General features: G+C 44.6%; 1 protein-coding gene and 1 long non-coding RNA gene across 3 annotated transcripts; one reads left to right on the forward strand and one right to left on the reverse strand.

Moving 5' to 3' along the window:
• Positions 1-11,760: 11,760 nt before the first annotated feature.
• On the reverse strand, positions 11,761-16,847 carry LOC115552694 (uncharacterized). Its single transcript, XR_003978362.1, has 3 exons — positions 16,714-16,847; positions 15,116-15,250; positions 11,761-12,665 (listed from the first exon to the last, which is right to left on the reverse strand). It is a non-coding gene; the product is annotated as an uncharacterized LOC115552694 (long non-coding RNA).
• On the forward strand, positions 16,204-37,729 carry tlx2 (T cell leukemia homeobox 2). 2 transcript variants are annotated; one of them, XM_030368991.1, is made up of 5 exons: positions 16,204-17,924; positions 24,884-25,096; positions 25,853-26,087; positions 36,391-36,571; positions 37,350-37,729. In XM_030368991.1, the coding sequence occupies exons 1-5, from the start codon at positions 17,396-17,398 to the stop codon at positions 37,530-37,532; spliced, it is 1,341 nt and encodes a 446-aa protein (XP_030224851.1). In that variant the 5' UTR covers positions 16,204-17,395; the 3' UTR covers positions 37,533-37,729. The 2 variants fall into 2 exon arrangements, with proteins under 2 accessions (XP_030224851.1, XP_030224852.1); XM_030368992.1 differs by having other exon boundaries at positions 16,206-17,924; positions 37,369-37,609.
• Positions 37,730-62,941: the final 25,212 nt, after the last annotated feature.

The raw sequence follows: 62,941 nt of genomic DNA on the forward strand, positions 1-62,941 counted from the left end.
GCCGACCGGCCTGCGCCATTTTCATTCCATTCCTAAGCTCTGCTCTCCCACCTGTCAGCCCGCCTCATGGGCCCTCAGACCTGATCGGGCCCCCCCCTCAGACCCAAGGGCCCCCCTCTCCCCAAGGGGCCCCCCTCTCCCACAAGGGCCCCGTCACGCCCCGGCCCCAGAGTGCATGTGGGTCTTTGATCTGTTGGCATGACGATGAGGGACTCTGCACATAACACTGCATATCTTTAGTATTCTGATAATACTGCATAACTATAGTATTCTGATAACACTGCATATCTTTAGTATTCTGATAGCAATGCATATCTTTAGTATTCTGATAATACTGCATAACTTTAGTATTCTGATAATGCTGCATATCTTTAGTATTCTGATAGCAATGCATATCTTTAGTATTCTGATAATACTGCATATCTTTAGTATTCTGATAATACTGCATAACTTTAGTATTCTGATAACACTGCATATCTTTAGTATTCTGATAGCACTGCATATCTTTAGTATTCTGATAATACTGCATAACTTTAGTATTCTGATACTACTGCATATCTTTAGTATTCTGATAGCAATGCATATCTTTAGTATTCTGATAATACTGCATATCTTTAGTATTCTGATAATACTGCATAACTTTAGTATTCTGATAACACTGCATATCTTTAGTATTCTGATAACAATGCATATCTTTAGTATTCTGATAGCAATGCATATCTTTAGTATTCTGATAATACTGCATATCATTAGTATTCTGATAATACTGCATATCTTTAGTAGTCTGATAATACTGCATATCTTTAGTATTCTGATAACACTGCATAACTTTTGTATTCTGATAACAATGCATATCTTTAGTATTCTAATAATAGTGCATAACTTTAGTATTCTGATAATTATGCATTTCTTTAGTATTCTGATAATACTGCATATCTTCAGTATTCTGATAATAATGCATATCTTTAGTATTCTGATAATACTGCATATCTTTAGTATTCTGATGATAATGCATATCTTTAGTATTCTGATAATACTGCACAGGGGTGTAGCACTAAATTCTGGGCCATATTTACTAGAAGTCCTGATGCGAAGATAATCACAGCCGTGCTGGTATTCAGTACAACAGCACGACCTCGAGTGTGATATTGCTTTTATTCAACAGTTCTACAAGCACAGTAATAAGATACAACAGATGATGATCTGTTTGTTTATTTAATGATTTATTTGGCTCTGCCAACACAAATAGATCCTCAACTTGACTTGGAATGAACCGTTGCCAGGGAACACAAAAACACACTAGCTAACTAAGGCACATAAAGACCGTTAATAACATTAACGGTTATTAGAACACCTGTAAAGCGAAGTGATACATGTAGTTATAAGTCCCAGTGCTGTTATACTCTAGATCAGCACTCATGGAATGCCTCTTGTCCAATCAAATGACTTGGTCGGAACTAACTGTTGTATAATACTGCGTAACTTTAGTATTCTGCATGTGATCGCATATCTTCTATGACCACTTGCAGTCTTTGTACCATAGTGTGTTTCGGTGACAGCAGCTCAGCCTCAGATGAGTGATGTGTTTTAAAGACGACATTACATCGAGGACCGTCTCCCAAAACGCTGATGGTATCAGGATGACGAGGTCTCCTCTGTGATAAGAAAGAGTTATGTTCACCCAGAGGAGAATGTGCTTTCAGAAGCAAGTCCCAGCCTCACCTCAGACCTGAGTCGCTGGCTCAGACACAATCTGCTCACCATCTATCACATTAATCATAAGCCCTGACTGGATCGCCCCTCAGAGAGCAAACAGAGTAGAAGAAGTAGAGTGATGTTGTACTGACTGGAAGTAGGACGTTCCTGTCGTGGAAATATCAATCGTAACTATCCTATACAATTATATCCAAATTATATAAACCCTGTTTATATAATCACTAGTCAATAGAAAAGGAATTTCAACGCATTCTCCTTGGATAGTTTCTATTTGCATCACCACTGTCGCCAAGAAGTCTGATAGTGAGGCCAATGGACTGGCTCCTTATTGTGTTGATTCCTTTAACCGCCCTTCAGCCTTGCAGACATGTCCACATGATGTAATGTATCCTTGGTAACTTTGCTGCCTGTATCTTCCCATGATCATGCTCTAAAACTATAAAAAATATTTTGTCCTAATTTTTTTTTATTCTTCATCAGTTTCTGAGCGTCCCTGAAGCAGGAAAACATTCCCAAACGTTGCCGATCAGGGACCCTGCAGGCTTGGGTTTCTCCGGGCCCTTGAAGGGAGGGGGGATCGGGCCCCGGCCCCAAGCCCCTATCCTCCTGCAGCAGGTGATCTATGAGCTGGCAACCGCGCGCCATCCCATAATACCACACTGAGGGTGTTTTGGAGAACTCCAAAGGACACCGCCATGCTCAGGAACCGTCCAATCAGCGGCTTTTCCCGGCTGTGAAGTGGTGAGCGTGTCTGAGCCCCGATCAGGGAGGAAGTGAGCAGCTATCAGGTTAACGGTCATTAGCCGAGCAGATGGAGCTGTGCTGATGAAAGCTCTCATCTCCAGGAGATAGGGGACCTCAGGATGTGAGGGCGGAGCCTCACACCGTCTGACCGCCGATTGGGCGGCCGCCTTCGGAGGAACTTGTCTTTACACTGAATGAAAATGGACTTGTCCATAAAATACAGGTTTTATTGAGAATCATTTATCTAGAATGAATAAAAGAAACATTCAAAATTCAACTTTGGAAGAAATAAATTAAACTTTGGAAGAATACATATCATCCAAAGTTTAACAACTTTGGATAAACTTAGATTCAATCGAAAAGATGATTCATTAAATACCTGCTTTGGCATAGTCCTAGCAAGCCAGGGGATACTTACTATCTTTAATTCAATCGACCATGCTTAATAAACATGATAAGATAAAGTTCATCATTGATCTCCTTAACAGTAGTGGGGCGGACACAAGCAGAAGACGGGAATGTTCCTGACAGATGGCGAGGGGTCTTTATCCACCAACCACAAACACACTGACACCCAGAGGTGCTCTGGTGTGGGTTGGTGATGAGGGGGCTGTGAGATCCGACTGTCTAATCCCTTGTGGATCCGCTGGAGGCCTCATTGATCTGGTGCTTTATGAGGGACGGGTGGGAGCTTCTTCACACCTCCTAATCCTGATCTCAGCTCATCTCCAATCATGGTGAGAAGACGAAACCCGACCCGCAGCGAGGAAGTGGAAGAGGCCTTATGGAGAGAGAGTATCCTCCTCTGTCTCTCCTCCTCCTCCTCCTCCTCCTCTTCTCCTCTATAGCCCTCTTTTCTATCTCCTCTCGGCCTCCTCCTGCTCTCCGTCTTCTCCTCTCCTCCTCCTCTCTCACCCTCCTCTTTCCTCTTAACCTCCTCCTTCTCTTTCCTACCCCTGCCTTCATCTTCTCCGTCTACTCTCACCTCCTCCGCCTCCTCCTCTTACTGCTCCTCCTCTATCCGCCACCTCCGTTCTTCTCTCTCCTCCTCTCTCCTCTCTCCTCCTCCTATTTCCTCCTAGCTCCTCCTCTCTACTCCCCTCTCCTCCGCCCCTTTCCTCTCCCTTCCTCCTCCTCCTTCTCCCTCCTTTCTCCACCAAACAGAGATCCAGGCTCCTTGCAGGCTCCTGCTGTCCCAGGTGTTAGGAGCTCTCCTGTCCCTCACCAGGAGAGAGGAGAGAGGAGCTATCCTGTGAGGGACAGGAGTTAATGGGCTGTAGTCGCCAGCTTTTAACTAAGTGCCATCATTCATACGCTTCAAGGATCAGCGCGCAGTCTTCAACTGCCGGCAATGAAACGTTTAATAGAGGAGCTCTGGTGTCTGAGCAGGCGTCGGTGTGGAGGGCGAGAAGATGGAGGTCAGGTTCCTCGTCTGACTCCTCCAGGCCTTCTGTCGTACATCACCCCTAAATATATAAATCACATTTTATCTTATCTGAACCAACGACTGGAGTCAAATCTCTTTGGAAACACTTTGGAACGTCCACCACTATGTTTTGTGTATTTCTGAGATTTCCTATTTGGAAACCGTCACTGGATCTTTTTGGAACATTTCCTCTTCATGTTGTCAGTATGTCCTGTATGATAGGGGTGGTGATGCGGGCTTCCCCCTCTTGCGGTTAGGATCTGACGCCCTGAGCCACTTAACCGAGATCTTCCATGGTGATTAAAACCACCAGGTTTATGGAGGATGTCTCGCAACGCAGTGAGAACATGTTCCACCTTTATTCAGCCGTTCCTCTGCTCACAATCCTAACTCTTTGAGTTGGTGTTTGCTCCACTATCTGAGTAACACAAGGCAACACCGTGTTTACAGCGGATAGCGTCAACAGAAACGTGATCCATCCTCCACACAACACAGAAACCCTCTGTTTCACAGGTGTCTCTCTAAAATGTCCATTCTGCCCGTCTCGCCCCAACAGGATTACGGTCTGAGGGTCGATGCAAAGCACTTCACATCATTTGTTTGATATCACGTCTGACATTTCCTGAGCTGCTACATAAATCAAGGACAGGAGGCGTGTTCTGAGGCGGTGTTACAACCACAATACTCCACCCTCTACTGGAATAAAGGTCATGACTCACATCTTTATGGACCGTTTTTCTTAATCTTTGTTTAGGAGTGTCGAGAGAGGTGTGCGTGAATGGACGCAATCACACACATGCGCACACGCCCACACGCATGCATACAAACACACACATGCACACACGCAGACACATACACACACTCACAAACACAAAATAACGCAGGCACAACCAAACATACACACACACACACACACACACACACACACACACACACACACACACACACACACACACACACACATGCAAGCAGGCTCACACACAAACGTACACATGCCCACAAAGACACACACACACACACACATATGCAGAAGAGCATTATCACTACACTATCATATTTCTTCCTCTCTCTCTGTCTGTCTTTCTGTCTGTCTTTCTGCCTGTCTGTTTGCCTCTCTGTCTGTCTCTCTCTCTCTCTCTCTCTCTCTCTCTCTCTCTCTCTCTCTCTCTCTCTCTCTCTCTCTCTCTCTCTCTCTCTCTCTCTCTCTCTCTCTCTCTCTCTCTCTCTCTCTCTCCCTTCTACCTCATGTTGTGTATGTGTGGGTTCAGTGGATCCTGCATTGCATTCTGTGACTTCTGTGACGTCACCACTCATTGTGTGTACAGGGAGCAGCGGTCTGGTATCGAACCTGCTGTCTTTGTGTGACCGAGGGGCCAGTGAGCCTCTGGTTCTGGGTTGGCTCTGTGCTGGCAGGGCACTGGTTCTATAATGGTTCTATAGTGGTTCTATGGTGGTTCTATGTTGGTTAGATACTGGTTCTATACTGGTTCTATACTGGTTCTATTGTGGTTCTGTAGTGGTTCTATGTTGGTTAGATACTGGTTCTATACTGGTTTTAGGTTTGTTTTTTGTTGTTGTTGGTCTGTGCTGGGTGTATGCTGCAGTGTGTAGCAGTGTGTAGTCTGCAGTGTGTAGCAGTTTGTATCAGTGTGTTGTCTGCAGTGTGTAACAGTGGGTTGTCTGCAGTGTGTAGTCTGCAGTGTGTAGTCTGCAGTGTGTAGTCTGCAGTGTGTAACAGTGTGTATCAGTTTGTAGTATGCAGTATGTAGCAGTGTGTATCAGTGTGTAGTCTGCAGTGTGTAGTCTGCAGTGTGTAACAGTGTGTTGCAGTGTGTAGTCTGCAGTGTGTCCTCACTGATCCTCACACTGCGTCTCTGGTCCCTGGGGATGACCTCAGCTCTGGGTTAGATGATCCCGGAGCTCAGAGACCTCAGTGGTCAATACGAGTAGGACTGAAGCTAACTCATGTAGCATGGTTGCACATGAAGCTAACAACTCATGCTACATGAGTTAGCTTCATGTCTAACCATGCTACATGAGTTAGCTTCATGTTCAACCATGCTACATGTGCTAGCTTCATGTCCAACCATGCTACATGAGATAGCTTCATGTCCAACCATGCTACATTACATGAGTTAGCTTCATGTCTAACCATGCTACATGCGTCAGCTTAATGCCTAACCATGCTACATGAATTAGCTTCATGTCTAAATATGCTACATTAGTTAGCTTCATGTCCAACCATGTTACATGAGTTAGCTTCATGTCCAACCATGCTACATGAGTTAGCTTTATGCCTAACCATGCTATACGAGTTAGCCTCTAGTTCCTACTGTGAACCAGTCGGGGGGGAAGGACTCAACTGCTTCAGGCCGGCCCCCCCTCGGGTAGGCCGCTACCCGAGGGGGTCAACGCGTGTCAGAGACAGCTGAGCTCAATGTGGGCATGGCTTTCGCACCAGGCCACGCCTCTGACCTGTGGCTCCGCCCACCTTTCTCTGCCCTCAGCGCCTTTGTAACGCGAGAACCACTCGTAGCGCGGAATCCACCTACTTTCACTTCGGCAGTCACAACGTTCAGCGAGGAGACGGCGTCTGATCGTCTGTCAGCTGCCGACGAAAGAACACTGAGGAATGTAAGGGAGCAGGAGGAGGAGGAGGAGAAGGAGAAGGGGGAGGAGGAAGAGGGGGAGGAGGAGAGGGAGGAGGAGGAGAGGGGGAGGAGGGGGATGGGGAGGAGGAGAGGGAGGAGGCGGAGGAGGAGGAGGAGAGGGAGGAGGGGGAGGAGGGGGAGGGAGAGAAGAGGAGGAGGAGGGCAGGAGGAGGAGGAGGAGGAGGGGGGAGGAAGAGGAGGGGGGGAGGAGGAGGAGGAGTAGGAAGAGGAGGCCGATGCTGGTCTGACACACAGCTGGCTGACGCCAGGATGACACACACATGCAAACTCACCAACACACATGTGCACATACTCGCACACAAACACGCACACATATAACAACACACCCGCGCCATTCCAGAATGTTGTTTAGACGAAAAAACGGTTTCCACCGCCTGTAAGAGTAGTGCGTCTCTCCAATGGGCGTGCGAGCACACTGCTGCCTACAGATCCCCCCCCTCTCTCTCTCTCTCTCTTTCTCTCTCTCTCTCTCTCTCTCTCTCTCTCTCTCTCTCTCTCTCTCTCTCTCTCTCTCTCTCTCTCTTGGCCTCTCTCTACCAGAGCAATCATTTCTTCATTAGTCCTGTTCTGTTTCTCTGGTTCCACTGCAGGGGGAACACACAGCTTTATTTGGGCATACTCTTAATTACAAAGGGGAGACCGAGAGGCCATTTGTTCAAATGAAAGCCTCTCCTCACCCTGTCTCTCTCTCTCTCTCTCTCTCTCTCTCTCTCTCTCTCTCTCTCTCTCTCTCTCTCTCTCTCTCTCTCTCTCTCTCTCTCTCTCTCTCTCTCTCTCTCTCTCTCTCTCTCTCTCTCTCTCTCTCTCTCTCTCTCTCTCTCTCTCTCTCTCTCTCTCTCTCTCTCTCTCTCTCTCTCTCTCTCTCTCTCTCTCTCTCTCTCTCTCTCTCTCTCTCTCTCTCTCTCTCTCTCTCTCTCTCTCTCTCTCTTTCTCTCTGGCTCTCTCTGGCTCTGATTGGCTCTTTCTGAAGCTGGCGTGCTGATTGGCCGTGCCCACCAAGTGACGTCACGTAAAGCAGACCTTTCAAACAGGAGACACGGCAGAGCACCGCGACCCGTCGACGACGCTGCTGCTAGTTATGATTATTCAGCTTGATAATATGATTTAATGACTCATGTACCGTATGTATAATGACGTTTTCATATTATATCGAGCATTGAAGAATATTTTTAATTCACCGTTTTCTTCATCTTTCGAAGACCTGAGAAAGACACACGCGCACTCACGTGCACGCGCGTGCGCACACACATACACACACGCACACACTCGCTGACAGACAGATAGAGAGAGACACACACACGCACGCACACCCCCCCCCCCCCCCCCCCCCCCCCACACACACACACACAAACGCACACACTCAGGTCGAGCAGTGGTTTTATGACGTCATAAACATTGCTCTCCGACTCTGTCCGAGCTGTGGTACGGCTAAAGCTAAATGCTACAAAGCGCATCCATAATGGATCAGGGTATTGAACTTGTGTGTAGCCTCCATTAATTCGGTTTATGGCCATTAAAAGAGGCAGAATGCTGGGTCGTGCAAAAGGGAACCACGACTGTCAGCAGCATGATGTATGGCCGCTTATTGCGTTCCCTCATTATGATTAATAACGGAGGAAGGGAGATGGAAAATGTAATTAGGGGGCTGGTGTCTCAGGCCTCGCCCGGCTACAGGCTGCACGAGCTTCGACCCTCAGATCTCCCCTCAGACTTCCCCCTCAGTCCTCCCCCTCTGACCGGAAGATAAGGCCAACAACCGGAGACGTAAAAAGACGGATTGTACTGAAAAAATTCTGACAACGTGTTCTCGTCTGTTTGAGGGTGTTTCTTGTTTCTTAGTTTTAATTATATTATGTCCTCGAGGATGTATTGATGACAGGAGGGGGCGAGGCCTCTCATCTTGTATGGATGAGCGCGTGAGAGCTTATATCGCTGATTAACGACCAACCAATTAACGACCACCAATAAACGACCTCCATTAAATCCGCTTTGCGGCCTCGCGTTGGCGACGTCACGAGACAGTTTACTGCTCACTCTGAGTGCTTCTGAACCGAACGACAGCTTCAGGTCAGTGCTAGGCCGACAGACCCTCTGATGATCAGGTTATATTATTAACAGAATAAACAGTTATCCACCTTTGTCTTTGTTCCATTAAAGTCAAATAAAGCGCACATTTCAAAGCGCCAAAGACCGCGTGCATGTACACGTATGGACGTTTAAATTGCATTTCCATTCTTCCCCCTTCGTGTTTTTATTCTAATTAAAGTGAACTCCCCCGTTTTTCATAATTAGATGGATCTGAAATTAGGATCGCTTCGAGCGACGGTGGAAAACGAAAACAGAATATATTAGGAATGCATTTTAGCATCGCCTAACGAATCGCGCCCGAGCCGAGGAGGAACCGTGTTATTAAATCCTAATGGAGCTGGAGGAATAGAAACACGCCGAATGGGCGATTACAAATGTCTGCTGTGACACGAATAATTCGCCAACTTATCCTCGTATACTGCGAAAACACAGTGTCGGTACAGTGAGCCCTTGCAGCGATACACACACTGCACATCTGCTGCGTTAGCGCGAGCGCGAACGCGTGTGTGTGCGTGTGTTTACGTGTAGGCTTGTGTGAGTGTTTTTCTGTTTGTGTGTGTGTCGTGTGTGTGTGTGTGTGTGTGTGTGTGTGTGTGTGTGTGTGTGTGTGTGTGTATGTGTGTGTGTGTGTGTGTGTGTGTGTGTGTGTGTGTGTGTGTGTGTGTGTGTGTGTGTGTCTCTGTGTGAGTGAGTGTGTGTGTGTGTGTGTGTGTGTGTGTGTGTGTGTGTGTGTGTGTGTGTGTGTGTCTGTGTGTGTGTGTGTGTGTGTGTGTGTGTGTGTGTGTGTGTGTGTCTATGTGCGCACGAGTGCGTGTGTGTGCGTGCGTGTGTGTCTGTGTGTGTGTGTGTGTGTGTGTGTGTGTGTGTGTGTGTGTGTGTGTGTGTGTCTGTGTGTGTGTGTGTGTGTGTGTGTGTGTGTGTGTGTGTGTGTGTGTGTGTGTGTGTGTGTGTGTGTGTGTGTGTGTGTGTGTGTGCCGTCAGCTGATGTTAATATGAGATGCTGACGGGCCGCCCATCAATCACTCCGCATGGCGCGCGGAAGGCGCATGAAAACACAAACAAGCGATCAATTGTGCCGCGCGCGGCGGGCGGTCCGCTTATCGCGCGCGTTTATCCGATGCCGCGGCGGTCGTCGCAGCAATCCTTTAATTTGCGGGACATTACGTTGAGTTACCGCCTGGCAGGTCGGAGCGGCGGGGGACTCGCTAGTGGGCCAACCGCGAGGCATTGGCCTCAATGACCTCACGCGCTGCGCTTATGACGCGCGGATAGATGAAGATCTGTCTGCACGTCGCGGTCACCGCGGAAGGGAGCGCACCTCACCTCGTAATCACAAAGAACCGCCGCGTTGCGATTGGTAAGCGCCTTTCGTTTGGATGTCCGTCGACTTCCTGGTGGGTGGACACGGGGGCCTGTGCCTGAGTGTGAGAAATAAGGGAGAGTTTGGATAAAGGAAGATGGACAGAGATAGTGGAACAGAGAGACAGTATAGAGAGTGAGCGATGTGTGAAGGCCTGAGGGGCCTTCATTATTACAGTCTCTCTCTCTCTCTCTCTCTCTCTCTCTCTCTCTCTCTCTCTCTCTCTCTCTCTCTCTCTCTCTCTCTCTCTCTCTCTCTCTCTCTCTCTCTCTCTCTCTCTCTCTCTCTCTCCATCCTCTGTGTGTGACCAGGTGTGCAGGCCGTGCAACCTGATTGGCCGACTGAACCACCTGGTCACCAACCAGTAGCCTATCATCTTCCACCTCACCTTCATGCTCCTGATCGGTTCATTCATCAGCCACTCTCTCCCCTCACTCCATCACCTCCACATTGTTACCATTTTCTGGCAGGACTGGATACCTATCCCTCATATAGACTCTCTCTCTCTCTCTCTCTCTCTCTCTCTCTCTCTCTCTCTCTCTCTCTCTCTCTCTCTCTCTCTCTCTCTCTCTCTCTCTCTCTCTCTCTCTCTCTCTCTCTCTCTCTCTCTCTCTCTCTCTCTCTCTCTCTCTCTCTCTCTCCCCCTCCGTTTTACTTCACAAATGCCTCCGGGCCTTTAATGACGTGTAGGTGTATGTGCGAGTGTTGGTCTGGGCGTGTGTTTTTGTGTGCGCGCGTGTGTTTTTGTGTGCGTGTTTAAGTGCGTGCGCGTGTGTACGTTCCCGCGTGTGAGAGCCTGTGTGCATGTGCCTGTACGTGTGTGCGCGTGTGTGTGTGTGTGTGTGTGTGTGTGTGTGTGTGTGTGTGTGTGTGTGTGTGTGTGTGTGTGTGTGTGTGTGTGTGTGTGTGTGTGTGTGTGTGTGTGTGTGTGTGTGTGTGTATGTGTGCATGACAGGCGGCCGTTGGCTCTTCAATGCCGCGCGGAGGAAATTAAATTAACGCTCGCGCGGCCCGATTTGTAAACACGACAAAAGCCAATTACGCTTAAACACCGTGCGCGTGACCGCGTGACCGCGCAGCCCCTGGATCCTCATCATCAAATATCCTTCACAATAAAGATTGCGCGTGAACACCGCGTCACGTGGACTGTGACCAAGTGTGTGATTTATGCTTGTCTGCAGACAGAATCTTTGTATCTGGATGCGGGCGGTCGTGGTCGAGAAAAAAAACTGTGGTCCTCATCTTCTTCTTTATATTATTATTATTGTTGTTATTATTGTTATTATTATTTTTTTGCTACATAGGCCTAATCATTGAAATCATAATCATTTTCTATTCATTATGATAATAATGCAAAGTATTATTATTATAATTTGGCTAGATTATCATTGACATCATGATTATTTTCTATTCATTATTGTATTTTATTATTATTTTTGGGCATTGTTAGTATTATCTATATTATTGTTATGACTTTTAATCAGGCCTATATATAATCCTCATCCTCATTATTATTTAACCAATAGTCACGCAGTCATCAGAAAGGGCAGTGAGGGGATAGTCAATTCCGATAAACTAATACCCCTCTCTTTCAATAAACTTCAAGTGAAAATAACGAGCAGGTTAACGACAATCGATGTTCTTTATCAAACCGAATTAGATCCTCCTAAATAGTAGCGCGAGGGCCGAGCAGTCCCGATAATACACTCTGAGCCCCGCTAACCGACTCAGACCCTCAGCCCGCTCAGGGCCAATCGATGGCTTTATTTCAGACAAAAACTGAACAACAAAGTTGTTTTTTGAGTTTAAACCGCACACAGGCCTCGATTAGAACCAGACATAGGCTGTTTTATTCACTTTAAAAAGGTACAGTTTAAGATCTAAACAAGATGGCCAGTTACCATTAAATAGTACAATCAGTCTATAAGTATTAAGATAATATTAACACTATACCACCGCTGCTAACACAACTACCAATAATCATGACACAATCCAATCAATAAATTATAATAATGATAATATAATAGGCGATAAAATAAAATAACCAACCAATAAAAACTAAGGAAAATGCTATTTGCATTATTAATAATAATAATAATAATTATTATTATTATTTTATATTACCACTTGTTATATTACTAATATATTATTATTATTATTATTATTATTATTATTATTATTATTATTATTATTATTATAAGTAATAGTAGAAGTATTCATATCATGAAAATTAATATATATTAATATTAGAATAACCACCTAATAATGTGCTAATAATAATCGTAACAATCTTTTCTATAGGTTGCTAATCTCTCAGATTTCTACCTCTCCTTAAAAGCACTAAAGTGTCTTTCTGCCGTTAGTGGGTCTCGGTCTCGCGGGACGTGGGATCCGTCCAGATCCCGCTCGTCTGATCCGGCCTCACGGCGCCAGGTTTTCCCCCGGGATCTCGGAGTCAAGGACTGAACCTCCAAATGCACTGTAATCCATCCGCTCTCAGCCAGACCCGCGGTGCAGCCGCCGGGAGCTAGCTGGCCGTCAGGCACTGGGACCGGGGGAAGGATGACAGGTCGTCACGCTCATCTACACATCCTCCGGTGGAGGCATTCGGAGCCCCACGGGCTGTGAGTGACACGAGTCAATCCTCTCTCGGTGTCTCCTGATCACCGAGGAGAGAGGAGAGAGAGGAGAGGAGAGAGGAGTGAGGAGAAAGGAGAGGAGGGGAGAGAGGAGAGAGGATAGGGGGGGGGGGGGGGGGGGGGGGGGGAGAGAGGAGAGAGGATGCATCATGGATTTCCTGGTTCTCTCTTAGCTCCTCTGCACTCATTGCCAAGTAGGTCAACCGCTCCCTTCTTCCTGCTCCGAACAGACAACCACACGGCTTATCGTAAAACACAGAGTATACACGCACTCAATATTTAAGAATAATAATATAACAGGCTATATATAGGCTATAATATAATGTAGACTGTATATAATATACCTCACAAAGGATGAATGGATGGATGTAGTTTATTTATTTATTAATTCGCTTGTTCATCTCTCGCATTGATGAACTGTTGATAAATATTAAATAATAATATATATAATAAAATATAGACTATATTTAAGACTATAAAATATTCCTTTACGTAAAGTAATATAGGATGAATGGATGACGGATGTGCTATATTTCACTAATTTATTTGTCTGCTTGTTCATATTATTTGCAGTGATGAAGTGATGAAGCAGTGAACTGTTGTTCAATCGATTGATTTGATTGTATTAAGTCTAGGGGGGTGGGCAGCCCGATATTTATCGACTCAGTCTTTAGACATATCTGACATCCCTGTACCGGATGTCAAACTTGTGATGCATTGGGGCCACGTGCCGCGGGCGGTACATCCCAGGCAGGCAGGTGTCTTCACGCGCTCCATAAACCCGGGCAGGTGCCCGCACCACGCGGCCCGAGGGGGTTCCCTTTGCGCTTGAGGCTCCTTTCACCGCCTGCACGTCCTATTGTCTGCCTCACGCGGGCGGCCATTAGCCTCTGACACCTGACGTCACGCGGACGGCGCGAGGCCTGAGGATCTGTGGCTGGTGCACGCGCGAGGCCTCCCCCTCTCCCATTCATCTCAAACTCTGCCAGGAGGAGGAGGAGAGAGGTCGCTCTCGTGCGCCACGAGCACACCGATAAAGGTCACTAATATAACGGGGAAGCAACTGTGACAAATTCCTTTTGTCTCCGCTCCGCCGGTACTTTATTACCCAGACGGCAACACCGCCCGCAGATAACGATTCATCACGCGCAGCCGGTGACCAGAGACACCGCCCCGGGCCGACAGCGCGAGGAGGCCCGCTCTCATATTGCTGAGAGAGGGGGGGAGAGAGAGGAGGGAGGGGGGGGTGGGAGGGTGGAGGGTGAGAGAGAGAGAGTAGGGAGGGTGGGGGAAGAGAGGTGTAGAGAGGGGGAGGCCCTCTCTCATATTGCTGAGGGGGGGGGGGGGGGGGAGTGAAGGGGGAGAGAGAGATAGGGAAGAGACTTAAGGGGGATGGAGGGGGGTGTAGAGGGAGCGAAACAGAAGAAGCTAATTAAAGAAGCCGTTTGTGGCGCGAGAGGAATCAGTTTTTGAGCAGCCTCGTGCACATAATAAAATCCCTCCCTCAGTTGAGTGCGTTCACGTGATCATCATTCACCCACTATCCTAACTCTAGTTATCCTCCCTGTGACTAACTAAACCCTATCGATCAACCATCACCACCTGTGACTAACAAACCCCCATGAATCAACCATCACTACCTGTGACTAATTTACCCCAATGGATCAACCATCAAACCCCCATGTATCAACCATCACCACCTGTGAATAACTAACCCCCATGGATAACAGTGAACAGATACTTGTGAGTGCGCTCGTCTAAGCGGGGAGCTAATGGCTCTAGACGAAGAGATTCGCACGTCAGCTCCAATCAGCGGACGCCCGTGTGCAGCGCGGCTAATAATTAGGCGGGAATCGGATTACATCATTACCGCTCCCGTCCCCGTCGAGTTGGAAACGGATTAAACACGATCAGCTAATGCGCTCAACCTAACCAGGTGTGATTTTACAACATTATTAGGGTTTAAATGTTTTAGTTTGAACCATTTAGTCTTTAGGAGCTGCGTGATGTCTGATAAAATAAGAGAAAACGGGCTTTATTAATCCCAGACGGGGGATTAGCGGATATTTCGGAGACAACTAGTGGGTTAAACGCAGCTGGATTTGTGTTGACGGTTGAAATAATAATAATAATAATAATAATTATAATAATAATAATGATGATGATGATGATGATGACGATGACGAAGAAGGTGATGATGATGATGATAACGAAGAAGGTGATGATGATGTTAACGAAGAAGGTGATGATGAAGATGATGATGATGATGATGATGAAAAAGAAGGTGATGATGATGATGATGATGATGATGATGATGATGAGGAAGAACGTGATGAGGAGGATGATGATGACGAAGAAGGTGATGATGAAGATGATGATGATGAACCGCCACCTAAAGTTTATCACGTGACCTATAATAAGGGTTTAAATTCTGCAATAAATCAAAACACAAATTAAACAAGTAGCCTACCCAATGAAGATGTATTCGATCGCATCCTTGAGACGTCACGAGTCGTCGGTGAACGTCTCATCTAGGCCTCCGCGCGCACAGCCTGGACGAGGCGCGAGGCCTCAGGTGTCGTTGACAACCCCACACCACCGTGATCTGGTAAAATGGGACGGGGACACGACGGGAGAATAAACGTCCCTGACAAACGCCTTAACGAATCTCTCCCGTTATTCCTCGCGCCAGGCGGAGACGTGTCGCGTTGATTTGGTCGTCGCCCGTCAGTCGCGAGGGCCCGAGCGAGACGCTCCTCCTTAATAACACGCCGCCCATCACTTCTGCTCATTTTATTATAAGGGGCTCCCATATAAACACACATCACAGTCCGCAGACTATTATTGATAGGGTCTAGAATGCACACAATTGATTTTTATCTTCCCCTAGCAGCCCCTGCGCGGGGCGCAGAGATATCTTTATTCTCACGGAAACTGAAAGAAGTGCGTAATAAAACGATGATCTATTCAATTCGTTTTTCCCCGTGTTGCGTTTTTATTATCCGCCATTTTTTTTATCCCTATTGAATTAAGATGCAAGCGATCCGCCCACACCGAGACATGTATATGAAATAACTGATCTATCAGTCAACCAATCAATAGCATAAACAATGTATCAATATATGACCTAAATCTATCCATGTATCTATTTGTCTCTGTCTATCCATCTGCCTGCTGTCTGTCTCTCAGGTGGTCTGTCTGTCTGTCGTGGTGTTGACCTGTTGGTTTTGTAGTCTGTTATTGTTTATTTTGGTTTTGTAGTCCTGCATGTTGTGTGTCTGTTGGTTTTGTAGGCCTTTATGTTGTGTTTCTGTTTTGTAGTCCTTTATGTTTTGTTTCTGTTTGTTTTTTGTATTACGTTATGATGTGTGTCTGTTTCTTTTGTGGTCCTTTATGTTGTGTGTCTGTTGGATTGGTCATTTATTGTGTGTTTCTGTTCATTTTGTTGTCCGTTAAGTTGTGTTTCTGTTTTGTAGTCCGTTGTGTTGTGTGTCTGTTGGTTTGGTAGTCCGTTATGTTGTGTGTCTGTTGGTTTTGTAGTCCGTTGTGTTGTGTGTCTGTTGGTTTTGTAGTCCGTTGTGTTGTGTAGGCCTGTCTGTTTGTGTTGTAGTAGTCCGTTATGAGTTCTACGTGGTTGTTGTGTTGCTGCAGACCCTAGCAGACGTCTCGTGCGTGGTTACACGTCACTGACTTCCTGTCTTCCACTTTCTGTCTGCAGCTCGAGAAACGTTCGAGCCGCCCTCCAGCTCCTCGAGACGACCTCCCTGCCCCGCGCGAGGCGCTCAGAACGAGGCCACCGCGCGTGACCGAGGAGCCGGTGTATGTGTTCGGCTCGCCTCGGTATCCGTGCGCGGCTTATCTCGCTACCTCAGTAAGACTCGTGAGAACGAGAGAACGGCTGGTGAGTGAATATCGTTTATTCATACTCAGAGCGCGCGTGTGAACTTGTCTCGAGGCCACAGGAAGAGGAAGAGGAAATAAATGCGCTGCGTTGTCTTTAAGAAGAGACACAACAAGCGGGAGGAGGGAGGAGGGGTGAGGAGTGGGGGAGGCAGAGGAGGGTCTCACCTGCTCCAAACCCACTTCTCGATTCAGCACGAGCCAGTCATCTTATCTCTCCCCTCCGCACGTGAAGAACACCGCCGTCAGCGACGCTTGACACCTCGCTCTCCTCCCTGGATCTCCTGATTGGACGGTCTGGCTCCACGGTTACCGGCGGTCTATGGATGCTTTCTGCCCCGCTAGGCTAACAAAGGACCCCCCCCCCCCCCCCCCCTCTCAACCTCGCGCTCCGTCTGTGAGCACTTCGGATAGCAGCACTGCGCGAGTCGTCTGATCTGGTGCGCGCGCTCAGGCTCTAGAATCACCGGGGGAGCCGCTGCACGCGCGGTGAGGATGGATACGTGTCCGCCATAGTTCCCGGTGCTCCGACCGCGCCACCGATGGATGTTGTTTTTTTGTGTGTTTGTTGTTAACGAACGAAACGACTCGACTCCCTGCCGCGCGACGGAATGACAGCGCGTGGGACAGCCGCGTCGCCCGCCTCGAGGAAGTAGAACCGCCACCGACGTGTGTTTGAGGCTCGCGCAGAGAGAAGTTGAGCTCTTCTGTGGACGGAGGGCTTCCGGTTCCGCGTCGCGTGCGTAGGCCGAAGTGCTCTGCTGCAGTTTCAGTTTGTCTTTATTTATTGTTATCATCTCCGCGAAGAGCGCGCGGTGTCGGGGTGACGCGGCTTGGCGCTAGGAGCAGCATGGAACACACGGGCATAATCGAGGAGGGGGGCCAGTCGCTCCACCAGCCGCACGAGCCCATCAGCTTCGGGATCGACCAGATCCTGAACAGCTCGGACCAGGCAGGGGGCTGCATGCTGCCCCACCGGACCAGCGGGGGGGAGCCCCCCCCGGAGTACGCCCTTCCCGCCGCCAACCTGTACGCGAGCGGCTACAACAGCGTTTACAACAACCCCGCGTGCTCCATGGCGGCGGGGCTAGCGGCGGGCTCCTACAACGTCAACATGAACATGAACGTCAGTATGAACATGAACGTGAACGTGAACCCGGGGGGCGGGAGCGCGAGCGGCGGGGTGATCCGCGTGCCGGCCCATAGACCCATGCCGCCCGCGCCACATCCGCCCCCGCCGACACACGCACCGGGAATGGGGCCCGGGGGCATGCCCCCCCACCCGGGGATGCCCGGTTTAACCGGCATGCCCGGGAACGCGAGTTTCACCTTCCCTTGGATGGAGAGCAGCCGGCGCTTCGCCAAAGACAGACTGACAGGTAACGTCGAGCGCTGTGCTGTGATTGGCCAGAGGCAGGCCCACCTGTGTCCCCGGCGTCAGACGTCAATCAACGTCAATTGTTCCCCAATAATTCAATCCGGTTCCTAACCGTCAAAGCAAGGTCGTTTATCTCCACTGCCTCACCAGCCGTACTGAGAGATGTCATTTAACTGGAGGACGTGAGGCTAGCGTAGCGCGAGCCCTCGGGCTAACACAATCAGACACGACACAACACAACACAACGAGGACGTGATGCTGAACAGATCGCACACAGGCTCCTCTTTATGGCCCTGATGTCGCATGATGGACGAGCGCCGGGATGGGAGCGGGCACGCGGACGGACCCGTCACTCTGGGTCTGCACGCGAGGACAGAATCATTCACCTCAATAAACACGGAGACGCGCTTAAGCGCGCTCCAGTAAAGTCACACACGGCGCCTCTAACTTTATCAAACAACAACAATACTCATAATGATACTGTTATAATAACTATTACAACCGAAACAATAGTCATATACTCTTATAATAAAAACTACAACTACAACAGTAATAATAATACTTAATCAAACTACAACTGCAACAAAACTCTTAATAAATGTCTAATTATAAAACTACAACTGCAGCAATGCTTATAATAAAGCACCGTAACAACAACAACACGAGGCTTACCCGAAAGCAATATGACTATATTATTAATAACAAAAAACAATGAGCATCATAGTAGTAGTTTTAATGTATCATAGTTATATGATATATTTTAGGTTAAAACAGTAACAACGACAATGAATATGAAACCTAACTATTGTTAGCGTAATCAGCCTATATTATTGTTGGGCTTTTGCTATAATTGTTGAACACTATTGGATAGTCTATAATATTGTTATGAAATGCATTATTATTAAATAAGCCATTAATGATAATATAGGCCATCTGATTCCAGATTCCATTCTTCGTGTTTAGTCTTTGGATGAATGAGTTACTCACCCATTCATCGACTTATGAACACGCTTTACTCTGAATCAGCACGAGAGCATTAAGACCAATTCACTCGGGCCTATTCCTGTTTTTTTTTCATCATCATAATTATCATTAGTATTGTTATTTTTATTATCAACTGTCCCAATAATCCCCAGGAATAGTTATAATATTTGTATTACAATTGTATTTTCCTGACATCTTTTATTATTATTAGGCAAGCCTGTAGACTATTTGTATTATTGTTGTTTTTAATTTTACATAACATATATATATATATATTTATATATATATATATATATATATATATATATATATATATATATATATATATATATATATATATATATATATATATATATATATATATGATATAACATCATAATCATTTAATCTTAAACATCAGTATCTCTACAGATTATAAATCTCTAAATGAATGTTAACTGTGTGGGATTAATTATAATAGTAAAAAGCGAAATCATGGCGTCATTATGGGATGATATTTCATCTGGTAAAATGTGAAGTAGAACTAAATACAGTTTATTATTTATTCCTTCATTTTACACTTTATATTATAGTAAGACATCCGGGTGTCAAATTGTCTGAATATAATACAATATATATATTATAATCAGCCAATAATATATATATATTATAATGTTATATCATTTAAACTCTAACCTCTTAGAGGTTAGAGGTGAAATAATGTAACATAATAACGAAGGTATTATTTTAAGAGTTACATTTTACTTACAATATCCTCATTATTCTACAGAAGAGGCAGATTATTTTTGGGACGCTTCACGTCTGATGACCTGAGTCGTCTAACGTCGTCGTTAACTCGGCGTGTGTCGCAGCAGGACAATTATCCACTCAACTGAATCAAACTTTATTATTTATTTACCCCTCCTGCTGAAACCCATTCGTGCTCATCACTGGTTGAACTGATGGTTCTGGTTTCCAGTTGGCTTTAGCTAAAAGTACGAATAGGCTTTAGACTTTGGGCTGGGCTACAACTTAATTATTAAATCAGCATCGAAATCAAAAGCTTGTTTAGCAATTAGGCCTATGTTAAATTTTTAAAACAGGTTGGTTTTTACTGGCGTTTTTAGGTTATGATTTACGTTATCCTGATGATCCATAATCACACTCCAAGCCTTTCAATTAACTCGATTTGGAATAGATCTATGCATTATTCTAACGAAGGAAGTCACCAGTTTTATTATTATTCAATATGTAGGCCTACTCTTTCTTTGAACAGATTATCATTTGGCCTATACATTTTACTTCATGCAATATCTGTATCAATCGGGTATTTAGATAACTGGGTCGATCCAATTACGGGTTATCAGGGCGCCATGACGTCACCGTCATCAGAAGAAGATGAAGGATTGAGGCCCGCGTTAAATATTGCTGTTAATTATTAAAAGGAGGCGCCGGAGACGCAGTGTGGGTCGGCTGATCAACGGGGGGCTCGGAGGGGCTCGGAGGGACTCGGAGGGGCTCGGGAGGAACGCTCGTTTAAATCCGCTCAGTTTCGGTCGCTGGGATTATTTTATGGAACGAATCTTACCCCGTTCGATCGATCAGAGGAGACACACACACACACACACACACGCAGACGCACACACACACACACACACACACACACACACACACACACACACACACACACACACACACACACACACACACACACACACACACACACACACACACACACACAAACACTGTGTGTCTGTGTGTGTGTGTGTGTGTGTCTGTGTGTGCGTGAGATACAACTTTATTAAAAGAAAACACACTGTTTGTGCGTGCTTGTGCGTGTGTGTGTGTGTGTGTGTGTGTGTGTGTGTGTGTGTGTGTGTGTGTGTGTGTGTGTGTGTGTGTGTGCCCTCTGAGCGGAGAGTGTGTGTCTGTTTATCTGTCGTCATTAGGGCCTCGCTGACTCCTTGTGTTCTTCGCGCGTTATTATGAGGGCCTTCAGCTCTGAATCAGCTTTATTATTATTATATATTTATTATATTTAGACCCTCGCATACCTGTAGTGCTCCTAGAGAATGCTTCACATATTTAGAATTCCTTTGTTTATTTTAACGTTTTGACTTTCGATATGTCCCAAGGCGAAGAGAAATAATCTTTATCCACTAACAACTGTCCACGGGTACGGCTTCTGGCCCACCATTCGGGACCTTATAAAGTCAATCCGAGGAAGGAGCTGAAGAAGGGGCGCGTGGCTCTCTATAATCTTCATATTTAATAGGCCTACATGATATATAATGTCAGGTTTAGGGTTAGGATGGGACGGTGGCAGATCTTTTCCTCGGCTCGTTTGTCTCGATTCACGTGCCTCACCGCAGCTGTCACAGCGGGGCATCGAACCCGCGGCCCGCGGCGTCGCGAGACCCGATATTCACAATAGAGCGAGGCGCTGAAAGAGAATACTGCTGTTTTAATGTTAATTGACTGGACTGGAGTCTGTAGCTTCAGAGGAATGGAGATAAACACGTCAACAAACACCGCGAGATTAGGTCCGAGATTATTATAGGCCTATAATAATATTATTACTCCTAATAATAATAATACTACTACTGCTAATAATAATAATACTTCTAGACTACGAATTATACTACTGATAATAAAGACTAAATAATGATACTAATAATCATCATAATAGTAGGCTAATAACACTATAGGCCTATATATTATAATGGATACACATCCGTACGGGATTATATAATGAGATATTATGCCAATATTTATCCCCTTTAACCCGCCCATATAATTACCTTTTAAGTCGATTGGATTGTGCAAGAATTTAAATGGGTTAATTTAAATAAGCATTAGGCTACATTTATTATTATTTTGATTGTTGCTCGTCGGATTAATTGCTCTGCTGACTGCAGCCGCGTACAATTTTACGCGTAATGCATTAATGTTTAACGATCCTTTGATGCAAATCATTTTATTTCTTTTTAATTTCGTATCGAGTGTCGAAGGGCCATGCGCCTCCCGTTTTATTAAATTTAATAACCCGCAGGAAGATTCAGAAACGTCCGAAGATTGCAGGTCGGTGAGGAGGCGACGTGATGCGTCCTATCCCGAAACCCACCCAGACCTAGACCCAGATACCCTAGACCCAGACCCGGACCACCCAGACCCAGACCTAGAACCCCCAGGCCAGGACCCAGACCCCCGCTAACCCCTGACCCCACAGCAGCGGACCCCAGCTCTCCTCCCGTCCCGGGTCTGACTGGCCCGCCGTTCCTCCCGCAGTGTAATAAATAGCAGGATGTTATATTTGATCTCCCTTTAGATATATTTATTAGATGGGTAATGTCCGCAGGGGGGCGAGGCGCGCGCTGTCACCGCCGCGTTATTAAGTAGAGCTTCTGCTATTATGGGATGTATTCTCCACGGTAACGCTTTATTCTTTGATGTGCTTATGCTAAATTCTATTACTTCGCCACACTTTGAATCTGCTTCTATTTCTGGTGTCGTTTCGTGTGAAGAGGAGGCGGTTTCCTTAGTGATATTTGGTTATATCTTTCCCTCTCTCTATGTCTCTATCTCTTTATTTTTCTCTCTTTCTATCTATCTCTTTATTTGTCTCTCTCTCTCTCTCTCTCTCTCTCTCTCTCTCTCTCTCTCTCTCTCTCTCTCTCTCTCTCTCTCTCTCTCTCTCTCTCTTTATATATGTATTATGTACATATGTCTTTGATATTGGATATAGCTCGAAATTCTTCGACCTATTTCTGACCTCGTCCTCCGTGATGCAACTCGTATATTTTCTCTTATCTTTCTATTTTAAGGGTGTTTCTTGGTATTGAAACCATAAGATGTTATTTTCTGATAAACATGTTGGATCCTCAGTCGGGCCTGAGAGGGTCCATTATAATCCCACGGGATGGTGTTTGACCGTAGGGACTCTCTGACAACATGTGAAGCTATCGGCCTCCCCACTCACCCCACCGCCTCTCATCCATAGTATAGTTCACATAGTCACTCCAACGCAGGGCCCTCCCGGTGTAATAACCTGAACCAGTGCGGGGAAGGGTCGTCCCTGGGTCTCTCCCAACCCCGGAGTGGACAGTTGTCCGGCTGACCGTCTTGGGTGTCAGGGGAGCGTGTCTGTATGCGCGGCCCTGAGGGTTGGCCCGCAGACGGCCTGGATAGTTTACTGTGTGTGTTCTCTACTGATGGAGTCAACATGTGACCGGCGCGTATTTAATGAGAGAGTCACGCATAGTTCCTATTCATGAAATAATAACAGACTCTATTTCTGTACACGTCTTCTCTCCAAAAGCTTCCCGGCCAAATAGTTTCCGCAGAAAGGTGTCCCTAAAGAGACGGGTGTTTCTGGGAACACAAATCGAAGCGCTCCGAGCGGCACCCCCCGCCTCGCCCCTGCGCGACGTGTTTGGGGAGCAGAAAGATGTGTTTGTAAATGTGTTCTGGTGAACGTTGTTACTGCTTCAGGAGGAGAGTGTGTCTGAGAGGTGGATCCATGGCCACAGACGATCACGTTACCTTCATCGATCGCGTGTTTTCCCTCTGCTGACAAAATAGACAGGATCCAGAGATATTTCATGATGCAGATGATCCGCTGTTTGTGTGAGAAGCGTTTGGAAGGAGAGACAGTGGAGCTCATTATTAGAGGAATGAGAAGCCCCTCCTGGTCAGACACGGACTGTAAACAGACAGTAAACCAGCGTGGAAACAAACCGCGGTGTGTTTCAGCTCATTTATCTATTCATATCTATTAATCTATAGCTATATCTATCTATCTATCTATCTATCTATCTATCTATCTATCTATCTATCTATCTATCTATCTATCTATCTATCTATCTATCTATCTATCTATCTATCTATCTATCTATATATATATATATGTATTTATTTATCTATCTATATGTATCTCTATTTATCTATGTATCAATATCCATTTATCTACATCTATATCTATAGGTTTATCAATTTATCAATTAATCTAACTGTATCTATATCCATTTAACTATATCTCTATATATTGATCTATCTATATCTATTTATCTATCAAATAAATAGATCAAATCTATCTATCATATATATATATATATATATATATATATATATATATATCTATTGATCTATCTTTATCTAAATCTCTTTTACTACTATACTACATATATTTTCACGGTATTGTTTATTGAACTTCTCTAAGCCCTGAGACCAGGCAGTAAACAGCCTGTAAACATGTAACCCTAACCTCCCCCTTCAGCAGTCGGTCAGCAGCTAGTCAACGGTTAGTAAAAAACAGTTAGTAGACAAAAAAACAGTTAATAAATAATCAAGAGTTAGAAAACAATCAAATTCAGCAAACACTGCTTAGTTAACAACAGTTAGCAAAACAGCTAGCCAACAACAACAGCTAATAAACAACAAAAGTTAGTCAAAAATAGACTGGACGCAACAAGCAAGTAAACCACAGCCAGTAACCCGTCCATAATCAACAGCTGGTAAACAACAACAGTCAGTAAGCAGCTAGTCAACAGTCAGTAAACAGCAACCAGTCGACCCCAGCTGCTGAACCAGTCAGTAAGCAGCAACTAGTCGACCCCAGTTGCTGAACGAGTCAGTAAGCAGCAGCCAGTCGACCACAGCTGTTGAACCAGTCTGTAAGCAGCAGCCAGTCGACCCCAGCCTGTGAACCAGTCAGCAAGCAGCAGCCAGTCGACCCCAGCTGCTGAACCAGTGAGTAAGCAGCAGCCAGTTGACCCCAGCCAGTGAACCAGTCAGTCAGCAGCAGCCAGTCGACCCCAGCCAGTGAACCAGTCAGCCAGCAGCAGCCAGTGAACCCCAGCCAGTGAACCAGTCAGCCAGCAGCAGCCAGTCAACCCCAGCCAGTGAACCAGTCAGCCAGCAGCAGCCAGTCAACCCTAGCCAGTGAACCAGTCCGCAGTGCTCCAGCTGAGGGACGTGTGTTTGTCTCCTTTTCTTCAGGGGAGCAGGCAGGGGACAGCCCCCCGGGAGAGGCCCCCGGCCGGCCCACCATGTCCCTGCCCGGCCTCTGCCCCCTCCCCAAGGGAGACATGGGCAGGGTCCCCTCCTGGAGCACCGTGGAGACCCTAGCTAAGTGCTACTACCCCGAGCTAGCGCACCTGAGGGACCACGACCCCCTGGCCGACTACCCCTTCCCCAAGGGGGCTCGCTCAGGTGAGTCAGACGGTCCGCTGCCCCCCGCTCTGGCAACCCCGCCCTGGTGTCCAGAGGCCCCCGTCGAGGGGGCCCTGGGTACTGGGTAGGGGTCTCTGGGTAGGACTACCAGGGCTCTGTGTGTAGGGGCCTCTGGCCAGGGGTCCATTAGGGGTCCAGGTGGGTAGGGCTACCAGGAGTAGGGGGTCTCTGGGTTGAGGTCTCTGGTATAGGTGTCTCTTGGTAGGGGTATCTGGTAAGGGGTCTCTAGGTAGGGGGTATCTGGTTAGGGGTCTCTAGGTAGGGGGTATCTGGTTAGGGGTCTCTAGGTAGGGGGTATCTGGTTAGGGGTCTCTTGGTAGAGGTCTCTGGTATAGGGATCTCTGTGTATGGGGTCTCTGGGTGGGACTACTAATGGGTTCCATTAGAGGTCTTAGTGGGTAGGGCTAACAGTTTGTGAAATGTCTAATAACAATGAATAATGTCAGATCAGCAGTATTCATCATTTGAAGTTAAGGTCAACGTGATTCAGCAGCCTACAATCATCTTATCAAGGCTAACACAGGGAGCGGCACTGCTAAACTAGCTTGAGTATGGTAAGCTAACCCAACACAGAGGAAGTGTACCTCCTTTACCACTAGGATGCCCGCCTCGTGCTAGCTAGTCGGTACGCTAACCCTTGGCTACCATAAATGATCCCTACTGAAGCTAACCAGCTAGCTCAGACTGTCTCCAACGCACCCCAGTAACCCATGACCCTCTGGTTGCCCCCGGCAGCGCTGTCGCCGTTCTCGGTGACGCGGCGCATCGGCCACCCGTACCAGAACCGCACGCCGCCCAAGAGGAAAAAGCCGCGGACGTCGTTCAGCCGCGTGCAGATCTGCGAGCTGGAGAAGCGCTTCCACCGGCAGAAGTACCTGGCGTCGGCGGAGCGCGCCACGCTGGCCAAGGCCCTGAAGATGACCGACGCACAGGTCAAGACCTGGTTCCAGAACCGCCGCACCAAATGGAGGTGAGGAAACTACAGTTAGTAAACAACAGTTAGTGAACAAAATACGACAGTTAGTGGACAAAAACAAAAGTTAGCAAACCAAAAACAACAGTTAGTAGATGAAGAGTTGCTAAACAAAAACGGCAGTTAGTAAACATCAGTTAGCAGACAAAAACAACAGTTAGTGAACAAAAAACGACAGTTAGTAAACAAAACAACCGTAAGTAGAAGAAAACAAAAGTTAGTAAACAACAGTTAATAAACAACGATAAAAGTTAGTAGGCACCAGCCAAAAACAGCTTGTCAACAGTTAGTAAACAACAGTTAATAAACATTATTCATTGGTTAGTTAACGACAGTTAGCAGAAAAAATAGCTAGCAAAGAACAACAGCAAGTAAACAACAACGGTAAGTCAAAAGTAGAGTTTGTAAACAACAGTTAGTAAACAACAGTAGTCAGCAGTCAGCAGCCAGTAGACAGCAGCAGACGCACAAAATGGCGGTAAGCTGTTTGTGGCTTTATAGCCTTCTGGGTTTCTATCATATTTACTCCGTTTACTTCCACCCTAAGAAAGAAACATTCGGCCTGTTTCACGACACGCAGGATAGTGCTAGTACCTCTGTTTTTTATTTACTCGTATGAAAGGGATAAAACCCACATCAACCCCCCAGCCGCCGTTAACCCCGGGCTGCTCTTCTGCTTTAAGCGCAAAGTAAGATGGAGGGCATTCACAGCGCAGAAAGCCACATAACTGCTACTCTGCTTAGCGTAGCTTCAGGATGAGAGCGTTTCTCTTGACCAAGCACAATTATTTGTGCCTCCCCTGAAAGCCTTTTAGAAAGTTGCTGCCTGAGGCGATATTGAAACACTAAGGAGCCGGAATGGAGTCCCCAGGCGGACGAGAGGAGGCCACGCCCTGCTGATGCTAACGGCAGCTAACGGCCATTTTGGAGCAAATGAGCGGGAAATTAGGTTATGATATGTTTCACTTAGCCTACTTAAAGAGACTGCCAGCACGATATGCATAATCGTACTCCGCCAAGCCTTTGAATTAATTCAGTTTGGATTAGATCTATGCATTACGATGTAACGATGGAAGCAGCCCTCGTTTTATTTTCATTCATTATGTACTTTCTTGAAACTGATTATCATAGGCCTATACATTTACTTTATGGATATTTTATATACATATATATGAGAAACATGAGCATTTTATATTTTATAGATGCATACATATCTATAAAATATAAAACACTCATGTTTCGGCCTTCCTGTTAATTAATTAAGGGTACATTTAATTTCTTATTCGTTAAGAGAAAATGTAAATGAATGGTTTTGGGAAACCTACCTCAGCATAACATAAGGCATTATTTCAGGATATAGAGGACCCTTATTGAATGGGGGATGCCAGCAGGATACAGTTTTTAGTGAGTGAATAAAGGCAGACCATACACTTACTTTGCGGTGGTGTATGTTGCATCTCTTAAGGCCGGCTATACTTTATGAAATAAAACTCTTGATTGGTATATCGCATTGCTCAGAGCACAGCTACTCAGTAGCTGTGCTCTGAGCTGGCCAGGCTTTCTGTCTTGCAAGAGATATGTGCCTTAACGACCAGACCTTCAACCTTATTCCACTTAGCCGTCCGAACTGTTTTAATATATGCCGACATATGGACACCAATTTATATTTCCTATATTTTATAAAGCCATTCTAAATCCTTTAAACCATTAACCACCAGAAAAGGAATGATTTAGTTAAAGACCAACAGACCGAGGCACGTGACCCACTGAACAGAGGCGCTTTTCTTCTCTTCGAGTCAAATGTTTGGCGGCGCGGCGAGGATGAGACGCTTTCTGCTCGTATAGGAGGAACTGGACGCGCGTCTCGTGCACATGCCCGGGTCTCCTTTAGCGGGGATACTCCGTTCACCTGTTACCTGTGCGTGCGTTTTATTTAAGTGTGTGTTATTCAAGCGCGTGTCTGCCCGTGCGTGTTATTGAGTGCGTGCTATTTAAGTGATTTTATTTAACTGCGTGTTATTTGCGCGTGTTACTGAAGCGCGTGTCTGCCCGTGCGTGCACCGCAGCCCACTGCCGGGACCTCTCTGCTCGTGTCCTCGCGCCGTTGTACCGCGCGTGTGTACCTGTTCTTGCGCGAGAGGGATGTGTCCTCGCGGATGCTCTGCTACTAACGAGGTCGTGATCCAATCAGAAGCCGCTGAATCGGATCATGATAATGAGGTTGTGAACAGCGCGCGGTTAATGGATGCAGCAGGCCTTGAAGGAGGTGTTCCCCCCTAGGTCCGCGTTATCTTAGTCCACCTTTCATCTCTTCACTCACTACAGATCCACTCCTCCTTGTCTCCTATAGCAGCCTCCCCATCCCAAAATTATTCGTTTTAAATGCATTTTAGCCAAAGTTCAGACCTAGATGTTATTTTTGTATAATTACACCGGTTACTGTAGTGTACAATTATGTGGTTACACACGTGCTAAAATAAGTACCGTCCATCCTCATTAGCATTGAGAGAGAGAGAGAGAGAGAGAGAGAGAGAGAGAGAGAGAGAGAGAGAGAGAGAGAGAGAGAGAGAGAGAGAGAGAGAGAGAGAGAGAGAGAGAGAGAGAGAGAGAGAGAGTGTGTAATTCTCTAGTGGGACTGGTTTTCATAAATTAGTCCGCATTTTTTTAAAAGATATAATTTAAGAAATGTCTCACCAATTGTGTACCAGTGGTTCTGTTTCCCTGTTTCCACACTCGTTTGGGAAACTAATGTGACGATTGGTTCTCTATCTCTTTAACAGTGGTGTTACCCTGGCTGAACAGTCATTAGAACACTAATGTCACTACTATCGTGGTTCTGTTTACCAGTGGTACTGTCTATCTGTTTCCCTGTCTGATCTATTTTTTTTTTATTGAGAAGTTTATTGAGCAGGGACAAATACCTTGTACATTGTTTCATATGAAATATAAAATAGATGCCATGCATACAGGTTTCTAGTCAAGACTAATTTGCAACCCCTGTCCCTGGTTAGGCCTTTACTAAAAGTTACACATGAATAAAAATACAGAAGATATCATATACAGGAGACATAAAGACAAAAACAAGGACAACGATTAATGCGTGTGCGTGCGCACGCGCCCATGTGCGTGCGAGTCAATGTTCACAGGGTTTATTCAGTTTCAACCATTGTTTTAATTGTGTGTTAAAAACCTTGAGCTCTGTCAATGTTTTGATTTCTGATGGTAGTGTATTCCACAGTTTAGTGCCTATTGCTACAAAGGATGATTGTCCGAATGTGGTATTGCGCTTCGCTGTTCTACAATTTCCGCTCTTTGCACCCCTAGTTCTAATTCTACTCTTCAGTTTGTTAATCAATTGGCAGAGTATTTCTGGAGCAAGGTGGTTCACACACCTGAAAATTAGTTTTAAAAATTAAAAGTTTACAAAGCTGTCAAATCCCAGTAAATTGTGTTTCTTTAAAATTTGGCAATAATGCCATCTAGTAGGTTTCTGATCCATTATTTGAAGTGCCTGTTTGTACAATGATTTTATTGGTGTCATTGTTGTTTGGTTGGCTTGACCCCAAACGGTTTACAATATGACATATGGGAAAATATCATGGCATGCATGAATTGTTGTGCTGCCTTAAGAGGTATATATTTTCTTATAAGGCGAAAGCAATTTAAGTCGGTCTTGACAGTCTAGCATAGCTTCTTAACTTTTCTGTTAAATTTAAGCTGAGAATCTAAAATAACACCAAAAAATTTGAACTCATCTACTTGATCTATCTCTATCTCATCAATCTTTACTCTGGAATATTCTTTGGCTTATCTTTTAATTGAAAAGCACATTGACACTGTCTTTTTATAATTTAAACTCAAATGATTGTTTCTGAGCCACTGGGATACACCAGACATCTCTTCTCACAGAGTTTCCGCTGGCAACTGAGTCGTTTTTGCAGACACAAATACCACAATGTCATCTGCATACATTTGCTGTGTGGTAAATCATTAATATACAAGCTAAAAAGTAAAGGGCCTAAAATAGAACCCTGTGGAATTCCCATTGAACAAGTCTGGACAGTTGACAGGGTGGAATTTGATGTAACCTACTGCTCTCTATGTTTAAGATATGAACGGAACCAAGCATTTGCCTGATCTGAAAAATGTAATGTTTTGAGTTTATTAAGGAGAATTTCATGGTTAACAGTTTCAAAGGCTTTTTTCAAATCCAAGAACACTGCCACCACTACATTACCCTCATCTAACCCTAACTGTTTTATAGTGAGGTAGCAGTTTGCCAACTCTGTTGAGTACCTTGCGGAGTCTGAACCCAAATTGTTTGGGGTGCAGTAGATGTTTATTTTCTAAGTAATCAACAAGTTGTTTAGCAACTGTTTTCTCAAGAATTTTTGAGAGTGCAGGCAAGATAGAAATCGGCCTATAATTAAAGACCAGGGGTCTCATTTATAAAACTGTGTGTGCAGGGGCGTAGCCATCACTTCAAAAGTGAGGGGGACAAATTGTTCAGAGGTCTAATGACTGATTTATCATCCTCTCGCATTCAGTTGCACCTCTCCTTAGTGGCTACATAACCACAAACAGCACAGCACCAGGGGACCGACTTTAGTTCTTTAAAATTATATACTATCAAAATCTAAAGTCAAAATCTAAAACTGCCAAACTCTGGTTGAGTTGACTCAGAATGACCCTCGAGCATCTACAGGGTAAGTAGCCCGATAATTAAGTGCCAAATGACAACACTGAACACGAAAAGTTCTGTAAAACACCATTCATGTTTCAAATTATCAGCCCCAAAATGGAATGGAAGTGACAAGGTAACAGGGTAATAAGCCACATAATTTAATTTAAAGAAGTGACAAGTGAAAGTGACAACAATAAAGATATCGACATGAAGATGTAGCTATTTTACATTTGCCGTCGTCAACTATGACAAAACAGATGTGTTAAATTAATCAAGACTAAGACCAGTGGCGGCTGGTGATCAAAAATGTTGGTGGGGCACAGTAATAGACAGGGGGTCTGGGGTTCCCACCCCCCCCCCCCCCCCCCCCCCCTAAAAGAAATCTAATTAAATAGATTTGATTTCCTGTATTCTGATGCATTTTGGGGATGGCCACTACCTATTTACCTACGATTCATTCAGATTCATAGCCTACATCCTGACTTGCAGGGCCTGGACAAGCTTACACTGCATAGTGCATATACAGACCTACTTTATGGCCATTCCACCAGCCATTGCTATTATACCCATTGTTGTTATTCTGATATTGAGACAAATCATGATCACTGTCCTATACCTGTAGTGTCCATTTTTGGTGAGTCTCAATGTCTACTTCAAATGCAGTTACAAATATGGGACAGTTGCTTCATTTTGTTTATATGCTACAGGCCGAAAGACTAAATGAATATGTAACTTACTTGCTCCACTGACTAAGACAAATGGTATGACCTATACCATGCTTTCTTTAAAACACAAATAATGCAGTAGTCAAATAATATCTGCAAAATAAATAATAAACAAAAAGTCTCTTTGAAAATAAATATATATACTACATATTTAAACATCCATTTCAGTATTTACCTTTTGAACTAAGGGAATCAAAGGCTACAGGCTCTCCTGATTAACTATATTACAAAATAATATTTTCAGTTCTAGATTTCTTTTAGACCCAAGTAGAAACAATAATATAATAAAAATGAAGTAATGGTTACATTAACTAAAAAGTAATAAAGTTTCGATGTTGATTATCCTTTACAGTTAAATAACTGTGATGTTAATATTTGTGGCCCTTCTTTGGACCTTGGGTGACGTCTGGCCACATTTGTTATTCATTTATTAGACTATATGTATTTTTCGAACTTAGCATGGACTGCAAGGTGCATTCCATTTTCCATGAAAGCAATACTGGGTGCTCCCAGACATGGTGTAATCACATGTCAGTCATGGTCTAGTCACAAATATGTGCAAAACATCCGTGAGCACAAGTTCTCACGGTTGTTGTGCTTACTTTAGAATTATATAAGTAAAAAAGTATTTTGCAGTAAAACAACTCTTAAGAGTATAACTTATCCAAAAAGTTACTCAAGGGAATGTAACAGAGTAATTGTCACTAGTTACTATCACTCTGCACCTAGCAAGAGATTTAACATAGGTAACAGTTAGCAATTGTTAACCAGCTTAACTTGATATATTGACATCTATTAGTCAGTCATCTTTTAGCTAAACAACATGCAACAGCATTACTCAACTTACACGGTTTGTTTGGAGAAAACAAGGTAACGTTTTTTGCCTCTTGGCTGCTGGTTTGCTGAACATGCTTGAAACAGATCTGAATCTATTGAACAACACAACACACGACAGCGGTGTGTGCCACCTGGCTCCGCCTGCTAATGGTGCGTTCAAAGGCGGCTCGGAAAAACGGGTTTCCACGTGTTAAAAATGAATTGAATGGTTGTAATGGCTGTAAAAAGTGCGGGGGACAGAGGGCACTAATACGGGAAGTGCGGGGGACATGTCCCCTGCGTACCCCGCGTCCGCTACGCCCATGTGTGTGTGGGATTGTTACTAAAAGTGTACGTGCGCCCAAAAGCCAAGTTTTGCGTGCGCCAAAAAATATTCAGATTTATAAAACCCTGCATACGCACACCGTATGCAATCTTTGCTTTATAAATCACAGAGTGCGTACAAGTGTGCGCAGCTGAATCAGCTTCACGTTCCGCCCTGTACACACCCCTTTTTAACCATAAATGGTCAATGCAAATGACCTCATGAATGCGATCTGCATTCATGAGGTCAAGTATTATGTCTTGTCGGAAACAATGGCAGAAGTACTGAGAAAAGCAAAAAAGCGAAATTTCACGGAGACACTTGTGGGTGAGATGGAGGCCCGAAAAGTAGTTTTGTTCGGTGGTCACGGGATTGGGATCGCCAACAACAAAAAGCAGAGTGAGTGGCAACATGTTGCTGCAGAAGTGAACAGGAGCGCACAGTCCCAGAATTAAAAAATAAGTGGTCTGACATAAAGGTACATATTTTTATGTACCAATAAATCGTTATGTCCCTAAAGACCCTATCCCTCCGAATCCTGCCATTTGCATGGTCCGCCAGAAGTGCCATATGGTGCAGCATTACCACGGCGCTCACCTCTGTATTTAAAGGGTTACGGTAATAAGACTGACAGAGAACACCTTGGATAATCAGTTTGTAATCACCCACGTAAAATGTTCTTGAACATAACCCCTTTTTAATGCCTGATTTGTCATGAAAGCATCAAGAGTAACGGACAACGGCTTGGTTTTCCACACTTGGGATTTAATTGACATTTGATGTGTTTACAGTGTCACATGAAAATATTATGTTATTGACACATGTTGGACAGATGCTTTATTCCATGCAGTCGCGCCGTCAGTGGAGAGTATGGAGTGACGGGATTAAATATAGAGAATTTATTTTTATTTATATTTTAAGGAGATATTTCTGGAGTTATAACTGAGAAATAACGCAGTTGATTTAAATTATTCTGATTAGGATTTAACGTTTTATGAAGGGCGATGATAAAACATAATCGTTCTTCTCACTCTGCAATTCTGCGGTCTGACTTCAGTTCAGCACCACACCGTCTGTGTCGCCAATTCTCCTTTTCCTCCAAACCATGCGTACGCATGGGTCAGAGTTTGCTTAGGGCTGCGCACATTTTCCCGTCAAGTTGGTTTTTTATAGATCACAACCTTGGCGTGAAAAGTCACGTACGCAACTTTCAGCCCCGTTTTGTGCGTACGCAACGTTTATAAATGAGACCCCAGGTGTTTACATTCTGAGATTGTATAGTATCATCCCAATAAATATTCCGTAAATTGTTTTCAAATTGTGTTCTTTTGTTCTATGGAATGCGTACAAACTCTGGTTTACCATTGCACCAGGATTTTAGACGTTTTTTGGTTAGTTTTCTAACTATTAAAACCATATTGTGGTCCGACAGGCCTGTGATTAAATTGTATGTCTTTGTCACTCTCTCAATTCTATTTGTAAAAAAGACCAAGTCAATATGGGTTTTGCTGACTTTAGTTAGTCTCGTTGGTCCTTCGATCATTTGCTGAAAATTATGCTTTGAATAGATTGTTTTTAATTTTTGCTTGCTGCCTTTGTGCAACCAGTTTATATTATAGTCCCCTAAAAATATAGTTTCATAGCTACAATTTAGTTGTTTGAGTAGTTTGTCTAGATCGTGATAAAATGAGGCACCATGTGATGGAGGATTATATAGGGTTACAATATTGAATTTCATTTTTGTTGACAACACAACATTAATAGCAATACACTCCAAAGGTGTGTCCAGATTAATTTCAATACATTTAAAACTCTCTCTTATATAAATCATTACTCCACCCCCCCTACCCATCAATCTATCTTTCCTAAAGCATACATAACCTGGTACATCAATCATATGTGTTGGGATATTACAGTTAAGCCAAGTTTCAGTCAAACATAAATAATCTAGATTGGAGTCTGTTAATAGGCGTTGAACCTGATCTTGTTTTGAATGTTCAAGTGTCCTCCTACAATACCCTTTGGTTTGGTCTTTGAATCCCATATGACCTTTGCATGATTTACAGTCTGGAAGAATCTAAATTGTCTCTGTTTACCTTCAGCGCGACCACTGTGTTTGCAGGATTCACTGATTGCATGTTTCACTGCATATTTTCTCCCTGTGGTCGTGTGTTGGTATGAGCAAGATGGTTCTGACACTGTTGGTAAACTGAAGTCGGCAGCATGAGGAGTGGAATCCTGGGTGGGCTGTTGTGGGTCAGGCAGCAGTTGCAAATGAAGCAGGTCCGTGGGTTTCTTCTCTTCTGTGGAAACATGCTGCACCTGCATTGCTTCAGCTGTGTCCAATGTTCTCTGATTGATTGATTGTCTGGATGAGAAGTGAAGTCACTGTTAGCTCTTGGTAGATCAGCAAACGACTCCATGTGGAAAAAGTCCATCGGTTCTGTACACCCGGTGTTCACATGACGCACCAGCGTTGTTTCAGCTGTGTTCAGTTGCACATTCTGAACAGGGCTTAAACTTGCTACTGGACCAGGGTTCAGCTGGATATCCCCACTTAGTAGCAACCAAATGCCATTTGCTCCTCTTGGTGATTTGTTTACTGCCTTTTTCATTGCTGTATAACTTCTGCCAGAAATTGGAGTAAGTAACTAAATGTCCATGTCCAAAAAAATGTCAATTTTGGTGTGTTATTCAGAGGAGTAGAAAGTCCAGAGGTAGATAACTGATTGCTAGCCAAACAAAGACCTTGAACAGGTGGAGCATCAGAAGACACAGGCAAAGTAACAGTGTCCAAATACATCCATTTTCTCTGTACCTGTTGTTTGAATCTTGGCTTGGATTCAGGCATTTCTTTGAAGTAGAGCATTTTTGTTGAAACACATTGGTTAAAACTGTTTGAAACTGATTAAAAAAGCTAAAAGTAAGGAGAGGTGTGGCGCCTAACAAACCACACCTGCCCTTGGCCGCCTTTTTGGATTGCAGTGTTAGGACACTAATGTAACTACTATAGTGGTTCCCAATCTCTTAACCAGTGCTGTTTCCGTCTGATCAGTAGTCAGCATACTAATGTAACGACTAAAGTGGTTCTCTACTCAAGGGAGTTCTGTCTCCTCACCTCTCCTCTCCTCTCTGTGTCTCCTCTCCTCCTCTCCTCCTCTCTGTGTCTCCTTTCCTCCTTTCGCTGTGTCTCCTCTCATCCTCTCTGTGTCTCCTTTCCTCCTTTCTCTGTGTCTCCTCTCCTCCTCTCCGTGACTCCTGTCCTCCACTCTCTGTGACTCCTCTCCTCCGCTCTGTGTCTCCTCTCCTCTCTGTGTCTCCTCTCCTCCTCTCTCTGTGTCTCCTCACCGCCTCTCTCTGTGTCTCCTCTCCTCTCCTCCTCTCTCTGTGTCTCCTCTCCTCCTCTCTCTGTGTCTCCTCTCCTCCTCTCTCTGTGTTTCCTCTCCTCCTCTCCTCCTCCCTCTGTGTCTCCTCTCCTCCTCTCTCCTCTTCTCTGTTTCTCCTCTCCTCTCTCTGAGTGACGTGTCTCCTCCCTCCTCTCCTCCTCTCTGTGTCTCCTCTCTCCTCCTCTCTGTGTCTCCTCTCTCCACCTCTCTGTGTCTCCTCTCCTCCTCCTCTCTGTGTCTCCTCTCTCCACCTCTCTGTGTCTCCTCTCCTCCTCTCTCTGTGTCTCCTCTCCTCCTCTCTCTGTATCTCCTCCCTCCTCTCCTCCTCTCTCTGAGTGATGTGTCTCCTCCCTCCTCTCCCCAGGAGGCAGACGGCTGAGGAGCGGGAGGCGGAGCGGCAGCAGGCCAACCGGCTGATGCTCCAGCTGCAGCAGGAGGCCTTCCAGAAGACCCTGAGCCAGCCACTGCAACAGGACCCGCTCTGCCTGCACAACTCCTCCCTGTATGCCCTGCAGAACCTCCAGCCCTGGGCCGAGGACAACAAGGTGACCGCTGGCACCACCACGGGAGGGGGGGACGGACAGTAGGCATGTAAGGAGAGAGAGAGAGTGGGGGAGAGAGACAGTAGGGAGGGGGGGGGGGAGAGAGAGAGGGAGAGAGAGGGTGGAGGGTTAGACAGTAGGCATGTAAGGAGAGAGAGCGAAGAGAGAGAGAGAGAGAGAGAGAGAGAGAGAGAGAGAGAGAGAGAGAGAGAGAGAGAGAGAGAGAGAGAGAGAGAGAGAGAGAGAGAGAGAGAGAGAGAGAGAGAGAGAGAGAGAGAGCAATAACGAAAAAGGTAAAAAGGGGAGGGTAAAAAGAGGGAGAACGAGAACCGGCAAAGGGGGTAGAGAGACATTTAGGATTTTATTTGGACCCCCCTTCACATTGAGACAGCAACGGGAAACAACATGTATTTCTGAAAATACTTGTAAAAAAAATAAATACGCGTAAAATCTGAACAACGGAGGAGGGCCATTTTCTTCCGTTTGTTGATGTGCAAAGCATGCTGGGATAGATGGTACCGGTCGCTGTGACTCTGCGTGGGGCAAAGACAAGATATTAACCTGTTACTGCCCAGACTCTGAGGCCGGGTGTGGTGGCCGCCCAGCCTTATTATGGTCTGTCCAGATAATGTGAGGCTATGTGTGGAGGCCGCCCAGCCTCATTATGATCTGTCCAGATACTGTGAGGCTATGTGTGGAGGCCGCCCAGCCTCATTATGGTCTGTCCTGGTCAGCTCTACCATGTCTTTATTCTCTGAACCGTTTCCCTGCCTCACACCAGATTTTCGCTCTCCCTTCAGCTGACGGTCTAGAGCCCCGGGGAGCCCCTGTCCTCCAAGGGCCCGGCTTCACATGGACCCTCCAGGACGGGCCCCTGAGGCCCCTGGAGCTGCCCGGAGCTGGCCCCGCTGCCCTCTATCTGCCCGGCGGCGGCAAACACACAACCCCCTTTTTTGGCTTTTGACTTTGTACAACGTAGTAGATGCATGTTTCAAGCCTTTTATTGTGTACATTGGGACCGCGACCAGGAAGTCCCCTGACGAGGTGGAGGAGGAGTTTGGGGGGTACGGCAGGTGGCTCCGCCCCCCCGCCCCCCCCCCTCTCGTTTCGTTATTTAAAAGGTGTTTTATATTAAATGATACCGTGACTTTTTGAAAAGATGACATCACTCTTCTGCAGGCTTTTCTTTCTGTGTCAGCGTGTCCATCGAGAGAGAGAGAGAGAGAGAGAGAGAGAGAGAGAGAGAGAGAGAGAGAGAGAGAGAGAGAGAGAGAGAGAGAGAGAGAGAGAGAGAGAGAGAGAGAGAGAGAGAGAGAGAGAGAGAGAGAGAGAGAGAGAGAGAGAGAGAGAGAGAGAGAGAGAGAGAGAGAGAGAGAGAGAGAGAGAGAGAGGGAGGCTCTGTTGTGCCGTCCTCAACGCCGGCGTCTAACCTAACATATCGGTGCATAAAGCTGCAGTGTCTGAGAGATTAACATCTCCCTGGTGGTGCACTGTGTAACATGGCCACCCATGGCCACCATTGTAAACACACACACACACACCGCCCTTATCGGCCTATCACAACAATTCGCCCACTTCCTGTCTGCCAGAAGCTGTAAACATTGAGGTGAGATTGCCGCGGTCCTCAAGACCTTAAAGGGGCAGACGTTTGCTTAGAGTGGATGTTCCGAGCGTCGGGCAGAGATCCTGGTGGATCTTGGGATCTCACAGGATGCATCATGGGAATAGATACCAGCTCTGCAGTGGCAAGTCTGGGTAGGCCCCAAACACCCAGAAGATGTGATTGGCCGCCCCAGAGTGCCTTAAGAGGCTAGCTGCAGTATCCAGCTTCCATTGATGCTAGCGGTCCGTTGAGAGGGGGTTCTGCCTGGCTGAGATCGTGTCAGAGGCCGTGTTTCTCCAGAGGACTCAACCCCTATTTCCTCTCCCTCTTCCTCCCTCCTCTCCCTCCCCCACTCCCACCTCTCCCCCCCCCCCCCCCCCCCCCCCTCCTCCCTCCTCTTTTATCTCTCTGTCTCGACAGCCACGAGGATGGGACTTAGCTCTTCGCTCATTTCACAAACATTCCACTGCAGGCTGTTTTGAAAGGGGCTGCATTGTGTTTCGCTACAGGTGCTCAGAGACCTCCTCCCTCCCCTCCTCCCCCGCCTTATCTCGTCTCATCTCCGTCCTCAACCAACGACTCCTCGTCACAGGAGAGCAGTAATCCAACTTCCTACCACTGTCGGGTTTCAACACGGCACCCGAAATACCAAAACACCGCCTTTACGTTGTGCACACACCGTGTCCGAGCACAGCTCTCATGAAAGCCCGTCAGCGCCCCGAGTATCCAACCCGTGTCCCGCCACGAGCCTTCACTCTACGGACTTCTCTTTACTATTTAGTCACAGCTGCTCACGTGGACGAGACTCGTCATGAGCAAAAAGTAATCTGTGCGGATAAACTGCGATGGAAAGAAGCCATATTAAAACAATGGCGTTGCGCGGCACCGCGCAACACAACATGATGTAGACACATGATTTAATATATAGGTGTAACGCCTTTGATTGCCATTTCTGAGCTCACATTAAATAATAAAATAATAACAATCAAAAAATGTTAATAATGATAAAACACTGTTGTGCTAATTGTTTCTTATTATGCATAAAATCCATATTGATCACATTTGAATTATTGATGACCTCTTATCCTTTCTACTTTTTTAAATTTCTTAGTAGGCTACCATATTAAGCGCTATATAAATGTAATTTATTATTATTATTAATTAAATTATGACACTAATTTACAATAGCTCCCAGAGAGGAAAAAAAACGATGTATTTCGTCCCATGTCTCTCCCGTCTCCCTCCCTCTCTATTCTCTCCCTCTCTGGTTTCTCCCTCTCTGCTCTCTCACTCTCTGGTCTCTCCCTCTCTGTTCTCTCCTTCTCTGGTCTCTCCCTCTCTGTTCTCTCTCTTTGTTCTCTCTATCTCTTATCCCTCCTTCTCTCTAAGTCAGTCCTGGCCTCTCCCCTCTGGTGTCTCCTCCATCCTCCTCTGTTCATGTATATACTTCTCAAACCCTTGAGATCCTCAGAGCAGAACGTTCTTTCAGCTCTGAGGCGTCGGGCTGACAGCTCAGAGATGACAGGTTTCAGTCCGTCTCGTTACCCTGACAGCGTAACCATTATACCTGAACACGTCGAAGGGAACCATCGTTTATTTCACAATGACTCGTACACCACAACACCACGGCTGCCAAGAGCATCTGAACTGGGGTGTTGAAAGGTATTTCTGTCTTTGACCGTTAATATTTTAGCATGAGGTTGCGTTAGAAAAAACGTCTTAATTTGAAAATGTTGCCACACAACAAACACGGTTTGCCTTTTAACGTATCTGAGATGTCAGTCCTTCAGAATGTTTGATGGAAGGCAGACCACAGCTGGAATGTTGGAAAGAACTGTGGAATGGGACCCACACACACATGTACACACATGCATACCCACCCACCCGCCCGCACGCACGCACGCACGCACGCACGCACACACACACACACACACACACACACACACACACACACACACACACACACACACACACACACACACAGGGACGTCCCTAGGAATTATGGGCCCCCTGACAGAATTCAGTTATGGAATTCAAATTATATATAGCCTACATTTTTAATGTCATATATTCATTCACATTTTATAATCATTAAATACTGGGTCAAAATTGGGTAGTCATTATAAGCAGAAGAAAATGAATAACAACTGAATAAAAACATGATAAACCTACCTACTACTTCACTAGATAGTTAGTTAGTAGCTATTTAGTTACACATTTACCTGGGTTGTAGCTATAGACAGAAACAGTGGTGTAGTCTACTTTATTGTAGTGGGTATACTGTGATGATTCCCTCCCAGCCTCGTACAAACCCGTCCGACCGGTACGTGTACGTGTGTGGCGCTTATGGGGTGTCGCACCACACTCATCAACGCAGGGGTCTACAACCCGCTGATTTAAGAGTAGGCCTATAACGATTATCAACAATCATGGAAAGCTGAGTAGGTTTATCAGTTTTAATAACATTATGAACAAATAGAACACAAAAATGACAAGTTGTCCTTTGTATATCTATAGTAGCAATAGCAAATGCTAAACAAGGACAAAATCTACTCAAAATAATTGAATGAACTGTTTACATCCATGGCTAACCAGTGCATGAGAAGGAGATGACAGGAGACTAATGTTTCACTCTTTCAATTGCTCTAATTTGAGCTCCTACTGTTGTTATCTAACATACCATACAGTAATTGAATTGTGTAAAAGTGTGAAATTACTGCACCTTAAAAATGACCATGAATTAGCTATAGGCCTACTCTCATTTCAACCCAGTCTCACCAATATGCGTACAGATCGCACGGTTTGACACTTTCAAAATGCGTGCAGTACATACGCCAAATGACCATTTCGCGTGCATATGATACGCAAAACCCAGCATTAACTACTGTGGAGGGCGGATACGTCCATTTCGCGTGCATATGATACGCAAAACCCAGCATTAACTGAATGGGAAATGCAATATTTTAGGACAGATTCACCATTAAACGTGTTTCTAATGACATTTCTAGCGAGAAATGTAATTTTTCCTTAAATAATCTTCAGTCAGTGAATGTGTATGATCTTTATTAGTCTTTATTATCTGAATGGGAAATGCAATATTTTAGGACCGATTCACCGTTAAACGTGTTTCTAATAACATTTCCAGCGAGAAATATACTTTTTACTTGCATAATCTTCAGTCAGTGATTGTGCCTGATCTTTAGTTTTATAGTTATTAGGAAGATTTTATCGGCTCGCTCGCATGTTTCAACGACGTCAGGTTGTTAGGGATCGCTGCTTTCGCTAAACTAGCAACTCACGTGTTTCCTGCGTTTGTGTTATTAAACCGTTACTTTATGTAACTTTTAATGATATCATCTTGTTAGAAACACGTATATCAGAGAGCCAACCCAGTCGCCAAAAGCATACGTTGACAGTGTACGTTTTCGTGAACACTGGATTACGTCGCATTTCAACATAAAATATGTTAGTGCAATGACTGGTGTTTGTTTGCTTTTGTTTGGACATTGCAAACTTTCAATGAAGCTTTGAATTTTTTTTTTGTCATGCATCATAATATATTCATTGACTGATGATTGGTCTTTTAGGGAAAATTAAGCATTTTCAGATAATGTAGGAAATTACATCACAATAAGCAAATATACCAATATATTGGTATGTTTGCAGGCACTGGCAAAACCATTTCTATTGCAGAGGCGTCTGTTTTCCTTAAATCAATTGTGAATAGTCATTTGACCAACACATTCAAACAATCTTTACCGCCCCAAGCCAGCATTTCCTGAGAGAAACAACAGGGGTGGGGAGGGGCATGGTCACGGTGGGGACTGTAAAAGTCAGGATCTGTGTGATATAGCAGTTATTACTGAGACTGGGTGGAAAGATTACATACTCTGTAGAGATGAAATTACTCAACTTAAATTAAAAAGGTGAATATAAATAGAAAAATAAACAAACAGAATCACGTTCTTAGTATTACCAATGTCTTATTTTAGAGAAAACCGCAGAGGTGGGGTAACAGCAGATTCACGCTGGGGACTGTAAAAGTCAGGATATGTGTAATGTCAGTTGAGACCCCGTTCTTGACTGAGACCCCGTTTGTCCCCAATACACTTTTGTGTTTCTGGGGGTGCTCCCGGTAGTTACGAGAGAAGACAAAAAGTTACGAGAGAAATACACATTAACTGTTTGTTATCTCATAAGCGGCGTGGTGCCGGCTCCTTTTGACCTTTTGACCCCAGACTTCTAGAACGTATGAAAATACCTTCCCGGTGGCGTAACGGGGCAAACAAGGTGTCCTTTGACATCTACGTTTCGAGGCGATTGCAACAGTGCCACACATGATCATATTTGAATATGTTTCGGGGTAGTAATTAGCTGTCGATTTTGGAGGCCTTTATCAATAATGACCAGCTATAGATTTGCTTCCCGATGGAGATTTCTGACAAATTACATGTTATTTAGCATCTACACGTTGAGCTGACTCCAATGAGATCAAGCTCGCCCTCTTGCCACACCGAGATCATGTCGTAGACCATAGGTGTACCATGTAAAATACATGTAAAATACATGTTACAATTTGCTAGAGTGTCATGCTTGGTGTCATTGGACTCAGCTTAACGTGTAGATGCTAAATAACATGTAATTTGTCGCAAATTTATATCGGGAAGCAAATCAATAGTTGCTCATTATTGATTAAGGCCTCCAATTTCGACAGCTAATTACTACCATTAAACATGTTCGGATATGCTCATGTGTGGCACCGTTGCAATCGCCTGGAAGCGTAGATATTAAAGGACACCTTGTTTGCCCCGTTACGCCACCGGGAAGATATTTACATTAATTCTAGAAGTCTGGGGTCAAAAGGTCAAAAGGAGCCGGCACCACGCCGCTTATGAGATAACAAACAGTTAATGTGTGTTTCTCTCAGAACTTTTTGTCATTATTAAAGAGAGGCCTGATCTCAGATATGCATGTTGGATGGCTACGATGTAGGTCTGGGAAGAGAGAGAGAGAGAGAGAGAGCTAGAGAGAGAGAGAGAGAGAGAGAGAGAGAGAGAGAGAGAGAGAGAGAGAGAGAGAGAGAGAGAGAGAGAGAGAGAGAGAGAGAGAGAATGAACTGCATTTATACAGCGCTTTTCTAAACAGTGGCCACTCAAAGCATTATTGAAAGTTTGCAATGACTGATGTTTGTTTGCTTATGTTTGTACATTGCAAACTTTCAATGAAGCTTTGAAAAAAAAGTCATGCCTCATAATATTAATTTACTGATGATTGGTCAACATAATAACAGATTTGAGGGAAAATTAAGCTTTTTCAGATAATGTAGGAAATTACATCACAATAAGAAAATATACCAATATATTGGTATATTTGCAGGCACTGGCGAAACCATTTCTATTGCAGAGGCGTCTGTTTTCCTTAAATCCATTGTTAATAGTCATTTGACCAACACATTCAAACAATCTTTACCGCCCCAAGTCAGCATTTCCTGAGAGAAACAACAGGGGTGGGGGAGGGGCATGGTCACGGTGGGGACCGTAAAAGTCAGGATCTGTGTGATATAGCAGTTATTACTGAGACTGGGTGGAAAGATTACATACTCTGTAGAGATGAAATTACTCAACTTAAATTAAAAAGGTGAATATGAATAGAAAAATAACAAACAGAATCACGTTCTTAGTATTACCAATGTCTTATTTTAGAGAAAACAGCAGAGGTGGGGTAACAGCAGATTCACGGTGGGGACAGTAAAAGTCAGGATATGTGTAATGTCAGTTATTACTGTGACTGAGACCCCGTTTGTCCCCAATACACTTGTGTTTCTTTCCTTAGCCTACTTGGGTATACCCTTCCAATTGGTTATTCTAAACGGGTCGATTTCAAGACAAAACACTCCTGAAGTGTTTATGAAATATAAGTATATTAATTAATAAATATTTTCCCTCCATTTTTTCGGGCGCCACGTGGCTCCCTGTGACCCTGGAGACCCCAAATCTGACACATAGGATGTGATGGGGCCTCTATGCAAGAATATGAAGCAATAGACCCCCCAAGTGTTTTAAGTTTTTTAATTGGCTGTTTCAGAAACTGAAGGTTGTCAGGCCTATATACTCTGACACCCTCTGACAAAGCGGGCCAGTTGTGAAGCAAATTATTCTCTAAAAGTCGTGGAAGTCCGATTTTTGATATTTTGATTGATGGCCTGTGATGAGCAGAACGTCGTCAGCATGGTGTTGATCGGACCCGTACTTTTCGATGGGCGGGCCTTCAAGTAATCGCCTTTTTGAAACTTCAAGTGCTTGCCATTTGCACCAAAATAGACCAAATGACTTGAAACTTGGTGTCTGAACTTTATTTTGGACATAGATTGATCACGCTAAGTCCTAACTCGGAAAGGTAAGTAGCTCTACGTTGCTCGTATCGCAACGCAACCAAAATATCCATGCACAAGACCCTCTGTTGAGCAACATAGTCAGAATTGGTTAGGGTCGGGTTAGGGTATGTAAATTGGGGCTATTTTTGACAATAAAAAAGTAGCCTAAAATGATGGCTGACCTTTGAAACTCAGGAAGGTCACGTCGGTTTGAGACTCGGCGCACTTGTCGCAGACCGGGTCACGATGCACATACTCAAATTCCAGCCTTCTGGGTCAAAGCGTTTATGAAATATTAAAGAAAAGCGGTTTGCCTTCCACTTTTGAAATTCAAATGGGAGCACTTATATACTCTGACACCCTCTGACAGAGGAGTGGTATTTATTTATTTTGTTTAACTTAACTAAACATTTCTTAACTTCTACATTTCTTTATTGTAATTTCTCAGCATTCACATTCATTGAAACAAAAAATCAATGCACACTTCCAGAAGACCCAACCTCATGGGGACTGCAGTACCACTATATTACCACTAGAGGCGAAATATACACACACATGGGGACTTTTTAAAAAACTGCATGGGCCATGTTTAAATACTGTTTAGGAGCCGTTGGTGGGGCTTTGCCCGTGGGGACCTCATTTTTGGTCCCCACGAGACACACACACACACACACACACACACACACACACACACACACACACACACACACACACACACACACACACACACACACACACACTGCATTTCGCTGCTAAATAAATAAATAAATACTAAGGCAGAATAAAGAATAAATTCATTCATTATCATTCAACTTCAACATGTGTTATTACAGTATAGTGGTGGAGGGATGACTATGTTGGCCAACCCGGAAGTGAGCGTCGCCCTGGGTTCCATTGACAAAAAGCCAACGGGTTTTTCCATTTGATTTTGGATTATTGCAGAAAACTTAGCATCTTTGAAGCACCTCCTCAAAAACTTAAAATAAATAAAAATAACTGTGCTCCAAAGAAAGAAATGTAAACCCATGCAAATAAAGACTTCATGGTCATAATCATTTAAATATCATCAATCTCCTGATGGTGGTATTCTATTTTTTTCAACGGGGCTGCATCCAGTCACTTGACCGTCATGGTTGCTATGGTGGTTGCTATCGACCAGCCCCTCTAATCCTTACATGGCTCTAAAAACCACGCGGCAAATGAGCTGCCGTAAATTGTGTTGTTTTTGTCGTAAACTAGGGTCCGATGGTAGAAAAAATAGACAGATATTCCAAGGTATCCTTAAAAGGCAGCTTGGATGTTTTTATTTTCTGCAGTTTAGACTTCAACCTATTTTTGAAAGCAAAACACCAAGCACATTGATTTAACGAGGCAGGGTTATTTGAAACAATTTATTAAATACTAGAGCTGTCAGTTAAACGCGTTATTAACGGCGTTAACGCCAACCAAATTTAACGGCGTTAAATTTTTTATTGCGCGATTAACGCAATTATTTTATAAAAAAAAAAAAAAACATTTTTTTTTTTTCCTTTGGCTCAAAACAAAGAAGCAGTAGCCTGACTGCTATGTTCAAATGACATTTGTTCAAAGCAGTCGTTTAATTGCACTATAGGCTCTTTTTTTCGTCCTGTTTTGATCAGTGTATATGCCAATGTTGTTATCAATAAAAAATCATTTGCACAAGGCAAGCCGATGCACTTCACCATGTTGATAAGAGATTTAAAATGAGAAGAATTATGGGACAAAAAAATCAAGGGATATTTAGCACAGAAAAAGAATTTGCGATTAATCGCGATTAATTAGAGTTAACTATGACATTAATGCGATTAATCACGATTAAATATTTTAATCGCTTGACAGCTCTATTAAATACATTTTTATGAGAGGTCATTCCTTCTCCTGAGTTTTCTTCCTATTTATGTCTAGTGTACAACCCTACTGTCCACAAGCATCACCCCCCCCCCCCCTCCCCATATGGATTTGGAGAATTGTTGCCACGTCCCAGTGGTGGAGGTATCATATATATGAAAGAGGGCATTCAATTATACTACAATGATCAATTAGGAGGCCGAAGCCCTAAAGGAAGTGATGCAATAGGTGACTGGGTCGACAACATTTAAGTAAGCTTTACTTTGAGGTCTCTTATATATCAAAGGGGGTCTCAAAGGACGCATACGCTTCAACCTGTGGCTCCAGCCCTACAGGAAATGACTCAGCAAGTGCTCCATCTCGTTGCACCTGCACCCAGCGGCTCGCTTGCAAGATTTTGGCCTGAAGTTATTCCCAGACCTACACCGTAGCCATCCAACCTGCATATTTGAGAATCAGGCCTCTCTTTAATAATGACAAAAATGTATGAGAGAAATACATGTGGCAAGGTGGTAGGTGAGAGGAAAATAAACTAAAAGATCTAACTAAGAAATAAGAAAAAGGAACCGATAACGCCACCCTGGGAATTTCACCTCAGGGAATTGATGTAAAGTGCAAAGCACACAGGTAAGTCCACTCGTTTAGAAGGCATGAGACGTAGTTTAAATGTCATAGAAAAATACAATTTATTAAATAACTTCTTTCCTTTTCAATTCAAAATCTTCAGCATGCAACCAAAAGGAAAACAAACAATAGGCACAAAATAGTTGAGATAAGCGCAAAACTAAATGAGTAATCAAATCAAAAGAAAACAAACAATACACACAAAATAGTTGAGATAAACGCAAAACTAAATGGGTAATCAAATCAAAAGAAAACAAACAATACACACAAAATAGTTGAGATAAACGCGAAACTAAATGAGTAATCAAATCAAAAGAAAACAAACAATACAAATAATTAGAACACACATTAACACTCATGCACACACGGATGGGGGGGGCAACCCCGGTTAAAAGACACACTGGATGAGCACCCTTGGTAGCACTACCCGGGAGGGGGGTGCGCCGCAGCGACAGGCAGCAGTAGGCACGAGGTGCCGGCCGGTGGTGTAACACGTGAAGTAAACCACGCGGCGTGCAGCAGCAGTGAAGCGGAGTAGCGTGGAAAGGCAATATCAGCCAGCAAAGCACGTGAAGTAAACAACGCGGCGTGCAGCAACAGTGAAGCGGAGTAGCGTGGAAAGGCAATATCAGCCAGCAAAGCACGTGAAGTAAACAACGCGGCGTGCAGCAACAGTGAAGCGGAGTAGCGTGGAAAGACAATATCAGCCTGGCAAAGCACGTGAAGTAAACAACGCGGCGTGCAGCAACAGTGAAGCGGAGTAGCGTGGAAAGGCAATATCAGCCAGCAAAGCACGTGAAGTAAACAACGCGGCGTGCAGCAACAGTGAAGCGGAGTAGCGTGGAAAGACAATATCAGCCTGGGAAAGCAGCAGCGACCCCAATGAGCTGATTGCAGTTGGTCCTGTTTACGAAAACATGATATTAGTGTGGCTACATAAAACAGAAATGCTACAGTTGTTTGCTATGCTAACACATACCTGTTTACGACCAAACACGGGCACACACACGGGCACACACACACTCCCGTTCACACAGGAGGAGGGAGGGAGAGAGGACTCCGGCCGTCATCAGCGTTTACCTGAGACCACACTAGTGTTAGCCATCAGACAGCATCAACTACATTGCCATGAAAGAAAATACTTAAAATAACTTGCTTACAAGAACTTACACCACAGCTCGCACAAAAACCCTGAAGCAGCAACAAATAGTCGCCCTATCGGACCAGACCACCTTTTGGCCCGGAAGTGACGCACAAGTGACAGGAGCGCAAAAGAGGAAGAGGCAGGTGGAGGACGGCTGCTTTTATACCGCCCACATCATGACGGCCACTAGTGGTACTTGTACCGTGACTAACATGGATAGCACCTCTATCCTGCTACATACACATTAACTTTTGTCTCATAAGCGGCGTGGTGCCGGCTCCTTTTGACCTTTTGACCCCAGACTTCTGGGGGAATAGCTGAATCAATTCATTAGTCAATCAGAAGCATGTAAATATCTTCCCGGTGGCGTAAGAGGGCGAACAAGGTGTCCTTCAACATCTACGCTTCCAGGCGATTGCAACGGTGCCACACATGAGCATATTCAAACATGTTTAATGGAAGTAATTATCTGTCGAAATTGGAGGCCTTAATCAATAATGAGCAGCTATTGATTTGCTTCCCGATAGAAATTTGTGACAAATGACATGTTATTTAGCATCTACACGTTGAGCTGAGTCCAATGACACCAAGCATGACACTCTAGAAAATGGTAACATGTATTTTACATGGTACACCTAGGTCTAGGACATGATCTCGATGTAGCAAGAGGGCGAGCTTGATCTCATTGGACTCAGCTTAACGTGTAGATGCTAAATAACATGTAATTTGTCAAAAATCTCCATCGGGAAGCAAATCTATAGCTGGTCATTATGATCATGATCATGTGTGGCACTGTTGCAATCGCCTCGAAACGTAGATGTCAAAGGACACCTTGTTTGCCCCGTTCCGCCACCGGGAAGATATTTTCATACTTCTAATGGATTGATTCATGTTTTAAGGTTCTCGGAGTGAGACTTTAAGCGGCTGCAGCAGAAGTGTTGAGACGAAAGATGATATCAAGACATTTATAGAATATTCCCATTCACATTATGATTCTTCGTCATAACATCCGACCAAACATCCTTTACAGTCACAGAGCGAGGATTATGAAAGTCCAGGCCCCCCCTTCCTGCACTCGGGGTCCGACTGGGCCAAGTTTCGGGCAGGAAGGGCCACCCCTTCCTGCCCTCGGGGTCCAACCGGGCCAAGTTTCGGTGCGGGGGTCCCAGTTAGGCCTTAGAATAAGGTATTCAAATTTCAGGGCGGTAGGACCTTCCTATCTCAAAAACTGTTTTTCCACCACATTCTGAACCATTAGGTCTTGCAGGTAACACTTCTGAGGGGCTTTGTCCAAATGCCAGTCCATTTGGGAAAACTTTTTTTCTCTAAGGGATAGAACTCCAAATCTCGGATATGTCGTTCTCGGGGCCCCGGGAAATGTGTGTAAACATTTTAGCATCCCTAGCTATCTCGAAAAGGCCGGAAAAGGGGCGTGACCTCCAACAGTACAGTAAATGTACATAAGACAGAGGTTAGTTTCTAGTCCCCATTTTTTGTGGAATGGAGGTGTACATTTGTGGCTTAAGGTGTGTAGACGTTTTTGAAGTCTGGGGTGAGATAACAAAAAGTTAATATGTATTTCTCTAATAACTTTTTGTCATTATTAAAGAGAAGCCTGATTCTCAGATATGCGTGTTGGATGGCTAGGGTGTAGGTCTGAGAAGAACTTCAGGCCAAAATCTTGCAAGCGTGCCGCTGGGTGCAGGTGCAACGAGATGGAGCACTTGCTGAGTCATTTCCTGTAGGGCTGGAGCCACAGGTTGAAGCGTATGCGTCCTTTGAGACCCCCTTTGATATATATAAGAGACCTCAAAGTAAAGTTTACTTAAATGTTGTCGACCCAGTTACCTATTGCATCACTTCCTTTAGGGCTTCGGCCTCCTAATTGATCATTGTAGTAATTGAATGCCCTCTTTCATATATATGATACCTCCCCCACTGGGACGTGGCAACAATTCTCCAAATCCATATGGGGAGGGGGGGGGTGATGCTTGTGGACAGTAGGGTTTTACATCTAGTGTACAACCCCATAAATAGGAAGCAAACTCAGGAGAAGGAATGACCTCTCACAAATACTTATTTAATAAATTGTTTCAAATAACCCTGCCTCGTTAAATCATTGAGCTTGGTGTTTTGCTTTCAAAAATAGGTTACAGAAGAAGTCTAAACTGCAGAAAATAAAAACATCCAAGCTGCCTTTTAAGGATACCTTGGAATATCTGTCTATTTTTTAACCATCGGACCCTAGTTTACGACAAAAACAACACAGTTTACGGCAGCTCCTTTGCCGCGTGGTTTTTAGAGCCATGTAAGGATTAGAGGGGCTGGTCGATAGCAACCACCATAGCAACCATGACGGTCAAGTGACTGGATGCAGCCCCGTTGAAAAAAATAGAACACCACCCTCAGGAGATTAATGATATTTAAATGATTATGACCATGAAGTCTTTATTTGCATGGGTTTACATTTCGTTCTGTGTAGCATGGAAAAATCTGAGAAACACTCCCATTCGGAATGCATTGGTTTACATTTCTTTCTTTGGAGCACAGTTATTTTTATTTATTTTCAGTTTTTGAGGAGGTGCTTCAAAGATGCTAAGTTTTCTGCAATAATCCAAAATCAAATGGAAAAACCCGTTGCCTTTTTGTCAAGGGAACCAAGGGCGACGCTCACTTCCGGGTTGGCCAACATACGTCATCCCTCCACCACTATACTGTAATAACACATGTTGAAGTTGAATGATAATGAATGAATTTATTCTTTATTCTGCCTTAGTATTTATTTATTTATTTAGCAGCGAAATGCAGTGTGTGTGTGGGTGTGTGTGTGTGTGTGTGTGTGTGTGTGTGTGTGTGTGTGTGTGTGTGTGTGTGTGTGTGTGTATAACACTATTTTATGTTGAAATGCGACGTAATCCAGTGTTCACGAAACCGTACACTGTCAACGTATGCTTTTGGCGACTGGGTTGGCTCTCAGATATACGTGTTTCTAACAAGATGATATCATTAAAAGTTACATAAAGTAACGGTTTAATAACACAAACGCAGGAAACACGTGAGTTGCTAGTTTAGCGAAAGCAGCGATCCCTAACAACCTGACGTCGTTGAAACATGCGAGCGAGCCGATAAAATCTTCCTAATAACTATAAAACTAAAGATCAGGCACAATCACTGACTGAAGATTATGCAAGTAAAAAGTATATTTCTCGCTAGAAATGTTATTAGAAACACGTTTAACGGTGAATCGGTCCTAAAATATTGCATTTCCCATTCAGATAATAAAGATTAATAAATGCGCAAATCCTGGTGCGTTCCTAGTGGGTATACGGCGTATACCTGCGTATCACGTAGACTACACCACTGGACAGAAATAAGCTAATAGACTGACAGTGCTGCTTCTACTTAGACTGTCCTCCTTCTCCCCTTCTTTTATTTCAACCTCACTGGTTTCTTCTGTGGGTTCATCATGGCTTGAAGAGGGCCCTGACTCTTAGATACATCATATAATTCAGAATATGTCTCATAATTATCTGAACATATTAAACAATGTTGTCAACAGTCTATTTGATTTGATTGAGCGGGGCATGACTAAATATGTATATTTTGATTTGCTGCATTAGCCTACAATAAATAGCAGCTATTAATCTAAGGGTAGACTACTTGTAATTTTAGCTGGCTTAAAACTTAAAAGTCTGCTAAAATGTAAGTACCCTTAGTTTAATATCTGCTAATATTGTAATGCAGCCCATCAAAATATTCAAAATCTGTTTACATAAATGTTAACCCCAAAGACTTTTGTTCATGGATTGCACATAGGCTCACCTTCTTGCCTTTCAACTGAGCGGGGTAATCCTGGGGCTGGACAATAAACTGGACGAGCTACACGCACGGATCGAATTCCAGCGGGACATTGCAAACTGTTGTGTACTGGCGTTTACCGAGACCTGGCTGGATCCTATGGTGCCTGACTCTGCCGTCACTCCGACCGGCTTCTCCATCTACCGGCAGGACAGGACTTCCGAGTCAGGTAAAAAAAGGGGAGGAGGGGTATGCTTGATGGTTAACTCTCGCTGGGGCTCGGATGTTGCTGCACTTTCAGCACACTGCTCACCAGACCTGGAGCTGTTATCGATTAAAGTTCGCCCCTTCTACCTCCCACGGGAATTCAGCTCCGTTATTGTCACAGCAGTATACATTCCACCGCAGGCGGACAAAACGTGCGCGTTAGAGGAACTTTACAGAGTAATTAATGGACTTGAGGATGCTCACCCTGAGGCGGTTTCTATTGTTGTTGGAGACTTCAATAGGACCAATATGAAGAAAGTTTTACCGAAGTACTATCAACACATAAACTTTCCTACCCGGGGTGATCAGATTCTTGACCATTGCTACTCACAGATTCGAAAGTGTTACAAACCCCTCCCCCGCCCCGCTTTCGGAAAATCGGATCACACCTCCATTATGCTTATCCCTACCTACAGACAGCGCCTAAAACAGGAAAAACCGGTTTCTAGGGCAGTTCAACGCTGGAGTGCTGAAGCCATTAGCAATCTGCAGGACTGCTTTGACACAACAGATTGGCAGATGTTCTTTGTTGCAGCTGATGGGGACATCAATGAATACACAGACTCTGTCTCCTCATACATCTCCAAATGCATTGATGATGTCGTACCTAGGGTCAGTGTTAGGACCTTCCCAAGCCAAAAGCCCTGGGTAAATGGTAATGTCCGTGCTAAGCTCAAAGCACGGTCCTCTGCCTTTAACTCTGGTGACCAGGAGGCTTTGGGGAAGTCCAGATGTGACCTGCGGACGGCCATCAGAGATGCAAAGAGAGAATACAGGGACAAGCTGGAGTCCACCTACCTCAGCTCTGACCCCCGACGCCTGTGGGGTGGCCTGCGACACATCACTGGCTATAAAGGGAGAAATAGCAGTGATGATCAGCCAAACCTGCCGCCTCTCTCCCTGACGACCTCAACACCTTTTACGGAAGGTTTGAGGCAACCAACCCCCTTCCTTCAGCAAGACTGGCCGAGGACCAGGACGACTACACTCTGTCCCTGACCGTGGCTGACGTGAGGCGAGAGCTCCAAAGGGCGAACCCCCGGAAGTCATCGGGGCCCGATGGAGTTCCAGGCCGCGTCCTCAAGGGGTGCGCTGACCAGCTTGCGGAGGTATTCACCTCCATATTCAACTTATCACTGCATCTGTCTGAAGTCCCCACCTGCTTCAAACAGGCCACCATCATCCCCATACCAAAGAAAACATCAGTAACCTGCTTGAATGACTACCGCCCTGTAGCACTGACCTCCACAATTATGAAGTGCTTTGAGCGGCTGGTCAGAACCCACATCTGCTCTACCCTCCCCAACACCCTGGACCCCTTTCAGTTTGCATACCGTCCAAACCGATCAACAGACGATGCCATTGCCCTAGCTACACACGCCACCCTCTCCCACCTGGAAAAGAGCAACACATATGTGAGGATGCTGTTTGTGGACTACAGCTCAGCATTCAACACTATTGTGCCTGCCAAGCTCGTCCCGAAGCTCAGGGGCCTGGGTCTTAAAACACCCCTGTGCAACTGGATCCTGGACTTCCTGACGAGCAGACCCCAGGTGGTGAGAATGGGCAACCACACCTCCTCCTCACTGACCCTGAGTACCGGGGCCCCCCAGGGCTGCGTACTCAGTCCCCTCCTGTACTCCCTGTACACGCATGACTGTGTGGCAACACACAGTTCCAACATCATCCTGAAGTTTGCAGACGACACTACCATCCTGGGTCTCATCTCTAACAACGATGAGACCGCCTATAGAGATGAGGTAAGGGTCTTGGCAGAATGGTGCCAAGACAGCAACCTGTCTCTCAACGTCTGCAAAACCAAGGAAATGATCGTGGATTTCAGGAAGCTGCAGAGGGGGGGTCAGGACCCCATACACATCGAGGGAGCTGAAGTGGAGAGAGTCTCCAACTTCAAATTCCTCGGTGTGTACATCAAGGATGACCTAACCTGGTCCATGCAGGCAGGCTCAGCAGTCAAAACTGCACAGAAGCGGCTATACTTCTTGAGGAGACTCAAGAAGTTTGGCATGTCTTCAAAAACTTTAACAAACTTTTACAGATGCACCATTGAGAGCATCCTCTCAGGCTGCATCACTGCCTGGTATGGTAGCTGCTCCGCTGCCGACCGCAAGGCCCTGCAGAGGGTGGTGAAGACAGCGGAGCGTATCACCGGCAGCCATCTCCCCTCCGTGCAAGGCATCTACAACAGTAGATGCCTGAGGAAAGCAAAAAAGATTCTAAAGGACAACAGCCACCCAGGCTATGGACTGTTCTCATTGCTGCCGTCTGGTAGACGCTACCGGAGCATCCGAACACGGACTACCAGACTCACAAATAGCTTTTTTCCCCTGGCTGTAAGGTTCTGAATCAGAAACACTGAACCTCTGAACAGTTGCCACCTCCACCTACTCCCTGCTCCCCCACTCATACAATTCACTTCATAGATATATTTGCACAATTTTAAAAACTTTTAACTTATGCTTAGCATTTCTTTTTAACTTATTCTCTATTCACACTTAAACTGCTGTTAGCCCTTCTACTGTACTCTGCTACAGAGATATATGTTGTTTTTTAAATTGTTGTATGTTAAATGTTACTTTTTATTGTCATATTGTTTTAGAGTTTTATGTTATTTTTGTTATATGTTTGACGTCTACTGCGTAGATGAATGATGCTTGCCAAGTCGTAAGAATTTTGCTGTGCTGAAGCAATTTGGTACATGCAACAATAAACACACTTTGACTTTGACTTTGATCTGTGCATGAGGGCAGTTTTCATTAGCTAATATCGACAGCTATCATGCTGGCAAGCAGAATGGAATGTTAACCATTGCATTATCTCCATTTATACCATGGTCTGGGTGAATACTCGATTCTGATTGGCTAAAGGTTGTAGGTTCAAAAGTGTTACTTTACACCTAGGAAAGACGTTGACCCTATGAAGACGCTATGGCCACGTTGCTTGGCAACACGAGATATTAAATAGTCCGCTCGACTTGTAAAAAGAATGTAGGCTTTTTGTAGATAGGTAGGCTATTGGATATCATGTGAATGGTAATGCAAACGATCTTTTTAGTTTTATCATCCAGTGCAGGCTGTAATTATTTTAGCTACAGTAGCGCTAGCTGCTAGGCTAGGCTTGTTATCAGGTTGTTGGGAAAGTGTAGAGGGAAGGAATATACCTTTCTTGGTAAAAAAGCTGGGTGACGAACTGTCGACCGCTTTGAGCTCTTTCCTCTCTTTCCTCCCCTGACAACCTGACTTCTTCATTTCACCGACCGGGATACATACAAACGGACTTTAGACTGCTAGTTTAAGACACTAGCAGTAGTGTAAGACACTAGCAGTCAGCACTTGCTTCACCACGATCTGCCTGGCTGCTACTTTGCTCTGCAGTAAGACTTGGGCTGTACCAAAATGGAGAAACAAACCACAACAAAAACAACGAAACAAACCACCTTAATTTGATGATTAAATCCGAAAAATAACCTTTTTTTTTTTTTTTTGCATAGTTTTAATAATACCGCCAGTGTCCTCTGGGGCGCCCCCGTCAGTGCTGCACCCATGGAAACATCCTAATTTACCCCCCAATAAGGACGTTCCTCCACACACACACACACACACACACACACTAGGGATGGGCAAAATGATTATTTTCCGGGAACTAGTTCTTTCAGTTCAGTTCACTATAACGATTCGTTCGCTACGTCCAAGGGCGTCAGTTTGTTTTTAGAAGTGGTGGGGACAATAACCATAAGCTTGAGTGTGGTTTGAAAAGTGCTGGGTACCCTTATGTAAGCTATTCATCCATTAAACGCTGCATTACAATATGCTCTACAGTGTATTGTCAGGTGTTGAAAATCCTATCCGAACAATACAATTTGAAAATACAGTTTGTGTTTTGGCTTGTTTTGCAAAACGGCGTTGGAAACACCAGGGTATTGGCTCGGGATATGTAATACTAATACACACAGGACAAAGAACAGTGTTGGCAATTTAACACTTATCTTGACATCAACAAAGTTTACCAGACAAACAATGCCAGACTGTAAAGGGGGTACGAAATGAAACGAGGTACTGAGCATCAGCCTTTTGAAGACGAGCAAGGGCTGCTGGTAGCATGTTATGCTGCATTAAAAAAAATAAAAAAATAGAAAGCGCCCAGAGGAGAATTGCATCTGCCAAATCCTGGCCACCAGTAAACACTTGCAGAGGACCAATGTCGACTTCACTCGTTACAACATCATAAGCAAATTACCAGCAAATAAAATCCCCTACAGTTTAGGATAATCACACAGGTTATGCGAGAACATATTTATGTCAGGATAGGCCTACCAGGCTCCAAGTCGTCACATATCTCAATCAGACAAAACAACTATAACCACATTGGCATAGCAATCGCACCGTGCGTAGCTGCTACTAGCTACAATCGATATATACAATGCATACTAGCTGGAGCACCAACCAGAATCAGATCACAATCGCTTAGGACCGTGGGTAACCTTTGGCCAGGTCATCACGAGCAAACAGAACCAGCAGCAAAGTTTACGTAAACCAATTTCTTACCTTATGTGGCCCTCCACATGCAGGCTAGATGATGTATCCATATCGTTATCCAGTGTCACAAACATGCTTTTTACAGGAAGCAAAAGGACCGGCTATTTTCTGAAAAGAACTGTCAATTTTGGCTGTCCGTCTTGAAACTTCTCCAGTGCGTTCACACGAAACGCGATGGGGCGACAGGATCCCATACAAAGTGAACGCATAGACGCGTATCGGTCGAATTTTTCGCGAGAGAAAACCGGCGACAAGTTTTGATTTGTCGCGGCACACTTTCACCGTGCACAGGCGAGCACGTTCACGAGGATTTGTGGTGCGACAAATTCGCTCAAGTTGAAATATTTCAACTTTGACACGAATTTCGCGTGACGACAGCCAATCAGCGTTCAACAGCGTGGCCACTGAGTGACATGTGTAACGTAACAGCCAATCGGCGTTCAACCGTCAAACTAAGTGCAGTGCAGTGCAGTCCGGGGTGAACTGCAGCATGGAGGAGAAAGTGATTGTTGCCGTTTGCGACTCTCGGAGCTCGATATATAATAGTCTATAATCTAATATAATTGTATAGATAATATCACGGCCAAAAGCTCAGTGCGCCTCCGGATGGCCGTAGCGCTGGGAGCTCTCATAGGGATTGGGCTTCTCAGGGTTTGTTTACCGGCGTTGCTATGGGTTCCGGTCTTGTGTGTTCCAGCAGTTTATTAGGTTGGCCTATCTAATAATAATAATAATAATAATACATTTAATTTAGAGGCGCCTTTCAAGACACCCAAGGTCACCTTACAGAGCATATAGTCATCATACATCGTTTAAAAAAAAACAAGAAATTGTGGAAAAAAATTAAAAAATTAATAAAACAAAAACAAGACAAAACAAAACAAACAAACAATCACGTTAGACGTTGTGTGGGAGTTTGAACAGGTGAGTTTTGAGTTGTGACTTGAAGGTTGTAAGGTTGTCTGACTGTTTTATGTTTGGGGGGAGGGAGTTCCAGAGCCTGGGTGCTGAACAGCTGAATGACCGGGCACCCATTGTAGTGAGTCGTGATGTGGGGATACATAGTAGTTCAGCAGAGGTTGAGCGGAGGGAGCGGGAGGGAGTGTATTCTTGGAGGATGTCGCAGAGGTAACTGGGGGCTAGGTTGGAATGAATGATGTCTTCGTGCGCGCCTATCGCATGATTTTAGACTCGATGATTTCGGTTGAGTATGTGGGGATTTTTTCAGTCGCAATTGGTTTGCACATTTTTAAAAGTGGTGGGGACAAAATTCGTATTTTAAATAGTGGGGGGACGGCCCTTGGCATTATTTAAGCGTCTTCTAGGCTCTACCCCCCGTGAAAATCGACAAGATATACTATATAGTATAACCAAACGTCCCACCAATATTTATACCACTTGCATGCTCTCTATTTGTCATTCATGGTTTTATAATTATAATTTTATTTTACTTTACATTTAATTCTTCATTATTCAGGCATTGCAGAACTTTCATGTTCATAAATAAAAAATACAAACTGCAGTTTAATTTCTTTGTTTGTTATTGAATTGACATAGAATGGAGCAAAATTGGGAAATGCGTTTATCCAATAAACAGATGGAGGTCAAGTCTATTTTCAGAAATGTAGGGGGATATATGAGTGGCCCCATGTCGAATGGTATGACCCAAGATACGTCGGACAGAGAAAGTGCGCAAATTCGACGGTACCACCTTGTCATTTGTTTACCCAGGTGCCATGGCAACACCATTGCTACCTCTCATTGGCTGAATCTTTGAGAACGTTGTAGACTCAATCGATATAAGGTCACGGGGAGACGAAGCTCTGTTCATTTGTATATTTTATTTACGTGACCATATTTTTTTGTTTTGGGGGACCAGTTCTTGTCGTTCACGTTCGGGATTCGTTCGCTGTGAACGAGTCGGTCGCGACCGACTCATCCCTAACACACACACACACACACACACACACACACACACACACACACACACACACACACACACACACACACACACACACACGCACACATTAACACACTCATACACACCTGCCTATCCATCCACACACACACATACACACCGGGCCCACAAACCAAAACACGCATACACACACACACACACACCTACACACACACCTACACACACAAACACACACCCACACATACACATAAACGCACAAATAAACATTCATACACACACATACACACTAGCCGGTGTGTTCCGTGTTCAGGGTTAATTCTAGGGTTAGGTGTTAGCGTTAGGGTTAGGGTTAAGGGGTAGGGTTAAGGGTTAGGGTTAGGAATTAGGGTAAGGGTTAGGGGTTAGGGGTTAGGGTTAGACGTTAGGGGTTAGGGCAGTGGTTTTCAAACTGTGGGGGCGCCAGAGTTCTTCAGGGGGGGCGCGACGTGAGAAAAAAATAAACCCGAAAAAAAAACTGAAAGTCGATGATTCAAATCATCAGTCGTACTTCAACTGTAGAAGTAACATAACCAGGGCCGTTGCACCAAATCCTGGGCATCAGTGCAAGAGGTACTGATGCCCCCCCCCCCCCCCCCCGAATTCCCCCTACCAGCCCCCTGCGCTGAATTGTTGACGGGGGGGGGGTAGAGAACAATTGTTGACGGAGGGGGTAGAGGCCGTGTGCGACTCCTAACACTATGGGCTGGTGGATAATTCGATTTTTTTTTTGCCATGGGCCCCCCTCTGCCTTGGGCCCCCCCCCATCTTCGTGCAAACCATTTAACAAATCTACACACTTGTATCTTCAATAATATCTAAACAGAATTTTGATATCATTTAAAATTTCTTCAGAATCACAGTTTTAGTTTCATACCACTTCGTTTTCAGCTGTTTCTATTGAGGACGTTTGCCCATTCTGATACACCTACTTCTAGACATCGTAACTCATTCCTTTTTCAACCGTTTACAATCGTTCAAACCATTAAACAAATCTACACACTTGTATCTTCAATGCTATCGAAACGGAATTTTGATAGCATTTATACTTTTTTCAGAATCACAGTTTTAGTTTCATACCGGTGTAAGTACCATATCGGCTCGGCTTCCAGATCGGCTCGGGGTCCGTCGTCTGCTGATTACGTTACACAATATCATTGGCTGTACGCTTGAATGGGCGTACATTGTGATTGGCTGTACGTCGGACAGTTGTGATTGGCTGTTTTGTGCTGTAGCTCTGGCTGTAGTCATAGCAACCACGAGGCAACAGCGAGCACATTTGTGAGCGTGAGTAGGTCTATGTCTAGTTTCGGTTTGTGTTGCCAGATTGGGCATATGTCCCGGTTTTCCAGCCTAACGTGATTCAAAGTAGCCAAATCAGGCTGAAAATGTGCCCAATCTGGCAACACGGACGGCTTATCTTAACAGCCAAGATGATTCCGAGGGATGTTTTGTTTTTAGAAGAAAACTATCCATACAGATAGGTTGGGAATGGTCTATGTTCAAAATGAAAGATCATTACAGGCTCTTTAATTTAAGCCATAAAAAACCTTATTGCTGTAGATAGCTATTGTGTGACGTAATCAGCAGACGACGGACCCCGAGCCGATCTGGAAGCCGAGCCAATATGGTACTTACACCGGCATCGTTTTCAGTTGCTTATAATAATTTAGGTCACAAATAGCAACAATAGCAGGTAAACAAACCCCGCCGAATAGTCGGATCTCCGGACTGAAAAGGCAGATCTGATTCTACTCAGAATATTCAGAGTCGGGGACAGCCCCAGAAAATAATATTGCTGGCTAACTTTAGCAAAATAAAAAAATAAAAAATGTTTCAAATGTTTAAAAATTATGATCAGAGATGTTTAAAACGTGTAAAATAATTAAAATTGCTTTCAAAACACAGGTATTTAGAACTTTTCAGCTGAATTTTTTTCTCTGAGGGGGGGCTCACTCTCTCACACTTTGAAAACCCCTGGGTTAGGGGATAGGGTTAGGGTTCCGTGTTCAATTCCATCAGCCGGCTAACATTTGACACTAAGATGGCCGCCAGGTGAACAAGCTAGCTGGACCAGTGCCGTGTTCCAATACCCGTACTATCCGTACTTACTAGCCAAATTTTGAGTACGTAGTACGTTCCAATTCAGATCCGGCGAAAATAAGTATATTTCAAGGACCCGGATGTCGTACTCAAAACGGGCTAATCTTGAAGTGTGGATCGAAGGACACTTTCCGTACTCAACGGCAGCCATCTCAGCTACGTAGCGGAGGAGGCGGAGCCAGGCTGAGCGCTCAACTCGAAAAAAAAATGGATACCGAAGGGACAGCGCCTGCAGCTCCTACACCATACAAATGTAAGTTTTGTCGTGTTACATATTCATATTTATTACATTTTACAATCGCCTCTGAATTGTTTTTTTAGGCGGTGTCACGCCAAATTTGTACCGGGTGCCAAATTTGTAACGGGCACGTCATCAGTTGTCCGTTGCCAGGCAACGGGCAACTGATTACGGAAGGGTTGTCCGTTGCTGGGCAGGTTTCAAAAAACATTCGCACTCATGTTGCCAAAGACGAAATAACATAATACAGATAACGGATCGCTAGATAACACTTGTTTTTACTTTATATGTGTATTGTATTTAATTGTTTAATCAAATTTAGCTAGTAAACTCAGTGTTTAAAGCGGGTTTCAAAAAACATTCGCGCTCATGTTGCCAAAGACGAAATAACATAATACAGAAAATGGATCGCTAGATAACACTTGTTTTTACTTTATATTTGTATTGTATTTAATTGTTGAACATTAATTGTTCAACACCAAGGTGCCGTGTTTCAATACCCGTACTTCCATGAGTATACTTAAAGGAAGTATACTATCCGTACTATCTACTACGTTAATTTTTCAGATGTGAGTGCTGTTCCAAATCGAGTACTCCGTGGTGCACTAACCGGAAATTACGATCCTTTTTTTACTTCCTTTAAAGGCCCACTATGCAACTTCGGGAATTTCTTCGCTGTTTTCTTGGTTTTGGCACGCACATTTCTCTACACAGCGCCCCCTACAGCTTCGTAGTAGATATTTTACAACACTGTCGTAACAACTCGTTGACGACCCTTCCCCATGCACTTCTACGCGAGCCATGTGCATTTGTTTTCAAAGAAGCCGGCGAATGCGTGGAGCCATGTCCGAAGTAAATGTTCATAAAGTGTAGGCAAGGTTATACATTTTTAAAATGGTGTATTTGTATTGCAATATACATAAGCCATCCTTTTTATAGCTGACGGGGAGAATTTATATCCTAGATTATAATTGTTTTATCTTAGGTTGAACAGAACAATCAGTGTGAGAGTGTTGGCCAACATAATAATCTAAATAAACAAGAACCTGGATTCGGGGATTCAGTCTGTATCTGGGGGACGAGACAGACGAACAGCAAAACACCAATGGAAACAAAGGTGTTTATATGGTTGCAACCAAGCAAGCTAGAAACATACAGGGCTCACAACAAAACGGTCGAGAAAACAATTTTGTAGTTGAAACAACGAACAATCGAACAAAAACGTATAATGGAACCATCGCAATGACTCCTAGCCTGTTATATTAAGGTAAATCAAGCCAAAAAAGTTGCATAGTTCCCCTTTCACTCGTGTCTGATCTCTTTTCTGGTCCATTCTTCTTTTGTTCCACCGACAGTCGCCTCTTGGGTCCCTTATCAGTCGATTGATCCATGATGAATGCAACAATTGCCTCGCAACTGGCTGTTTATATCTAGCCGGTGTTTATATCTAGCCATTTTCGAAACTACAATCTGACTACATTTTCGAGGATACTTCCGCTGCGTCACATCCGGATTGGCTCGGTCCGAACAGATCAAGTTGCATATGCGCTTTTTCACTGGAGAGGCGACATGGGTAAATGACACACCCACCAATCGACCCAGAAATGGATACAGAACCATCAGCATAACTCTCAACCTGCATACTTAATGTAATTTTGGCTAAAAAAGTTGCATAGTGGGCCTTTAAGTATACTCATGGAAGTACGGGTATTGGAACACACCTATATCTGCTCCGTCACACAAACAGCATCCATGAGTGATGTGACCAGGGCTGAACTGTGGTGAACGAACGGCAGGTCTCACAGTGTGTAAAATGTCGACGCGTCACTGGGTTTTAGATAGTC

The sequence above is a fragment of the Gadus morhua genome, chromosome 10 (genome assembly GCF_902167405.1).
Source record: "Gadus morhua chromosome 10, gadMor3.0, whole genome shotgun sequence".
Classification (NCBI taxonomy): domain Eukaryota; kingdom Metazoa; phylum Chordata; class Actinopteri; order Gadiformes; family Gadidae; genus Gadus; species Gadus morhua.

Coding starts and splice junctions, on each gene's coding strand:
- tlx2 (XM_030368991.1), top strand. CDS start 17,396: ATGGAACACACGGGCATAATCGAGGAGGGGGGCCAGTCGCTCCACCAG. Junction 25,097..25,852: donor CCCCAAGGGGGCTCGCTCAG/GTGAGTCAGACG, acceptor TGCCCCCGGCAG/CGCTGTCGCCGTTCTCGGTG. Junction 26,088..36,390: donor AACCGCCGCACCAAATGGAG/GTGAGGAAACTA, acceptor TCCTCTCCCCAG/GAGGCAGACGGCTGAGGAGC.